The sequence below is a fragment of the Labeo rohita genome, chromosome 10 (assembly GCF_022985175.1).
Source record: "Labeo rohita strain BAU-BD-2019 chromosome 10, IGBB_LRoh.1.0, whole genome shotgun sequence".
Taxonomy (NCBI): domain Eukaryota; kingdom Metazoa; phylum Chordata; class Actinopteri; order Cypriniformes; family Cyprinidae; genus Labeo; species Labeo rohita.
Window position 1 is genome coordinate 20,169,114 of NC_066878.1, and position 56,584 is coordinate 20,225,697.

The window sequence follows — 56,584 nt, forward strand, 5'->3', positions numbered from 1 at the left end:
AAGAAAGTTCTTCAGATTATAAAAAGGTGAAAAAGAGATGGTTCTTTAAAGAACCTTTCTCTGAATGGTTCTTTGTGGAACCAAAAATAGTTCTTCTATGGCATCGCTGGGAAGAAACTTTTAAAGCACCTTTATTTTTAAGAGTGTAACATCAGAAAGTCATTTATTTTTAATAAAAATGAAGCAAATGATCAAGAAGATGACAATAAAATATTGGGTAGGGTTAGGATAGGTGTAGAGAGGGCTTTATTGTCCCAGTAAGGTGGCATTTATTTACTAATTTGAATTAAAATTATAAACTCAGTTAGTAAGTTATTATTGCATACTGTTTTATAATGTACTAAAAATACTGTGGTGCAGATAAATAGCACTATTTGCAATAAGTAGTATAAACATAGTGTTCACTATAAACAGAATCTATAGCTATTTGCACTTGTGTAAATAGCATATAGCTAAAAAATACTGCTATTTTTACTTAGTGTAAATAGAATCCACTGGTTTTTGCACTTAGTGTAAATAGCAACTGTTGCTAAGAAAATACTGCTATTTTCACTGCATCTAAAAGCAATACAGAATAGATTAATAGAAAAATATTTCAATTTTCATGTCAATTTTTTTTTTAAATGCGGTTGTTATTATTTATAAAAGTTACAAAGGACTTGTTTTCATTAGTAAGAATGAAAAGTCATTGTACATTGCTATTCTTGTGGTAAAAAGTTAATAGTTGTGCAGCACTGCAACAGTTATTTTACATGATTTTATGATAAAAACACAGTATGACGTCCAGATGTCATACAAAACTCTGCTGATGTGTTATATATATATATATATATATATATATATATATATATATATATTGTATTTTAAAACATTATATAGGGTCCTATATTCTAAATATATATTCTAAGTCCAAGTTGAACTCAAAAGTTGGCAGCCCTGCAACAACTATTATAATATTTGAACATTTCCTAATTAAAATAGCAGAGCAAACTTCTCATTTAAGTACCCTAACACACCCACAGCTACTTAAATGACGTCAAATAAACAATTACGTCACGAGTAGCCTAATGTAAAAGTTATCAGAAGCAGTGACATTATATTGACCACAGCTGTATTTGACTGCAATTTACTGACTAGAATTTAATTCACGTAATCAGGTAAACACATGAATATAGACGTCTCACTAAGTTGTCCTACCTGTTACATGACCTGTGGTCATGATAATAGCATTGTAACGACAGCATTGGCTTAGAAACCACACTTGGAGTAATTAAAGCTGTTCAATTTTCTGAATACTCCGTCAAGTGTCTCAGTCTGTCCTTCAGGCTACAGCAAAGCTTTACTGATCTAATGCAACACTCACACCTAGTGGCGCGTTAGTGTAACGCATGCACAAACCAAACATGCAGCTCCTTCCTGTCAGTTACGAAAAGCACCATGGTTTACTACAAATACCATGGTTAAACTATGGCTAGTGTAGCAAAACCATGGCCAATTTGCGGTTAACTGTAGGGGTTTAACTGTAGTAATCATGTTTTTTGTTTTATTTGTAGTAAAACAATAGTTAGTTTTCATAAGGGGTAAATTAAGAAAGAGCAAGAATGCAGACAACGAAATATGAAATACAAATCAATAATGAGCATTATGTGACCCTGGACCACAAAGCCAGTCATAAGAGATTTATACATCATCTGAAAGCTGAATAAAAAAGCACTGATGTATGGTTTGTTATGATAGAACAATATTTGTTCGAGAAACAACTATTTGAAATTCTGGAATGTGAGGGTACAAAAACATCAAAATATTGAGAAAATCACCTTTAAAAGTGTCCATATGAAGTTCTTAGCTATGCATATTACTAATTAAAAATTACATTTTGATATATTTATGGTAGAAAATTTACAAAAAAAATCTTCATGGAACATGATCTTTACTAAATATCCTAGTGATTTGGCATAAAAGAAAAATCGATAATTTTGACCCATACAATATATTTTTGCCTATTGCTATCCATGCTACTTAAGGGGTCAATATATCACCACAGAGCGCCTTTCAAGCCTCATAATATTCAAAAATGTTGGTCTTAATTTCCCATTCGCTTTATGTCATGTCATAAAAAGTAGACACTCAAGTACTATAAAAAACATATTAGCTGAGCTTTCACACCTTAATTATTCGAAGAATAAACCGTATGTTCACCCTGTCATGGATATATATATTACTGTTAATTTTAATTGCAATATTAAGATCCGAATAATATTTTCTGAAGGGGATAAGTCCCTTTCCTAAACAGGGTTATTTGATTGCTTTCCAATTCTAAACACATTATTACATTAATAAATACATTAATACATTATACATTATTATACATTATTATACAAACAAGATTTTATGTAAACTGTGTTCATAAAGAAACTCATACAATTCGCACATGTATTTTTTTCTTATTTGGATTTTTTTTTGCATGTTATTGCCCTCACACCTAGCTATTGAACACACTGGATTATATAGATGCGATTGAATTATTATTTAAAATATCACAGTGTGGGCCAGCACATGACGGGGTGGACACATAAAGCAAAACACAAAAATCATGACAAAAATATGACAATTAAACATTTATTCAACTTCGAAAAAAATTAATTAATTTATTCAATTATACATTTAATTATTCATTTATTTCACAATAATAACTACAAATGAGTGCTATGTCCACCCTGTCAGGTATATAACAAACTTATCGAGTCCAAGTGGCCGACAGGGTGGACATTTTGGAATGATGACAGGGTGCACATTTTTAGCTTCAGTTAGCACATTAACTTACAACAAACTGTGACTAGCTAAATAGTCAGTCTGGTTGTTGAAGAGAATTTGGTGTATTTAAACTTACACATTTTGAAAATACTGTATTCTAAAAATTTCTGGCATATTTTATGCAGATAGGGTGAACATGTTAATCTTAGGAAAAGCAAGTAAGCAAACTCATACAAAGAAAATTTGTCACATAAAAAAGTCACCAACTTACTCATCTCAGCCATTGAAATTCCTGTCACTAAAGACACAAAAAATCTGTTGTCCGGATGTCACTAAAGGGGATGGGCTTTACTTAAAGTGGCGGATTCCCCAATACAAAAGGATGGACAACCATTCAAGGTACATGGACAAACTCTTCTTTTGTATTAAATAAAAAATATCATTTTTATTATCAAATGAACACACTGTTTAATAGTCATTTTCATTTTATGTTATCATGGCAAATGAGTTATGTACAGGACACCAAAAGGCACCCTACAGTGATATTGACCCTAAGACTGTTTTTGTGGTCCAGGGTCACTATAGCCTATTACATTCAAGATTTATAGGACTATATGACTGGATACATTTGCCCAGTCCTAGGTGTCCTCAGCCCTACTGAGGGAAAAAAAAAAAAAAAAAAAAAAATTGAAACCATCACAGAAATTCTAATGGTTTCCACGACAAATAGCAATTATAAACATTACAAACCATTAACTTTTATCCATGAAAAAACAGTTTTGTAGTGTGTTTTGGGACATATTCCATTAGGATTTATTGGTTTTAACAAGCCACCAATAGAATGCGGCCAATTACCAGTAGAAACCCAAAGGGTCCATTACAGCTTCCATTAAAACCAATACAAGTCCCATTATGACCAACAAAACCATTACAAATTTTGTGATGGTGTCTACTGTTTTTTTTTTTTTTTGTTGTTGTTTATTTGTTTTTTCAGCAGGGATAATTAATGCTGAATAATTTGTTCTAAGACAAGGCTGATTTAAAGGAGAAGTCCACTTCCAAAACAAAGATTCACATTTAAGGTACTCACCCCCTTGTCATCTAAGATGTTCATGTCTTTCTTTCTTCGGTCGTAAGAAATTGTTTTTTTTGTTGTTGTTGTTTTTTTTGAGGAAAAAATTTCAGGTTTTTTCTCCATATAATGGACTGATATGGTGCCCTGATGTTGAACTTCCAAAATGCAGTTTAAATGGGGCTTCAAACAATCACAAATGCGGTTGTAAACGAGTCCAGCTGAGGAAGAAGACGATCGGTTATTTTCATTTTAAAAGATACAATTTATATGCTTTTTAATCTCAAATGCTCGTCTTGTCTTTCTCTCCCTGAACTCTATGTATTCTGGTTCAAGACAGTTAGGGTATGTTGAAAAACTCTAATCGTATTTTCTCCCTCAACTTCAAAAATCTTTTTTTTTTTTTTTTCATTTAGTACTGCCCTTGGGAGTTTTTTGACATACCCTAACTGTCATGAACCGGAAAAAACAGTTTGATGAGCGTTTGACATTAAAAAGTATAGAAATTGTATTATTTTTATGAAAATAACCTTCTTTCTTGGCTGGGATTGTTTACATCCGCCTTTGGGATCATTTGAAGCCGCATTTAAACTGCATTTTGAAAGTTCAAAATCGGGGCACCATATCAGTCCATTATATGGAGAAAAATGCTGAAATGTTTTCCTCAAAAAAACATACTTTCTTTATGACCTTAAGAAAGAAAGACATGAACATCTTGGATGACAAGGGGGTGAGTACATTATATGTGAATCTTTGTTTTGGAAGTGGACTTCTCCTTTAATGCCTCTTATGTAGGCTATATACTGTATAATATGTCAAGTTTAATATCAAGCATCAGACATGCCGTGTAAAACCTTGCCTCATACATTGTCTCCCCCTCATCTGCTGTACAATCAATGACCTGCCCATATGTAGAATCTCATTTAACTAATTCATAAATATCATAGAATATCATAAAAATAATCAAACATTTTTGTATCAGATCACCACGATTTAAAATTATTGGTTTTAATTTGCCATTTTTGTGCTTGTTAACAGAATTACATGTATTGGTACAGTGTATAAATAAGAGCTAGAAGTCAAATTAGACTGCAGATTCAACACTAGGGGGCAAAGTATTAACAAATATTGGACATACAGTAGGCCTCCATATGCATGTGTATTTTTGGTGAAGCTCAACACTGTGTGGGATCTTGTTTTTGACTTATTATGTAGCCACTGAGCTATAAAAAAAAACTTCTGGTTGGCAGTTGTCCTCAGTATGTCAAAAACAAACCGTTTTAATAATTAGTACAGTACAAACTCTGATAGATAATACTATTAGGGACAGATTTTGCTTCAGCAAAGTTTAACTGTTTGCCTACTTTACTTTTTTAATGGAGTTACAATTAATTTGCCTAATAAACCAGGTCCCCGAGTTGGGGAAAAAAGTAAAAGTCATACAGAGAAGACACAGATAAGTCAAATAACAAGTGAATAGTTTATTTTCAAGTAAGTTCTCAAGTTGTTCAAACGTGACTAAGTCAAGTCACCTAAACTTCTGATCCTTCTCTCTGGAAATTCTTTTTATTGTGTGACTTTGCTTAATCTGTGCCTGGGAAACCAGTCCTCCTGGTTCATTTAAGGTCAAGGCATTTCAGGACATTCATGTAGAGACAAGCACACATCAAGCTCAGACTTGTTTCTTTTGGTGATGTTTGTAGGTTCTGCAAGAAGGGTTTCCTTTGGCTTGTGAAAGCTCTAGAATGTGTCTCTTTGTGCAGGGGCCACACTCCTGTTCCTGCTGAACTGAGCCAGTAAATCAATACAACTGATATCAGCTCAGAAGGCACTGGAGCTCAGGTCCTGATCAGACACACACAACCCTACTCAGATTATCATTTCACATTTTAAAAAAAAAGAAAAAAGACCAAGTTAGAAAGCCAACTCTTACCTTTTCAGGACTGTGATTTCTTGATAGCATTTATTATATTGTTACACTTTAAATCTTGCATCTTTAAAGCTGATTTGTGATGATAAAGAACTCGTCCTATTATCTGAGTGAGGCGGGGTTTTCTGTTTGTTTGACCAATGGTAGACAGTGAGTGTTTGGGAAACCTGTTTGAAAGCCGTATTATCTTTGCAATTCTATTTAGCAACACCAGTCATGCTGAAATGACACGCTTTATCTTTAAGAATGATCATCTGCTTTCAATAAGATATTTTCTCACACAAAGATAGCTTCAGCCACAGTCACATGGGAGTCGTGTTCCATTTCAGCTTTGGCACATTTCTCTGTTTTTAAGCAAGATTTATTATTACCCATGTGTGTTTAATTATGACGTTGAACATTTATCATCTTCAATTTAGATATGTTTGTTAGTCGTGTTTGGCCGATGCTAATACCTGCCTTGTTAACATTTTGAAAAACGGCCTGAGAAATTTCCATCAGCAGTTTATCCAACCTTGTATTGTTTGACACCTGCATGACTTTCTTTGTACTGTGGGAAACAGAAGCTTTTAATAAAGTTTAATTCTGCTCTTTTTTAAACAGAGAAATATATAAACCACAAATTATTCAATATTTAGATTCGATTGAGGAACAAGCTTATAATCTCAATTGATTCCACATATTCAAACCACACGAATGCACGTCATTGCAAGTTTGCTTACTTCAGTGTACCAAACACTGATTTTGCATGTCTCATAATCAGTTGTGATATACTAAGATTTCAAAGCGAAAATAATATTTGAGTATTACAGCAGACTGGATGATTTTCAGTTAATGTTTCAGTTCATCACACAAAACTATTATGTGGCTCCAAATAATTTGGATTATAGTATACTATATTTTTAAGCACTTTTTGTCATTTTTGGTCACCATATACTTTAGCTGTATTGAAAAGAGCAGTATGAACATTCTTAAAAGTATCTCCTTTTGTGTTCCACACAAAGAAAGAAAGTTATAAAGATTTTAAACAACACAAGCTTAAGCAAGTGTTGATAGAAATGTCATTTTGGGGTAAAATATATTTACTTACAACTATAATTGGAACACTACATTGTAAAAAAACAATTTGTTGAGTCAACTTAAAGTAATTAATGTTACCTGGCTGCCTAAAAATGTTATATTAAGTCAACTAAAAAAAATCATTTTCAAAAGTTCATTCAACCCAAATAAGTTTGGTCAGCTTGAAATGTTAAGTTGTACTAAGTAACATATTTGAGTTGATTCCACTTAAAATTTTAAGGCAGCTGGGTAACTTACCCAGCTTTTAAGTTTAACAAACCAAATTTTTTTGTTAAGTCAACTCAAATATCTAAGTTGTCACTTAGTACAACTTAATATTTCAAGTTGACTAAACTTATTTGGGTTGACTGAACTTGAAATTTAAAAGCAGCAGGGTAACAAACTATTTTCAACAAATTGTGTTTTCTTTTTTTGTTTGTTTGCTTGTTTGTTTGTTTGTTTGTTTTTGCAGTGTACCCTTGTGAAAAAGAAGTACGCTTAATTGTGTTGAATGTGTACAGTGGTGTACTTCAAATTGTGAAGTATATTAAAAAAAACTGTACTTGCAGATATTATAATATTAATGAATGTACAAGCCACTAAAGAGTACACTTTAATGACTATGTTTAAGTACACTTTAAAAATATACTGTAATGTCAAAATAAAAGGTATAAAACTTAAGTACATTATACACTGTTTTAATAATCTTTTGCACTTTAAAAAGTTAAGATGTGTTGATTACCATACTAAAGCACATGGAAATACTTGATTAAAATTGTAACTGTAGTAAATTCGATGTTATACCTAAGGTTAATATAATTTAAGTGTACTAACTTTTTGTGACAAAGGTCAGAATGATGTAGATTTTTGAGGCGCACTCTTGTCATAAATTAATTTATTACTGTTCCTACATAATTTGTAACAAAAAACAGTGGTAAAATATCTATTTAGGAGTCTTAGACTTTTCAACGATATATAATTTGTCATAAATAGATTATATTACAAGATTTATTTATAATAGAGTGAAGTAAACTTCACTGAAGGGACAGTTGACAGTTAAAAGGTTAAATAAATGACATACAAGTTTCAACAGAAATGGCATTAAAGTATATTTTAGTTTACCATAAATCCTAGTCGGTACATTCAGCAGTGCATTTTTACTACATTTCAATGTAATTATGAGATTATGTAAAGATGTAAAGATGTAAAAATGTAAAGATGTACTTACGTCTACTTAAAGCACTCTAAAGTAAACTTTAGCTAATTGCATTTAATATTTTTTTTTTTACTATAATACATTATTAATTTAATTGCAGTTAACATATGATTAAGTGTTTTAAAAAAAGTTGCTTCAACTTTAAAAAGTAAGTGTTTGTGCTGCCTTAAAATTTTAAGTTTAGTCAACATGAAATGCTAAGTTGTACTATGTGAAAATGTGGGTATTTGAGTTGAGTGAACTTAAAAATTTAGGGCAGCATGAAACACTTTCTTTTTTAAGTTGAATCAACTTTTTTTTATTTTATTTTTAATAGTGTGGCACATATACAGGGCATAGCCTTTCCAACAGAAAAAAATGCATTTTATTAGTTTCTTTTCAGGTGAAGAACTTAGCCACTGTGAACAAAAAAGCAAACTGTGCACGTTCACCAATCAGCTAAGCTCTGCACCCGCTCAGAACGTCATCACAAATGCAGTTGTTTTGCTGTTCAAGTATAAACACCCTAATGGAGTTCCCCTTTCTCATTCTGCTATGTCAGGTGCCCTTTTTTAAAATTTCCTCCATTTTTGTCCATTTCCTCATGAACTGCTGGTAAGGCCATGGCAGTGTGGTAATCCCTGGCAATGTGATTTTTCACTACAGTCACAAATCAGCATGCCAGGAACCCACACAGCCACAACAAGCCGGTAACCCCCGCCGTCCCACCCCAACTCCTGCTTCTCCCATGCTTGGCTTAACTCTAGGTATTTCCCTAATTATCCACTACACCCAGATAAGAAACTTGATGCAATTTTCTCTCTAAAAAGGCAAGAAAGATAAGGGTTTTGAAATAAACAGTTAACATCACTTATTGCATCCAATAAGATTAATTTGCAGTCTTTGTGAGGCAGATGTAGAGAAGAGGTGAGAAAAAGATGTAAATCTAAAAAAGTCTCATTACATCGGGGAAAAGAATGTTATCTGAAGTTGTGTAGAGTTATCTGAAGCTGTGTCAGAGTATAGTGATGTTCTGACAGCATAAAAATGTGTATTTGCATGGTACTCTGAGATTACCAGAGTATTACCTATTTGAAAAATAAGTGGTGTAGCAGTATGTGTGATTTGAATCACAGCCATGTGGGCTCATCGGGTTTCACAGTTTATCATGCAACCCGTCATTTCTGCATTTACTTGCCACCCAAGTAGCGCGAACTTGATTAAGTCGTTTTAGGAATTCATTACAGTGTAATCATGGGAAAATTTTAAAATGCCTTTGAAGGATGTTTTATGAAAACCCATTTCCTATGACGTCCTCCGTTTGGCTTTTCTCTCTGATGTTTCTCATATCTATTTTGCTTTACAATATGTGGGGAAGGAAGTGTAAAGGGTTGATGCCACATAAAACAAGGATGGGTCGAACAGACTGCATCAAATTCTTGCAAAATAAAGTGCAGTCTTGTGTGATGTGGAATCCATAAGCCTCACAAACTCCAAAGAAGGACTGTAATTCTCCAGTCTTAATGTTCCTCGCTCTTCCGAAATGTCCAGCGATCCATGCCAGGAGGATAATCGTGAAGTCCAGTGAGGTTTTTAGGCTACAAAACAACATAATATATAAATTAGAATTAAATGTCAAATTCACATCCAAAAAAATACTAATAGTAATAAGCAGTGTTGGGGGCAACGCATTACAAGTAATGCAAATTACGTTTTAAGATTCCTTTTTTCCAAGTGACTTGTAAAGTAACAAATTACTTTTAAATTTTAAAAGATCTGAATGCCAAATTCAAATTGAAAAAAAATAATAATAATAGTAATAATCAGTGTTGGGGTAACATATTACAAGTAAAGCAAGTTACACAATCAGATTACTTTTTCAAGTAACTTGTAAAGTAACAAATTACTTTCACATTTTAATAGAACTGAATGTCAAATTCAAATCTAAAATAAATAATAGTAAAAATCTATGTTGGTGTAACGCATTGCAAGTGAGTTACAACGTGAGTTACATATTCAGATTACTTTTATCAAGCAACTTGCAACAAATTACTTTTACATTTTAAAAGCGCTGAATGTCAAATTGAATCAATGTTGGGATAACGCATTACAAGTAACGTGAGTTACGTAATCAGATTACTTTTTTCAAGTAACTTGTATAGTAACAAATTACTTTTCAGTTTAAAAAATATTACAAGTAACACAAGTTACGTAATTATTTTTTTCAAGTAACTTATAAAGTAACAAATTACTTGTAAATTTTGAAAGAACAGAATGGCAATAATAAATAAAAATAAATAAAAAAACAGAATAAATAAAAAAAAAATACTAGTAATAAACAGTGTTAGAGGTAATGCATTACAAGTAACACCAGTTACGTAGTAAGTTTACTTTTTCAAGTAACTTGTAAAGTAACAACTTATTTCAAATTTTAAAAGAACTGAATGTCTAAGAACTGAATTAAATCTAAAAAAATAATAATAGTAATAATCTGTTGGAGTAATGTATTACAAGTATCAAGAGTTATGTAATCCGATTACTTTTTTTAAGTAACTTGTAAAGTAACAAATTACTTTTAAATTTTAACAGAACTGAATGTATTATTCAAATAAAAAAAAAATAATTATAGTAATAATCAGTGTTAGGGTACCGCATTATAAGTAACACAAGTTACATAATCAGATGACTTTTTCATGTAACTTGTAATGTAAGAAATAACTTTTAAATTTACAAGAAAATGTCTGAGTTACTTTTTCAAATAAGTAAATAAAGTTATTTTGTTTTTCCATTTAATCACTGACAGCTCCAGACTTTTTAATTTCACTTTTAGTGTGAAAGGGCCTTTACAGTTGTCAAAAATATAACTTGTGTTAAAAAATGAAAATGCAAGCCCAGCTCAGGTCAGGTAACATAATGCAGATTGACATTCATGCTTATTTATTTTTTCTATAAATCATATGTTTTGCTACATTTTACAAATTAAACAAACATACAAATTTAAACAAATTGTAAAATTTGTAAAATAATGACATTTTCCTGTGAAATCAGCAAAATCCTTGAATCACTTAGAAAAGTAGCACCAACCAACACTAATAACTACAATTACAGTTGTAAATCTGACTATAATGTTCACGTTTTTATTATTATAGGCTACAATTTTCATTAGCCAACACAATCTGATGAGCCAGAGTTGCTATTAGTGCTAGTAAAATATTTATGTTTATGGCTATGTTTATGTTTATGGGGTCCTGTCCCAAATTTATTATATTAATTTTTATACTGTTTATCATATAATATTTCTGTTTGACCTCCTGAGGCAGACAGCCAACATTTTCTGAAAGTTAAACGCCTCTTTGACTGATACTGATCCTTATTCTCGTTCCAGCTGAGCTCTTTTATTTCTCAGCTCTTGACAGATATTGGGGCAGTGTGCTTCATCTGTGTTGCTTTGAGTGCAGTCCAGATTGTCTTTTTGAGGACATGACCTGTGGGCTTTGTTTGATAAGAATCTGCAATACTGTAATAATGTCATTATTGTGTCTGGAGCAGACCCTGATTACAGAGGCTAATCAAACGCTGCTTCCGTTCCACTTTGTGCAGCGTAATGTGGGTGTGGAGGGGTGTGAGTGAAGAAACGGCCTTCTGTCCTCAGCAGAATAGGAGGAATATTACATTACGTGATACATTGTGCATGCGGCTGTATCCTGCTCTTCGGGTATCATTAGTATTATATTATTATTAGTGATTATAGCTTTCTGTATAGTAACTTTATTTGATACACATTTAGACTATATTTAGAAGTGACTTTAGGGAGGCATAAGATTTTAAACTGGGTTTTCCCAGCACAATCTCATGGCAATAAGTAGCTATTTTATGTCTTGGCAAATTGGTGACTAATTTGTATGAATTTTTGAATGTTTTCATATTTTTTGTGTTTATACTTGCTTATGCATAAGTGATTGTTATGTTTAGGGGATGACCTTTACACTTATTTTTTTCTAAGAATTGTGCATTTTCATGTATATATTTCATGAACATATTTCAAAATATACAAAAAAAAGTTTCACAAAAACTTTTACAAAAAGTTTCATATGTTTACAGCATATATTTAGAATATATTTAAACTCTATTTTGGTCACAAAAATGGTGTTGGTTTCCTCAACTGTGCATTCATCCTTCAAGCAAAATTCATGCAATTGCTTAGAAAAGTAATATCAAGCAAGTCTAATAACTACGCTTACAGTTGCAAATCTGAGCACAGTCCCCAGTTCCAGCTGTGTTGTAACCATTTTTTAACACTGGTTACTCTTTACCTCATATTTTGTTTAGCTGTGCAAAGTGATGCAAGAGAATTGCTTTAATGTGAGATGATTTATGAGCAATTGCATTACAGATGATTTTCACGGTTGTCAGTCACCGAGAATTTATGAAACTATAAAGCCATGTGAAAGCTGCCTGCCAATTTTACTTTTATTTGCTCCAACCACAAATTTGAACAGAAAGGTTTAGGGTCCTGGAGTACAATCTTGTTGTTCAAATGTTGCTCAAGAGACAAACAGAAGTTCTTAGTTAAATATCAAACTTCGTTTGAAAATAAATAAATTAGGGCTGTCAGTTTAACGCGTTAATTTAATTAATTAGAAAAATAGCCCGATTAAAATATTTAAAATATTTTAAATATTTTAAAGCAACGCACTGGCCCCGCCCCCAGACCTGTACGTCATCTTATATTTCATATATTTGACTGTTGACAAATATGATGCAGGGCAATAACTACATAAATGCAGTTATGCCCTAAAATTAAGATATTGGTGCAAAAAATGTCCCTGTATGTGTTTTGTCTCATATTCATATATATCAGGTATCGCACCATATCACATGGGCAGCAAGAGCAATATGACTATGACAGGTGTGCTCCATCACATGCTTAAATGTGATTTTATACAACAGTTCAGTAAATAAGAAGGTGATATTGTGTTATATTTTAAACATTACATTATGTGTTTTGCTCAATTTTGCAGAGAACATTAACTTTACCTTTGAAGCCATAGCAGAATGGTTGCACATCTCTGAGCAGCACAGCGGTGTTTAGTTTCTGAACGAATCTGCGTTTTGAACAAATCGTGAATGACACATTAAGACATTTTACACAATAAATTTTATGTCAAATAAAATATTTATTTTTACAACTACAATTTGTAATGTCTACTTGGTACTTTCTCATTTGACACAAAAATAGCTTTAAATAATCTTTTGTGGGTATTTTCACAGTCAAATTTATTTTTCGATTAATATGCAATTAATTAGATTAATTAATCAACACATCATGTAATTAATTAAATTAAAAATCAACTGACAGCCCTAAAATAAATAAATAAATAAATGAAAATAAGTACATTATTATTATTATTATTATTATTATTATTAAATAAATTCACAAAAAATGAATGATTGTTGACTATATTATAGATACATAAAACATTTCAATATTTGAGTTCACACTGCAAACTTAATTTCAATTTCAATAATATTTTGTAAAATTTGAGCACAGTTTAAGGCGTGTAATTACTAGGGTCTTTTTACAAAATTCAAGAAATCTCATTTGTGATTTTTGTGATATTCCAGTAATTTAGTTAAAAATGTTTTAGTCTGTTCCTCATACAAAACTGCAATAAAAAGTGTAGGATTTCCTTTAAATCTGTTTTCCCTCAGAAAATGCTTGTAAATTTCACAAATAATTACAAAGAAAAGGCAATGAACACATTAAAGTATCGCATGAAATTCTGAATTAAAAAGACTAAAGTAGTATTTTCTTAAACTTTGTTATATTTACAACTTTGAAAAGTAATTTTTTATATACATATGTACATATTATATGTCTTCAGAAGAATTACAATATAGTAAACTATACTAAACTAAAATATTTTTCTGATTTGTTTTCTTCTTCCTCCTCTTCTTCTTCTTCTTCAGCATTGTGAAATGTTATAGGTCAAAGAGCGACAAAAATTCTCATTTGTGTTCTACACTCTTAGAAATAAAGGTTCTTTATTGGCATTAATGGTTCTATGAAGAACCTTGAACATCCATGGAACCTTTCAAATGCACAGAAGGTTCTTTATAGTCAAAAAAGGTTCTTTAGATTTTTAAAATGTTTTTAAAATGGTTCTTTTTTTTTAGAACTGTTCACTGAAAGGTTCTTTGGGGAACGAAAATTGGTTCTTCAATGGAATCACTGCAAAAATACCCTTTTGGAACCTTTGTTTCTAGGACTGTACATTAAAAAATAATAATAATAGCAAGTTATTTTTTGGGTAAATGATTTCCTTCTATTTCTGACCTACTTGTCTTTTCGATTTTAAACATAAGTCTCCTCCATCCAGCATTTGTTCATAAAAGAGACACAAACTGGGCCCCTAAACATCTCACTCATGACCTCCACACGTTATCCTTTGTTTCCCTGCTGTTTTTCTGCCTTTCAGCGGCCCTCACTACCGTCACCGAAGGTTTTTCTGATGGTCTGTCCTGGGAATTAATGACTGCTAATGAACAAGGGGGGGCCAAGGCCAAAGCAAAGTGGTAGGAAATGATCTGAGAAATTACAGTTCCTGTCTCTCGGTGCCTCCATTACCAGCATGAACGTGCACCCTCTGCACTCTCTGTACAGGGAAATAACACTGATCCTCCCCCATCAAGCCCACTCATCCTGAACACATAACAGCCCAGACCCCTCACTCACTCAACCCCAGTCTAACCTTATCATGTGAGAGAGCTGAGATTAGAGGACTTGGCCCCTTGTTCAAAGCAGAAAAACAACATTGCCTCTCTGGCCACGAGTCAAGGGTGCTAGTTTAAATTAGAGCACAGCCTTTCACACTTGACATTTAGTGTGGCACAGTATATCTTCACCTTATTTCCACCTCGCCCCCTCCTGAAAGTCCACACCCCCCCTGAGTCTTATTAACACACACAGACTGTGTTTAGTTTGGACTGGATTACTCATTAGACTGCTTAAATCAGCATGACTTCATAATGGTTTTATGTTCTCTAAGAGGTAGGTAAAGTCTTTGCAGTCGCTGCTGTGAGTTTTAACTGTTGGTGGGATGCCACCCATGCAAGGCTACGTCTTAAAGGGTGCGGCTGGTCCGGACATTGTCACCATCAGAACTGATTTCTTTTCTTAGAGCTGAGATTTATTCTAAATGTTTGTTTTTTAGATGCTGGTGTTCTATTTCTGCTGTCTCTTGTGAAAAAGAAGTGCACTTAATCGCATTGAATGTGCACTTGTAGGGTACTTAAAATCTTAAAAGTATATATTTATAAAAATGTACTTCAAAATAATATATCAGTGAAATATAAGGCCATTTTGGTGTATTTTTAGGAGGAGTACATTATTGTGACTAAAATGCACTTTGTAATAATGTCAAATTAATGTCAAAGTACACTTCCAGTCAATGGATTTTGGACAGTAAGATTTTTTATCTTTTAAGTTTTTTGTTTTTTTTTAAGAAGACTCTTCTTCTCACCAAGCCTGCATTTATTTGATCCAAAATACAGTAAAACAGTAATATATATATATATATATATATATATACACATGTTTTTTTTTTGTTTGTTTGTTTGTTTACTATTTAAAAGAAGTGTTTTCTATTTGAATAATGTGATGTAATTTCTTCCTGTGATCAAAGCTGAATTTTCAGAATCATTACTCCTGTCTTCAGTGTCAAATGATCCTTCAGAAATCATTCTAATATGCTGATTTGCTGTTCAGGATATATTTTTATTAATATTATTATCAATATTTAAAACAGCTGAGGAAATTTCAGGATTCCTTTATGAATAGAATGATCCAAATATCAGCATTTATCTGAAATAAAAGTCTTTTGTATAATTACGCACTATACCATGTAAAATATTGGAATCAGTATATATATAATTATTTTTTATATATATTCAAATTATACCGAAATATATATATAATATATAATTATAAGAAATTATACAAATTTATACTTTTATTTAGCAAGGATAATTTAAATTGTTCAAAAGTGATGATGAAGACACATATCATGTTACAAAAGATTTCTATTTCAGATAAATGTTGTTCTTCTGAATTTTATATTCATTAAAGAAACCTGAAAAAAAATCTACTCAGCTGTTTTCAACATAATAACTATATTAATAATTAATAACAATATTAATAAATTAACATAAATTAATAAATGAGCAGCAAATCAGAATATTAGAATGATTTCTGTCGGATCATGTGACTGGAGTAATGATGCTAAAAATTCAGCTTTGAAATCACAGGAATAAATTTCATTTTAAAATATATTCAAATAGAAATCATTTATTTTAAATAGTAAAAATATTTCAAAATGTTACTGCTTTTGCTGTACAATCACATAAATTTGGATCAAATAAATGAAGGCTTGGTTAAGCAGAAGAGACTTCTTTTTAAAACAAAACTGTAAAAACTTTTGACTGGTAGTGTACATTTTAAATATTTTAAATATTTTAGGTTTTATAATGTTTTAAAGAAGGGCACTTATTTAGTACTTGATTATAATTTTAACTGTAGTCTGTTATTTAAATATACCTTGTAATGTAATATTATGTAATGTAATTAAAGTAATAAAAAAGCAACGTCATCATTAAAATGTGTATTTACAGATATCTTTAATTACATACAAGTATTAATTAGTTTAGTTCACCAAGTCAGTAGATTTGACAGTAAGCTTAATAAAAGTAAACATGAAATTACATACTTAAGTCATACTTAAGTGATTCACTGGAAAGTTTGGCTAACTGCATTTAATCACACATCACACTGAAATAGTAGATGCTTATAATAAGATTTGGCAGTACATTAAAAAAAAACCTGACAACATTATCAGAAGACATAAAGAATATGTCATAAAATCCCAAAGAAAATGTTCTTAGAAGACATTTATTGTTCTTTTTAACTTAAATGTTTCTCTTAAAACCCTTTATGTGAAATCAAAATCAACACAAACTAGAAAATGATGAACATACAGAAAGAATATAGTGTTATAGAGAACATGCATTTCATAAGTGGGATTTGAGTTCACATTTGACTGCAAACTATTAGTATCTTGAGTACATTTTAAGATCTCACTGGAATCTTTGATGACATTAATACTGGCTTTTTCCCGTAGGAGAGAAATATAAGCAGCATGAAACTTAAGAAAACATCTCAGTTTGCTCTCAAAATCAGTTCTAACAAGCAACTAACTAACAGTTTGTCCTTTTACTTTCCTCCGAGGTCTAACTGAGTGCAAAAATAACCTCTGAGGACATCATAAAAAACAGGAGTCCTTACCTTTTTGTAGCCTCTTTCAGCTTCTCCGGGATCAAAGTAGAACAGACTGCCTAACAGAGACAAACGAGAAGAGCGGATCGTAGAATCCGAAGGAAACTCCCCACTGTTTACCCCTGACTGGCTCGGCCAGTCTTCAACATCATCCCTTCATACCGCTCATTATAGCTTCAGCCCACTCCGGTTTCACAGAGACGCTCCAGCATCCAGCAGTGAATGACTCTGTGTGTGTGAGTGTGTGTGTGTGTGCTGAAAGAAACTGGCAGTAATCCTGTAAAAAGTTCCTCAACTCTGAGCCTTACTGTAATCAAATGCGAGGCTCATAAAGGAGAACATGAGCTTTACTCATCGCTGCTTTTGCTGCCAGTCCCACCCTTTTGTCTGCTGAATGCCAAGCATTGCTGCTCTGTGCTAGTCTGCATTTCTCCCTCCGAAGGTTAAAGTTATTTAAACAAAGCCCTAATCTTAAGTAATAAACTTTATCTTGCACCATTTATGCAACAGATATATGATACATCATGCTACTTGTTGACAAAAAGTGTGCTATTAACTTTCTAAATGATGAAATGTACAATTTATGTCTCCAATAGATCCAATATCCAATAGATTTACCTTGAAGGAGAGACCAGCATGTCGTAGCAACACCCTGGGAATCATCCAAAGCGCCATAACATTTTAGAAAGCTTTAAAGTCTAGTTGGTGTTATTGTAGTACACTTGGAGTCCAGAGTGTGACGAAAAACTAGCAGGAGCCTGAAGCCTAATCATGTGTGTAATGTGTAACCTGAGCGTTTTGCCTTCACCATCTCGTTCTTTTATGTAGTCATTGTGTGGATCTTAATCCTGTGCACAGAGAGTAATGAGAGCTTTGGACACAGAGTAACATCATATCCTGTTGTGTTCGCAGAATACTCTGACAGAGGATTCATTACACGTTCTGCCTCAGAGCTCAGTTCATCACCTGAATACAGTGCAGTGGATCACAATAGAGCCAGTGTATGGGTGTTTTACAAATATCACACAGCTTGCTTGCCCATGTACAGTGCGTCCATGGTCATAGGGTGTTGCTATATAGTTACTAGGGTGGTTTCTAGATGCTTGCATACTGGCCAATTGGAAAGACCTCATTCCCAAGTCTCTGTGGTATTCTTGTTTATGCATGTGGCTAGATAATGGGAATTGTTTACCCATTTTATCATTGTGAAAATCAGACAGTTTAGAAAAGTAATAAAGCACCACTTCTCAATAAAGATGTCAAATTTGAAGTGTCATTCATATATGTAGCACAAACATGCAGGATTTGTTTAGCATTGAATATCACCACAATTTTAAATCTAAGTGGGTCAATAAATAAAGAAATGCAAAAAAATAAAAAATAAATAAATTTAAATTTAAATTTTATTTTAGTATTTTCAATTATTTTTATGTAGGTTTCGCATGGTTTGAAAATAATTATGTATAATTTTCAGCAAAAAAAAAAAATCATATGACACTTTAGCATCAATAAAATAATAATAATAATAATAATAATTAGTAGTAGTAGTAGTATTTTTATTATCATTATTGATGCTAAAGTGTCATAAAAAAATACTTTTACAAATGTAATCTAAAATGAATGTGCCATGTTTTAGTATTTCCACTTATTTCACTTAGTTTAGTATTGTATGGTTTTAAAAATAATTTTGTATAATATCAGCAATAATAATAACACAAATAAAATATTATGATACTTTAGCATCGATAATAATAATAAATAATAATTATTATTATTGATGGCTAGTGTCATATGGTAACCATCAAGTCATATACATTAAATATTAAATAATATATTATAATATAATAATAATAATAATAATAATAATAATAATAACATATTAAATATATAAATAAAAATCTAAATATATTAAATAAGCTTTAAATATTTTTTAAACGTATTTAGTTGTTAGTTTAAAAAAGTTCAAAAAGATAATACATACCTTTTATAAATGTCATGATTATGAATACATAAATAATGAATATAAATCACATTTTTGGAGTGTTGTACCATATGAAATTCCTTGCCTTAAAAAAAGGTCAAATTATGTGATAATATATCAGAGAGTTATTGACAATAGCACAATAATGATGATAAAACTCTGTCAAACTACTTCTTCATTTTAAACTAATTTAATTCTATTGCATTTTTGTTCATTATGTCTTCAAGACAGTTGCATCACCCTGAAATCACACCAAAAAATACCAAAGTTTATTCAGAAATTAAAATATTTTGATAATAGCAGTGTCGAACGAAGACAAAGGTCAAAGATAAAATCTTTATTATATTCCACAGGTAAATGCAAAACAGGTAAATCCACAGCAGGAGGGTAAAACCATGCATACATTGACGAGACCGGATGACAAACACTGAACTGAATGTAATTATTAATAATAGTATTAAAGTGTATTAAGTGTAAAGTTTAAAGTGTATTGTAACTGTGATGACAGTAACTGTATTAAAGACAGGTGAACACAATAAACATAATTAAGGCACAGGTGATACAAGGATAACTAATGATTAATTGAGGACAGGAAACAGGAACAACCAAATATGGGCACAAGAGGGAGAAACCAACATAAACAGTCCACAAGGGTGTGACAAGCAGAGCTGTATTTATGGCATTGTATGAATTGTATTTTGTATGTAGCCCATTTTTAGATAAATTGACAACACCAGTCAGAAAGAAAATGAACGTCATGTTATATAATGTGTCAGTTTTTCAAATTGTTACGTTATGAAATGATTCACAGTGCAATTTGTTATTCAATGCATTGTTAAAATGTGTATTTATCATGCATTAGAGTAAACGTCTATGGTGTGTTTTTTTATTTCAGGTCAACTACCTTTGAGTAAGTTAAAGGTGACATATCATAAAATTATTTTTCCATGTTTAAGTGCTATAATCAGGTCCCTGGTTAATTTTGGAAAGCTTTTCTCTGCTAAAATCAAGCCGCTCAGATTTCACTCCCCCCATGATGTAGAAAGAGGATCTTATCACAATATCACTGCCCCTTAATCTGCACATTTCCACCATCATTTTGTTTTCGCAAGTGACAATGGTGTAGCGATTCTAAAGCCATGGTGAAAGTTAGAGGAAAGCATGCTAACTGTTCAGTCGTTGGCTGCACAGACAAGCACAGAATACTATTTAGAGTCCCAGCCTCAGAGTCAAGAGAGCAGTGGATTTATTAATTTTTTTACTGTATATTATGCTGCTGCCACACAGATCTAATATAAACATGTGATTTCCTTCCAAGCTGTTTACTTTTACAGACATAACCGACTGTTGCAGTTCCTGTGTTTTTTACATAAACTTGTGCGTTTTTTGACCATTTAAGTGCAATAAGACGTGAAAGAGAACTTAGTTTAGTACTAACATGCCACGTTACAGCCGCTTTTTGTGTGCGTGCTTCGAATGTGTGCACTCAGAAAACCCTATCAGAAGTTTAAACAAATATGGCTTTAAAACGCATGATTTCAGCGCAATAAACATGATAATCAAAACCAAACAGATGTTTTTTTTAGCAGAGTATCTTGAGGGATAAGCTGTAAAGGCACATCTCTATTCTGGAAAAGGGGGCGGGGAGCAGCAGCTCATTTGCATTTAAAGAGACATGCATGAAAACAGCGTGTTTTTGCCTCCACTCAAAATAGGCATTTTCAAAATTATATAACAAAAGATCTGTGGGGTATTTTAAGCTGAAACTTCACAGACACATTCAGGGTACACCTGAGGCTTATATAACATCTTGTAAAAAGGGACATAGTAGACCAATTATCGGTTTGTAAACATTCGGGATGCGCGCATCATGGTTGCAGAAAACGGGAGACATAACCATTACACGGATACTGTACAAAATAGTTAGATTTGAAAAGATTATAGATTTAAACGTCTGCATTTAGCTTCAAATTGCGTCTTTGACAGTATTCTATAAAAATGATTTGCATTCCGATTTTGGCATCAAAAGGCACAAAAAGGCTGCAAGTGACGTAACTCTGACATCTACTCCAAATTGCTCTATAGGTCTCCATTAAGCTGTCGACATGTTTAGATAGCCTAGCTAAACAATAAAAACACATTTGGTTTATTGGCACACACATTTGAATGAAACTCTATCGCCCCCTTGAGTACTGGAGTTTGTTACCGCCACTGTGTTAAAAGGTTCATTTAACAGAGCTATATGACTCATAGTCATACATTTATATTAGAAGATAACACAACACTGGTGCTTACCACTCTTAATCACATTCAAATCCAAAAGCTGATTTAGTTAAAAAGACATCCACAATGAATAAGGAAAACCTTGACCTAGTGACTTAATCAGATCAGAGAATGGAGAATGGGGCGCCTGACGCCTCCGTGTCGTCCTCTAAATTGGGCTTTATGAGTTTGCATTGTGCTGTTTGTGCATTAATCTTACCCCACAACAATTCAATGAGCGATTTGTTGCCGTGTCCTATGTGACACAATGCGTCTCATTCACCGCCCGCTCGCTGTGTGGGAAGTTCGGGCCACTCTCTGTCTCTCTCTCTAACTGTCCTGAGCGAGTACCAGGCAAATAGTTCCTTTCATTCTTTATACCAGATGCATCAAACATTCATTGTTATTTCAGTTACATTTGTGTATAAGATGTTTATCACACACACGGATTTAATCACCATTGTTTAGAAAGGCAAGGTCTGATGAGTAAACTCCGGTGTCATTGATTATGAACAAAAGACTATGGTTGTTTGTTTGCCACTGGAATAAATCTCCTTCTAATAAACCAATAGTATCTCCAAAGCACAATGAAAACTTGGCAATGCATTCCTTTAAGTTGATGACTTCAAACGTCTGGTATTCCCATCCTGCCACTGCCACAGACGGAGGGCAGACCAGTGGGCGTCTTCCAGAAGGAGCTGCACCCAACGCCAGACCATGTAAGGCCAGCCAACGTGCCCAAAAATAAATATCAAAGATCACTGGGAGAGGGTGGGAGAAAGGGATGTAGAAGGAGAGAAAGAAACAGAGCTTCGCAGATGTTTTCAACTCGTCAGGCACGCCGCCGCTGCCGCCGCTCGGCCGTGTATGCGGTCCATATGTGCTTCTGGCTGTATGTGGAGGATCACAGAGCATTTCTGTCTGTCTGCGTGCAGCAAAACCCCAGTGCAATTAATGGGATCGCCCCACTCCACCGCCACTTTGCTCTTCTGCTTTGATAGGCCATGTGGGCCGCCTACTTTAATGTAGTTAGTCTGACCTTCCTGCAATTTCAACACTTAGCACATTAAAATAACAAAGTCCAGATGTCTGATTAACGGGAGCCACCAGCCGCTTTCAACCTTTGCACTCTGTTCCGCTGAAAACACGCAATACAGTTAATTGCTGGAAAATATGGTGCTTCCAAAGAATGATGGTGACATAGAAGTGACTATTATCCCATAAAGTGAAGTCAGTTCAATTGGCATGCAATACAGTATCTATAAACTGTTGGCTAATCTTTCATTCAAGTACAATTAATGTACAGTCATGGCCAAAAATATCAGCACCCTTGCAATTCTGACTGTTCTTTCAAAAAATTGTTGCAGTTGCAAATGTTTTGGTACTCTCCACAGGTGTTCTATGGGGTTAAGATCTGGACTCATTGCTGGCCATTTCAGAACTCTCCAGCACTTTGTTTGTAACCATTTTTGAGTGTTTTTTGAAGTGTGTTTCGGGTCATTGTCCTGCTGGAAGACCCATGACCTTTGGTTAAGACGCAGCTTCCTTTAGCATCCCTTTCAAGGGATAGTGCGACACTGTTGTACCCTGTGTCTGCAGATCAGCTTGAGTTTGTTTGGGAGTTAATCAGGGTTCATTATCCGCCATTCGAACAAACCAGGGAGGTTAGCTACAGTGCCATGGGCTGTAAACCTCTTGAACCTCTTGATGATATTGCATACAGTGGACACAGGAACAACACAGGATCTCTGGAGTTGGACTTGTAGCCTTGAGATTGTCCATGTTTTTTCTGAATTTTTTTTCTCTCAAATCCACAGACAATTCTTTACACTTCTTTCTTTTCTCCATGCTCAGTGTGACACACGACACAAAGGTTGAGTCAACTTTTCTCCATTTTAACTGGTTGCAAGTGTGATTACTATATTGCCCACACCTGTTACTTACCACAGGAGTGTCTAAATACAAATTACAAGAGCATCACATGCTTGAAAAGCAATTATTTCTTATTTTGACAAGGTGCCAATAATTTTGTCCAGTCCGTTTTTGAGTTCTGTGTGAAATTTTATCAAGTTCGACTTTTCTTCTCTGATTTTTTTGTGTTGTTGCAGTGCAAACAAAAACAATAAGCATGTGTATACCAAAACATTTGCAATTGAAACAATTTTCTGAGAGAAATGTTGCCTTTTCTGACAGAATTGCAAGGGTGCTGATATTTTTGGCCATGACTGTATGTAAGGAAAACATTGCTTTAGGGTGATTTATATGCAAACTACCATGTATGGTCAGTTATGAAAAATAAGTGTGCTTAATTGTATTGAATGTGCATTTATAGTTTACTTCAAATCTTGAAAGTATATTTTCAAAAATACTTGGAGTTACACTGTAAAAAACTATTTGTTTAGTCAACTTAAAATAATTTGTTACCTGGCTTTTTTGAGTCAACTCAAAAAAGTTTAGTCAACTTGAAATGTTAAGTTGTACTAAGTGACAACTTAGATATTTGAGTTGATTTAAAGATTTTAAGGGTTTCACCAGGGTTTGCAGGGTCAGAAAGCTTGGATTTCGTCAAAATATCTTAATTTGTGTTCTGAAGACTGAAGATGAAGAAAGGTTTTACAGGTTTAGAACGACATGAGGGTGAGTAATTAATGACAGAATTTTCATTTTTGGGTGAACTATCCCTTTAAGCACTGTCTCACCCCCTTATTATAGCCTATTACACAAGCTATTCCATATGTCTCCTCAGCCAGGCTGAGGACAAATGGGGCCTGGTCAGGGTGTTCTTGAATGCATTATCACAGTCTTCTGAGTTGTCACTGTATGTGAATGCATGACATCCTCTCCTTCCCCTCCTGTGCACGTGGGAATATGAGTGCCTGAAATAAACTCATAGGGCCATCTAGTGTTCAATATTGAAATTACTTCTGTAAGACAAATCTTGTTCTCATCGAAAAAAGTAAGTCTAGTGACTGTAAAAAAAAGTTTATGATGCACAGTAGGATCTTTCTTAGATAAAAGAGCATTTAAAGGAACTTTTGTCATAATTTACTTAACCTCGTGATTTCAGAAAATAAAAATTAGGCCATTCAGCATCTATTAATAATTAATAATGTGGATATTAGACGAAAAAACACAAGAAAAAAACACATAATCTAATTTTATACAGGGATATATATGTATATTCATTCATTTATCCCTCCCTACCTATACTCCAGAAAGCTAAATATATAATATGTTTTTGTGACACATTATCAAAGCAATTATTTGAATGTCTGTATAGTTTGTGCTTATAGTGCATTTCAAATTTTTAAAACTAAACCAGCGTCTGACCGCGCTTTTAGGAAGATTCTATATGATGATACAGTTGAAACACCAACGTTCTAATTCAAAGCAGTTCGCACGATCGCATGTACAGTATTCCTCGTACGACCGTTTTGGAGATATTTTTCAATAATTTTCATGTAGAGTATTTATTATTATTATTACTATTTTTTTTATTTATTTATTTATTTATTTATTTATTTTAGGTCTCGTTAAATATCAACTTAACAACTGTATTCGAAGATGAATCTGGACAGGAACCAACTCAAAGAAATATGAAGTTAAGTTATTCAGATCTTTCTGTATTTTGGATGTTTGATACTTGTTTTGGTACAGTTCACTTGAGTAAGTAATGGGTCAAATATTAATAAACATAAAGGGACTATTATAGAAAAAAAGATTCATTAAATTTTACATTGTCATGCAGTGTGTGCATATGATATCCTAACAGAAAACTCAAAAGCTCAAGAGGGAGATCCTGTATTTTCATTCCACTGCTTGATTGTAGCAAGAGGAAACAGTGAGGTAAAATAAAACTCTAGGGTTGGGTGAATGCCAGCACAGGTGAGTAAAGTTTATCAAGCATCTCTACTGTACTGTACAACCTGTACTGTTTATCTTTTATCATTCATTACTGTAGTAACTGCCTTCATGTTGCGAGAGGAAACACTACTAGTCAACTGAGGTATAATAAAACTGTGGTAATTGCTACATGTAGATAAAAAAAAAAAAAGAACAGGTCAGATCTTAAAACTCACCTGTAAAAGCACAGGTGAGTAACATTTATCAAGGATCTCCACTACAACCTGTAGTTTAAAATGAAAGCTACTGTATATTATATACACTATTACAGTAACATAAGAGTGTTCACTGAATGCATGTTGCGAGAGGAAACATAGCCAGTCAACTGAGGTAAAATAAACTCTAGTAAATGCCAGATTAAAATATAAACTCACACATAGTATCTTAAAGCATCTTTATTCTCGTTTGCATTTGATCATATTTGTCATTCTTTCAGTAGAAATAATAGTGAAGACCACTGCCTGATATTGTAATTTGAAGAGACATATACTGTAGAAGCCTGTCCATTGAGGTAAAAAATAAAGTCTGGTAAATCCCAGATTAAGAAAATCACAGGTGAGTAATATTTTTTAAACGTTTTTGGTGAATGCCAGAGTTCAGATATATTTGCTGTCTGATATAATACCTGTATTTGGATTGATACTCTATATCTTTTTGTCATTTATTACAATGGGGTGGTCAATAATACCTGGATGTTACATAAGGAAACCCTGCCAGTGAAGTGAGATAAAATAAACTCTGGTGAATGGAAGATTAAAAATAAAAAGCTCAGGTCAATTATACTGATAAAGAATTTCCGCTCTCTGTTGTCATTCCCCACAATAGGGATGTTCACTGCTGGAAAGTACAAGAGGAAATGTAGTCTGTGCTTTGAGGTACAATAAAACTCTGGTAAGAGTCAGATTAAAAATAAAAAGCGTTTTAAGCAATATTTCGAAACATCTTTGTTCTCTATTGTAAAACCTGTAGTTGATAATTGATACTTGTATATATTTTCTCACTCACAAGGATAGCAACTGTCTGGATGTTGCAAGAGGAAATGCAGCCTGTGTGAAACTGCCATTAAAAGGTGGTAGTGTTGAAGTGTGAGGAACCACCATATGACCCAACCATCCATTGTACTATCCACCGGTGAACCTCCTTTTTGAAATGCTGTAAAGCAGCCCTGATCCTTCCAAAACGTTGGACTATAACAGGAATGCTCTGGGTCATGCAGGATGTTCTGCTCCACTAGACCTCATCGGACTGTCTTTCTTTGTCAGATCTGTCAAAAGACAGGCTAAAAATTGCATCCAGGCAGCTAAAGGAATACACATAACTTGATACTAGAATTTGGTTTATTTGAATGATGTAAATGCTATTTTCTGTGCATATGCAAACTGTTCCTTAAATGTTTAAGATGTGTTAAGATTAACTTCAGTGGGATTGACTCCTGACTGTACATGAAAGTTTTTCAGACCGATTGAATCATCAGTCTGATTAATAATTAGATTATTAGATTATTATGTTAAATTTTAATGTCGACAGTGACAGGCCAAATGCATGAACCTGAAATTTAAATGCTTCATCTGTAACGTTTTACAATAATTTCATTTATTAATCCTGGTAATGTTAATTTCAGCATTAACTAGTTCATTATTAAAATCACAAGTTGTGTTTGTAAACATTCGTTAATGCGCTGTGAGCTAACATGAGCTATTAACAACTGTATTTTTATTAGCTGACATTAACAAAGATTAATACATAATAAATGTATTGTTCATTCTTCATTCATGTTAGTTAATGCATTAACTAATGTTAACAAATGACACCTTATTATAAAGTGTTACTGCCTATAAAACATGTTTCAGTGACAGTGTCTCTCTTTCAGATTCTGTTAACCTCTTTAAAAGAAATTACACGGTTTATTGTTGTTTACACAGTAAAAAAATGCCAGTGCATTAAGAAAAAAAAGTAGATATTAACAGAAATTTTGTAATCACATTTCTTTGTCACATTACTTCTAAATGTGGTGTCAACCATACAGTTTTTATATGATGCTTATACCAAACTGTATTAAACATGCCTGTAACTGTGCTGAAGCTTTTAGCTGGTATGTTTTTAACATTAAAATCATATGACACATATGAAACACAAAAACCTTTTAGTGATTCCAGTGTAAGGTTTCTATAGCTTTGTGGCAAGTGTGGGTGATCTAAGATTATTGCAGCATAATATTTTAATGATTGTAACAACTACAATGTAAAAAACTATTTGTTGAGTCAACTCAAAATAATTTGTTACCCGCTGCCTTAAAATTTTAAGTTCAGTCAACTCAAAAAAAAAGGTTTATTCAACTTGAAATGTTAAGTTATACTAAGTGACAACTTAGATATGAGTTGATTCAACTTTCAGGCAGCTGGGTTTACTTACCCAGCTTTTAAGTTTAACAAAGTGTTAAGTTGTCTCTTAAGTGTTAAGTTGTGTTTTTTGTTTTTTACAGTGTAGTAGGCTAATATTAAGACAGAATTTTCAAGTTAGTTTTTCAGATGTATTTATTTGTTTATTTATTTTTTTACAGGGTAATATCACCATAGAGTGCCTTTCAACCCTCACAATACTATTTTTTTTAAGTCTTAATTTCCCATTCACTTTTTGTCATGTCATAAATAGTAGACACTCAAGTATTATAGAAACATATTAGCTGAGCTCCCACACATTTTTTTTTTTTTAAATAATTAAAAGCCATTATTCGAAACATAAACCATAAAATATGTCCACCCTGTTATGGACATATATATATATATTACTGTTAAATACATTTTCATTGCAATTAAGACGCAAATTATATTTTCTGCAAGGTATAAAGTCCCTTTCCTATACAGGGTTATTTGTTTGCTTTCAAATTATGAATACATAACAGATTTTATGTAAACCATGTGTTTTTAAAGAAACTCATACAATTTGTACATGTATTTTTCCTTATTTGGAGAAAACTGTGATATTTGGATGCAGTTTTTGGTTTGCATGTTATTGCCCCTACATCTAGCTATTGAACACACTGGATTATATAGATATGATTGAATTATTATGTAGAATATTATTTTAAAATATCAAGATGACAGGGTGGACCAGCACACGACGGGGTGGACACATAAAGCAGAACACACAAAGCATGACAAAATATGAAACTGAAACATTTATTCAACTTTGAAAAAAATAATATAATAATAATTAAAAATAAGTTCATTTTAGTTATACTATGTCCACCCTGTCATGGGTATGTCCACCCTATCAAGTCTAAGTGGCCGACAGGGTGGACATTTTGAGCTTCAATTAGCATATTAGCTTACAACAAACTGTGACTAGCTTAATAGTTAGTCTGGTTATTGAAGAGAATTTGGTGTATTTAAACGTACATATTATGAAAATACGGTATTCTAATCCTTTGCAGCATATTTTATGCTGATAGGATGGACATGTTAAGCTTAGGAAAAGCAAGTAAGCAAACTCATACGAAGAAAATGTGTCAATTTAAAAGTCACCAACTTTCTTCAGCCGTCAAAAAATTCCCACCACTTAAGAGACAAAATATCTGTTGTCCTGATGTCACTAAAGGGGATGGCCTTTTCTTAAGGGGGCGGATTCCCCAATATGACAGGGTGGACATCCATTCAAGGGACAAGGACAAACTCTTCTTTTTTATTAAATAAACATATCATTTTTATCACCAAATGGCCAATACACTCAAATTGAGTACTCTCTTATTTAACAAAATATTAGTAGGAGAACAAAATTTTAAAATGGTATTATTTTGACTATATTCTACTCTTATTCAAATTTAATGAACAGTGCATTGGGACATAGCAAAATAACAGGTATCCTCTTACACAAAACTTTAAAAAAAAATCTAGAAATTGTATCTAAAAAGCCAAGTAATATGAATATAAAAACTTATCTTTTTATGTTTAATTAACATGTCGGTGCGATAGACTTGTGGACGGTGCGCTGTAATACAGCGCCATTGCGCTACAGGCGTCCCGAGTTCGAATCCCGACTCGAGGACTTTTCCCGATCCAGCCCCCTATCTCTCTCCAACTTTGCTTCCTGTCTATACTGATCTGTCCTGTCTTAATAAAGGCTTAAAATGCCAAAATAGTGTCATGGCAAATTAGTTACTTATGTACAGGACACCAAAAGGCACCCTACCACAACATGGTTTGCTTTGTAGATGTAGAATATGTTTCAACAACTGCTTAAATGCTATGTCAATAACTAATGACAATAATTTTAGATTGACTTACAGTTAACTAGGGTTTCACTTGTATTTTTACATCGTTTTCCGTTCAAATTACATCTAAGTATAAAGAAACAAGAACGCACACAAAATGTCCTTAATGAGAAAAAAACATTCAGAAGACATAAATATTCAGTGTTTAGTGCATGGCTCAAAAAGTAGGCAGTGCGTGACACATTGTTTTAGACATCACGTTTTTAGCTTACGCCTTGGACTAACTAGACTATTTTCAACTGTTAACAGTGCTTGTTTCTCCAAGTGAAGTGAAAACATTTTTACAGTGTATTTATGCTACAAGTAGGCTGCACTCTCTGCGCGCTTATCACGAACGTGAGTGCGTGCGCGTGGGCGGAGAGAGTTTTGACAGTCAAACTGAAGCTCGACACGCTCGCAAATGTCACTGAGAAACATGACTTAATGAGATACATTTTTACTAATAGCCTACAGTTTTTTTCCCAGAAAAACACTTAAGGTAAGTTCGATATCTCTATATTCTTTTCTTTTGTATTCCATATTGCTTAATGCTTTGGTTAATGTAGTTAGCTGACGCGGTTCATATGTGAGCTCTCATATATAACACACACACACACACACACACTCACACCGCGGTTTAATGATCATAGAGAAGGGAAACATATTCTGTTCACAGTGACCGAACACATTAACGCTGAATATGTTTATTTTGTTTACTGGAAACATTGAACGTGGTTTGTTTCAGCGCTGCTTAACACCGAAAGTGTGCTTTGCTTTCACATTCTGCATTTATATATTAACACTATCTGTTAAAAATGACTAATGACTAAACTGTAGAGCTGCACTTTGTTCTAAGGAAAGATGGTTTGGTAGCAGAGAAACATGTACTTCCTCAAACGCTGTTGAACGTTTGCGCACAGGCTTCAGGTAATTTGCATGTTAGCAGCTAAAACTTTAAAGAAATGAATGTTACATCACAGGATGACGTTAGGAATTGAATGGAGGGCTGGTAATTACAAGGGTGTATCTTTAAACCTAAAGTGTTCGCCCACTTCGTGTTTTTTAATTGTCAATGCAGATATTTAGAAAGTTGGGAGGCTGCTTCGTTGCAATAATATAATTTTTCACGCAAAATTTAGGGTGAAAATATGTATAGCCTATATATATATGGACATGGAAAAAAAAAAGAAAGAAAGAAAGAAAGAAAGAAAGAAAGAAAAATTGCACCATATTATCCATTGTCAACAGGCAAAATGATCATTAAGATGGCCAAAATGTGAAGGATATTGTTCAGCCAACCAGTTATTACACAAAATACACCTTATATCATCCTGAAGTGGTTTATTTTGTCATAACAACTTACTATATATTATCTCACTTATTACTAGGGTGGTTATGAAATAAATACTGTAGATGTATAGACATAAATTATTGATTTTCATTGTAATTTTTATTGTGTGAAAAGGAAGTACACAAAGCGACATGAAACTGCATTTGAGGGATCGTACAAAAGTATTAAACCGCAGAAAGTCAATGAGCAATCAGAATCGGCAGTTCCAGAGAACTTTACAATAACAGCATGTCTATGGTAAACTTCTCAAATTACCATTTCATTTACAGAAATTTCACTTAAATCCTTCCAAGAGATTTGAAAGCAGAACATGCACTACCCAAAAAAAAATGCAATTAAGTGGCTGTATTCAGGTCAAAAAAATAAAAAAGAAATACTAAAAATATGGTTGAATCAATCATACAACGTCTAGTGACCACCAACATCTTTTTAAAGGTCAGATCAAGTAGAAAGAGGTAACAATTGGTATGGTTAGAAGGTGTGGTTATCGACAGATGCAAATAATCTCTGTAGGTTTAAACGTTCAGTATAGACATAATATGGATCTATGCTAGCAGATCTATGAAAATGAAAGTTCTTTATTGCCATTGATGGTTCCATGAAGAACATTTAACATCATTCCATTCCACAAAATGTTATTTTTGGTTGGAATTATTTTTTTTAGATTAATAAAATATTCTATACAGTAAGAATTTTTTTTTTTTTTAAAGAGCTGTTCACTGGTCGGTGCCGATAGCCTTGTGGGCAGCGCACTGACATATAGCGCGGTTGCGTTTCGGGTGTCCTGAGTTCGAACCCCGCCTTGTGGACTTTCCCGATCCTGCCCCCATCTCTCTGTCCCACTTGCTTCCTGTCATATCTCCACTGTCCTATCCAGAAAAATGCAAAAAAAAAACCCCTGAAATTTTCCCAAAAATGTTTCTTCTATGGCATTGGTGCACAAACACCCTTTTGGAACCTTTATAAGAGTTTGTTTTTAATTTACTGTAGAGTTTGATTATTGTGCTTCAAGTTTTCCATAATTACACTATTTAACATCTAAACCGAGGCCACAGCAACGGAAGTCCATTAGCTGATCTCCAAAAGCTGTTTTTGTTTCCATGTCATTTCTATATCCTGTTTACACTATTGCCTACATTAGTATCATCTGTGTTGGCTACTGTCCTACATTTAATTATGAGCCTAGTGCTGTGTTTTATAAGTGCCCCGTGTTTACAGAGGCGATCTGAGCGGGTCACATGATGGTTGATGTCATGACTCATATGTCATTTGTGTTCCCCTCACTCCACGCCAAATGCAAACAGTCCTTACGCTTCTGTGTGCGAATCCACGCCTCTCTCCACTGATAAAGACCTATTGTTTTAGTTCAGGCCGGGTGTGAGGGTGTAATGATGATGTGATAGTTTAAAAAAATTAGGTTATTGTGCACGTTGTAGGATTTGAGGAAATTTCAGTCCTGCTGATCCTGGCGTCCTGTGATTTGGCTTGCAAATATCCTTATTTCTGGCAAACACTTTGTTCCCTGTCTGAAAAACACGATTAGACCCTTGAGAACATCCAGTTTTTAGATCGGCTGCCCTGGAAAATTTCCAGTTGTGTATCTGTCTAGACAGTTGTGGTGAGAGATTTATAGATAGGCTTTTTTAAGTCTACCCATACATATAGTGTACTGGCTTGTTACCAGATTTGTTATGCAATCAGTGGGTCATGGGAGTTAGAATTAGGGGTTGGGACATCTAAACTGGGAAAGCCTAGGACCATGCTTCAGTTATTAATATATAAACCTTTCGGGAACATTAATACTAAACTGTTATGTCTCTGATTTTGATTTGAGAGTCAAATTTAGATAACCAAACTTTTTTTTTAGTTTGTGTCGAAAGCAACGTTTCTTTAGTTAGTCTGATTCTTAAGAAGTTTGTGCTCGTTATGAAACTAGTTGTTTATGACCTTACAGCACTCCAAACAGCTTGTGACACATTCATTTTCATGTTTAACACTTTATACAAGCTGTGAGAACATTTATGTAATACCAATAAGGAATCAGATTCTTACACTTTCTTAAAACTAATGTTGCTAAGTGGTTTCTGGGGTGTTCTGAATGGTTGTTAGGTTATTACATAGTAATATGATAGTAATATAGTTACTCGTTCTTCTCATATTTCCCAACGCATATCAGATCAGAGGGGAACCCTGAGTATTAAGACGTGAATGCTTAGTATAACAAAAGATGTCTATTAATAAAAAATGTAGTAGAAAACCCACAAAAGATTTACATTATTTAAAAAACACATCGTTTTACACATATTTTTGGACTATGAGAGGTGCCATTATTTCAATTATGCAAAATGGTTGCACTCAGTGAGCTACTGGCACTGCCTGTTGCTATTTTTACCGCAACACAACTTGGAGAATAAAATACTGATACAATGGCCATAGCTACTTAGGCCTGTCACGATAACATCTTTTTCTGTTATTTTTCAGTGACCCTGGACCACAAAACCAGTTATAAGGGTCGATTTTTTAAATTGAGATTTATACATCACCTGACAGCTAAATAAGCTTTCCACTGATGTATGGTTTGTTAGCATAGGACAATGTTTGGCCGAGATACAACTATTTGAAAGTCTGGATTCTTTCAAAAGTCCAAAAAAAAATCAAAATATGGAGAAAATCGCCTATAAATTTGTCCAAATGAAGTTCTTAGCAATGCATATTAATAATCAAAAATTAAGTTTTGATATATTTACGATGGGAAATTTACAAAATGTCTTTATGGAACATGATCTTTACTTAATATCCTAATGATTTTTGGCATAAAAGAAAAATCGATCATTTTGACCCATACAATGTATTTTTGGCTATTGCTACAAATATACAAATACCTGTGCTACTTAAGACTGGTTTTGTGGTCCAGGGTCATATGTGACTCTGGACCACAAACCAGTCATAAGGGTCAATTTTTCAAAATTAGGATTAATACATCATCTGAAAGCTGAATAAATAAGCTTTACGTTGATGTATGGTTTGTTAGGATAGGACAATATTTGGCAGAGATACAACTATTTGAACATCTGGAATCTGAGGGTGCAAAAAAATCTAAATGTTGCGAAAATCGCCTTTAAAGTTGTCCAAATAAAGTTCTTAACAATGCATATTGCTAATCAAAAATTAAGTTTTGATATATTTGCGGTAGGAAATTTACAAAATATCTTCATGGAACATGATCTTTACTTAATTTCCTAATGATTTTTGGCATAAAATAAAAATCAATAATTCTGACCCACACAATGTATTTCTGGCTATTGCTACAAATATACCTCAGCGACTTAAGACTGGTTTTGTGGTCCAGGGTCACATATATTATTGTCATTTTAGAACCATTTTAAGCCACTGAATATAAAATCATAATATAACAGCATAATAATGCAAGAAGGCCAACACACTTTTAAATGACTACAAACTTTTAATTCTTAAGATTACTAAGATCATGGAAATTAAGTTTCAAAATATTATATAACTTAAAAACTAAGTAGTAAATGAACATTTTCTAACAAAAGTAACAAAGTAACAAGCAGTGTTGGGGAAAGTTACTTTTAAAAGCATTGCAATATTGAGTTACTCCCTAAAAAAAGTAACTAATTACGTTACTTAGTTACTTTTTATGGAAAGTGATGTGTTACATTACTTTTATGTTACTTTTTAAATCTGGGCTTGGCTTGCTTGTTTGTTTTTAATATTAAAAGTTCTATTTTTGGCAAAAGTAAAAGCCTTTTCACACCAATAGCCTCAGGCTCTGAGAAAAGTAAATTCATGTCTTTACAGTAGACCGCAGAAGAAAAAAATGTCAACTCTTCAGCAGTAAGAAAAAAGTCATTTTTGCTTATTAGTATGGTTGAATTGGATCATCGAAGGTCAGCAGCAAAGACATCAGTTAATAAAATAGGATTAAATGCATGAAGGATATTTGTATTATTTCACATATTTAATTATTGCAGGTTTGCGTCATATTCTGAGTTGAATTTCACTGTTTTTATTTATTTTGAGGAATACTGAATCTGTTTTTTGTGAGTGAGATGAATTAATGCATGTTCACATTTAGTCTAGAACATCTTACTCCCGATTTCTCTCAACATAGGGACAGGAGAACTTTTAATCAATAAATGGGGTGGAAAAGTAACTGGCTGCTACCTTTTTTTCTTTATCATGATATCAGGAGAGTTGGAATTTTAATCTTCATGCCCTCCAAAAATGTTAAAAATATTTCAAAATGAATGCTCATTATAGAAGAGACATATTCTAATCATTATATGTATGAATTTAAAGAATTAATATATGCGACCCTGGACCACAAAACCAGTCTTAAGTAACAAGGGTATATTTGTAGTAATAGCCAAAAATACACTGAATGGGTCATAATTATCGATTATTCTTAAATGGCAAAAATCATTAGGATATTAAGTAAAGCTCATGTTCCATGAAGATATTTTGTAAATTGCCTACCGTAAATATATCAAAACATAATTTTTGATAAGTAATAGGCTATGTTTTGCTAAGAACTTCATTTGGACAACTTTAATGGTGATTTTCTTGATAATTAGATTTTTTTGCACCATCAGATTCCAGATTTTCAAATAGTTGTATCTCAGACAAATATTGTCCTATCCTAACAAACCTTACATCAACTGAAAGCTTATTTATTTATTTTTTATGACTGGTTTTGTGGTCCATGGTCATCTGGAAAAAAGAGCACTGACCCATCAGTCTGTATAAAGCAGCACTAATAACTATGTTGATGTCACTAATCATTTTATGATTGTTGTGATTCTGTTTGCATATTTATATACTGTATGTAGCAATTTTTCACCATGTAGACTAATATTTTAAAGGAGAAGTCCACTTCCAAAACAAAGATTCACATATAATGTACTCACCCCCTTGTCATCCAAGATGTTCATGTCTTTCTTTCTTCAGTCGTAAAGAAATTGTTTTTTGAGGAAAACATTTCAGCATTTTTCTCCATATAATGGACTGATATGGTGCCCTGATTTTGAACTGCCAAAATGCAGTTTAAATACAGCTTCAAATGATCACAAATGCGGTTGTAAATGATCCCAGCCGAGGAAGAAGGGTCTTATCTAGCGAAACGATCGCTTATTTTCGTAAAAATAATACAATTTAAATACTTTTTAATCTCAAAGGCTTGTCTTGTCTTTCTCTCCCTGAACTCTGTGTATTCTGACTCAAGACAGTTAGGGTATGTCAAAAAAAATCATATTTTCTCCCTCAACTTCAAAAATCATTTCAAAATCACCCTACATCGCTGCAGAAGTACCGACACAGTCTTTGCAAAGTGAACATGCAAAGAAGATCAAACACCCTTAACAAAAAATGTAAAACTGCGATATAGGACGATTTTGAAGTCGAGGGAGAACACGAGATGGGAGTTTTTCAACATACCATAACTGTCATGAACCGGAACAAAAACAGTGCAGACAGAGTAAGACAAGACGAGTGTTCGTCATTAAAAAGTATATAAATTCTTTCTCGGCTGGGATTGTTTACAACCGCATTTGGGATTGTTTGAAGCCGCATTTAAACTGCATATTGGAAGTTCAAAATCGGGGCACCATATCAGTCCATTATATGGAGAAAAATGCTGAAATGTTTTCCTCAAAATAAAAAAAGAAAGACATGAACATCTTGGATGACAAGGGGGTGACTACATTATATGTGAATCTTTGTTTTGGAAGTGGATTTCTCCTTTAAGACCCTAATGGCGAGTTATACCAACGTTAGTTGTTCTTTTTAAAATCCTGGATTCAGTGCTGAGGAATGCTAAATGTCTGAAATTGCTCATAAAATCTGGTTGCTGTTTATAATGCACAAAGCATAATAAACTTCAGTGTTTATAGCTTTGTGCCCTGTATATCAGCTCATCCGCAGCGCTGACACAGATATGAGCAAATCAGCAAAGCTGTGAAAACAATAGCGCCTTAAGCAATATCCTCCTTACCTTATAAACCATGCCTCAAGAATCAGGACTCTTGCGTGCGTACTTACGGCTGCACTTGTTTGCTTTGTTTTGTGGGCTGGGACAATGAGGACAGGGCCGTCTTAGGAAAGATTTCATGATTAATTGCAAATCCGTCTTCTTTGATATTAGTGTTTACCACAAGGAGCCGGCCAGTACGGAAAGAACTTTAAGCCACTTTCCAAAACTAGTTACCGTGTTGGTTTGTAGCAGTTAGTGTCGCAGAGGTATGTACAACTCATTTCTCATCTTGATTTGCAATCCAAATATGGGATCTTGAGTTCTGTTGACGTCAAAGAAGGTGCTTTCGATATCAGATAATGTCTGGGTAGACTAATCAAAACCTGCAATGATTCTGCTGTAGCTGTGTGATGCTTTTAAGTAGTTTTCTAACTACTAACTCTTTCTTCTTCCTCATCGATGTGTGATATAGCAGAGAAACTTGTTTGTTTAGTGGCTCTGCCATCAGATAATTGACGGGAAATAGGCTGTGCACTTCATCTGTTGGATTTGAATATCTCACAGAGTCTGTTTTATAACATTCAGTGGCGTGTGGGCATGTGATCTGTCATTTCTGGAACGATTGAGCCTCACACAGCGCTTGCCATGTGTTTAATGCGTGTATAAATAGCTTGAGACGCTCACTTATTCCGTTTCCCTCATAATCATTTTTTTTCCATCTTTGTTTACTTTCTCTACAGCACTCTGTTTCCTTTGCTTGTGCACTTTAATGTCTTTCACTTTCAGTATCAGTCACTGACAGACCCCTGACACCTACTCATGTTCTATTTATTCTTCCTGTACTAGACGTCTGGAGGCATTTTCGGCTGGATATGCAGCAGCTCTAACGTCAAATGAACAGCAAATCGGTTTACAAGGTAAGGAAAACGCCACACTGTCAGAAAAAGAAGTGCAAAATGTTTATCCTTGCAACAGCTTGTCTCTGGCGAAGTGCACTTAAAAGAACAGCTGTGTGCTTTATTTACCCCTAAATGGTGCATACCAGTACTTTAGAATACTAATATGCGTCCCTAAGGCACTACTATGAAACTTCTAGGGCTCCATAAGTTACGAAGTTGTCTATTTAAGATTCTTGCACAAGTAGAAAGCATTTATACCCCAAAAGGTAAAACTTTTCTGAGAGTGTAAAAGGTTTGAACACAAAATTGTGTTGTTGTTATTATTATTATTATTGATATTATTATTATTATTATTATTATTATTATTATTATTATTATTATTATTATGCGTGAATGCATTATGGATTAACCAGTTATTAAGGATTATAAATTATATTATTATTACTACTACTACTATTATTATTATTATTAATATTATTATGCATGAATGCATTATGCATTATGCATTAACTAGTCCTTAAGGATTATAAATAATAATAATTATTATTATTGTTGTTGTTGTTGTTGTTGTTGTTTTGCATTCATGCATTATGCATCCACTAATTAAGGATTTAATTTTATTTTAATTATTTTTTTTGTTTTAATGATATCAACACTGGAACACTCTGGAACACCCTGGAATCTAGATTAGATACCCTCAAACATATCAAAATGAATTTTATTTCAGAAATTTGAAATATATTCATGGTGTTTTAAATGTCATTAAATTGAATAAATGAATATATCCAGACAAAAATGCATAATGAATTAATTAGTTTTTAAGGATTATTATTATTATTATCATCATTATGCATGAATGTGCTAAAGGATTATAAATAATAGTTATTATTATTATTATTATGCATGAATGCATTATGCATTAACTAGGTCTTAAGGATGATAAATTATTATTATTATGCATGAATGCATGATGCATTAACTAGTTCTTAAGGATGATTTTATTATGATGATTATTATTATTATTATGCATGAATGCATTATGCATTAACTAGTTAATGATAATTAATATTAATAATAATAATAATAATTATTATTGTTGTTGTTGTTTTTGTTGTTAATATAATGCATTATGCATTAACTAGTTCTAAGGGTATATGAATAATAATTATGACTATTATTATGCATGAATACATTATGCATTAACTAGTTCTTAAGGATAATAAATAATGATAATAATAATAATTATTATTATTATTGTTATGCATGAATGCATCATGTATTAACTAGTTAATGATAATAAATAATTATCCATCTATCTATCTATCTATCTATCTATCTATCTATCTATCTATCTATCTATCATCTATCTGTCTGTCTATCTATCTATCTATCCATCTATCTTTTTTTCATGACAATTGAGTACTTGTAGCCGGACATGTTTAGTAACACTCACTCATATATACAAAAAGCCTTTCTGGTCCCTGAGGCTATTTGAATAGAGCACGGCTGTATGAAAAGGAATAGTCTTCAATTTTGCATGTGTTTTCCCTCCTTTGTTTACTACCGACATCCTGTCGTTAAGCAGAACTGCAACTTGTCTACAATCATATACCGCATATGCTGCATCATTCAGACTGAAACATCTAAATTGAGTCGGGAGGAAACTTAAGTCTCTTTCTAATGAACTGCTTTAGAGTTGCATCTCTTGCATCAGCAGCTATGAGTGCTACCAAGAACAGGAACAAACACATGACTTCATTTCCTGTTTGATAAAGCGCACAGCACTCACAGTTGAAACTACTTTTACATACTCTTATTGTAATAGGACCCTAAATAATGATGCTTTAATCAGGCCTTGAGACATTCATATTATTTTTTTTCATTCTAATTGCTAATTGATATTAATGCATATTTACTTTAAATAACAGATGAGTTCAACGGCAGACGAGACCGGAGGTGGAAGACCTCAAAAAACTGGGGGCAAAGACCACAAAAAGGTGTGTAACTTATAGAGCAGTGTTTTATCTGTGCATATCAGTGATAAACCAATGAAGTGATCTAGGTTATTTACACTGATAATTTTATTTATTACCGTCTGAAGCAGAAAAAATAATTTAGGCTACACATAGATGAGTTAACACACTAAAGAAGTTGGAGAATATACACTTTTTAAGCTTTATTTTCAGACACAAATGCATATTACTGTACACAAATAATTTAATGCAAGTGTAAATAAAGTTCTGGGTTGCATTTTCAGTGGTAATGTAAACAAAATGCCTCAGAAACATAAAATCGGAGTAAATTAGACAATTGTTGGCTTACAATAAGAGTATAAAGTTTTCAAACGAGTGACAGTGTTGTGTAGCTCTTCTGAAACTAATTCGAGACACGTGAGGTTTTACTCTAAGGAGGAAACTGTGAGAAGCGGGAGTCATTGGAAAGTGTCTGTGTATTTAATTTCTATGTTTAGGAGAAATGATTTGTCATTTTCTGTCCTGTATGGTTTCTAGGCTCTCTGTGTGCAGTGGATTATTTTTGCTCAAGCCAGCATATTTTTCTGTGGCACAATGTAGCGTTTGTGCTGTGAGCTGCTTTGGGATTTAGTGGGATTTGATTTTTGCATATCCCACTCTGATTTGTCATACTTGTGGTCTGAAATGCTGTTTTCCTGCTGACTGTTACATAACGGTGACCACACTATAGCCGTGTGCCATGCCATGTGTACCATGGATCAGGAGGCCCGTGATATTAGGGATATTACGCTATTCAGATAATGGGTGTTTGCCCATAAAATGGCTTGCAGGGTTTAGAAATGCTTTTGCCATTTCCTGCATAGAGCAAAAGAGGACAGAGATAATTGGGTAACAGGTTTAACGTGATACAAGTCTTACAAACAGTGTGTAAGAATACATCCAGAATAAGGATATATTCATATTTTATGTATGCATATGCATATCCATATGTTCACCTCCAAATCAAAAAATAAATACATAAAAATGTATAATCCATAAAGATCTTTTCATATTAAGCAGCCACTCCATCACATTATACTTTTAATTCATTAAAAAAAATCTGAATATCTTTACATTACAATGCGAAGTTCATATATTTTGTAAATAAAATAAAATTAATGCTTTATTTATGTAAAATTACTTTATTAATATGTATAATATAATTAAAGAATAAATATTTGATGCATTATTTATAAATAATAAATCATGTCAAATTAAGTTTAGCATCCTGTAAATAAGTTATTAATATGTAAAATGAGGTTTAAAAAATCTTTAAAGGAATATCTAATGGCACAGTATACAGCAAATTGTTAATAATATATTAATATATAGTTTTATAATATTAATTTTAGTTTTATTTTCATTGTATATATAATATTACAGATTTATTTAAATTATTAGTCATTTAATTATTAACAATTTAATTATTTTTTTATTTATACAATTTGTATTATTATTTATAATAATATTAATAAATATTTTTAATGTATTAAATGTCATGTTATAATGTATAATGTAATTAAGCATCTACACATTGCTTTTAATTTTTTATAATGCAACAAAATATCTTTACAATGTGATATTTATAAGTTAATGCTTTATTTAAAATTACTATGAATATTTATAATAAAATTATAGAATAAATATTTGATGCGTTATTTATCAATAATAAGTAATGTCAAATTATATATATATATATATATATATATATACTCAAAACGAAGCAACTGTCATGAATCTTGTATGATTATTTTTTAAATATCGATATTCCGTTTTTGAGAATCGATACAGTATCGCCAAACTAAATATCGCGATACACACGTGTATCGATATTTTCTTACACCCTTAATATAATAAGGTGTCATTTGTTAATATTAGTTCATGCATTAACTAACATACATAAACAATGTGCAATACATTACAGTAATTATTCATTTTTGGTAGCGTTAGTAAATAAAGATACAGTTGTTTCGTCATTGTTTGTTCATATGAGTTCATAGTGCATTAACTAATGTTAGCAAACACAACTTTTGATTTTAATGATGCATTAGTAAATGCTATAATTAAGAATTTAATTTTAGTCTAAACCTAAATGAAATTAAATTTAAATCTAGAATCTAAATTAAGATTAATAAATTCTGTAGTTCATTCTTAGTTCATGTTGACTAATGAAGCTTATTGTAAGTGTTACCAATATACTAATACATAACATATTTGAGACTTAAATATTAACATACAAATGTAAAATATAAAAAAAAATATTTTTTTTTTTTCTATTATTTATGAAGTATTAATACTAGTAAGTGATTATGGTCATTTATTATTTATACTAATTTTAATTTAAAAAAATACAATTAATTAAAATTAAACAATAATAATAATAATTATAATAATAATAATAATAATAATAATAATAATGCTTCTGGATGCAATACATTACTGAGAATGTGGTGGTAAAATGTGTTTCATTTTATTGTTAAATATGACCTGAGCATTGGTGTGCGTTATTGTTGTATTTAAGGCCTTAGTACAGTTTGGTCATTATGAGTCCAGAATTTTTTTCCAAAATTATAGTTTATAAAAATTGGTTACACTTTACAATTAGGTTCATTAGTTAACATTAACTACATTATTTAACATGAACTAAGAATGAACAATACTTAGTTAATATTAATTTCAGCATTTACTAATGCATTATTAAAATCACAGTTGTGTTTGTTAACATGAGCTAATGAACTGTGAACTAACATGAACTAACACTGAACGACTGTATTTTTATTAACTAACATTAACAAAGATTAATAAATAGTGTAATGGATGTATTGTTCACTCATATAGCTAATACATTAACTCATGTAAAAAAAAATGACACATGATTGTAAAGTGTAAACTGTGAGAAATGTGATAACACACTATTTTTACACTTTCTACAGTACATGTCACAATCATAACTCATTGTGGGCAGTTGTCAAGGTGTAACTAAGTAGTTACGATTTATTTGCTCACATTGTGACACTCCAGCAGTAAATGACTTCTGGTAAAACAGACCTCAAACGTGGCCATATGCCTCAACTTCCTTGTCTTCAACTTCCTCCCATGCTTCTAGTGCTGATAAGAATGGCGTTATCTGTGCAGAGTGATGATTGCTTTTGCTGTGCATGTCAGTATTTGCTCATGATCTGAGGCCTTTTTGCATTCATTTTCTCTGTGTTTGTCTTCAGCCCACAGCCGAAGCCTTGAGAGGAGCCATTCAGCTCGGCATCGGGTACACGGTCGGCAATATGACCTCCAAACCAGACCGAGATGTTCTCATGCAAGACTTCTATGTCGTCGAGAGCGTCTTTCTACCGAGGTATTGTCGCACGCATATCGTGCTCGACACTTGACAGATGTAATATGTGGTTGCTATAGACTCACTATTCAAACACTGAGATACAATGACTCTGTTCCAAATGTCAACAGTTCTCTTGTAGTTATCAGTTTGTTTAATATCGTCTGCATAATTAATTAGTGCAGCTGAATAGCTTTTGTGATTGGTTGGAAATTGGTCGTTACCTAACAGTGCTGTATAGGATCACTAGGTTTTGAAACAAAGCTATACATTTTTTAAATATTGCGTCTTTTGTCTTTCAGTGAAGGCAGTAATTTGACTCCAGCTCATCATTATCCTGACTTTCGCTTTAAAAATTACGCTCCCTTGGCTTTCCGTTACTTTAGGGAGCTCTTTGGGATTAAACCAGATGATTATTTGGTAAGACCAAGAAACCACAGAAGACTTACTATTACAATCATGAAAGATGATGAAATGATTTGTTGGCAAGAATTGTGAAATTCTAAACAGTAAGCAGATCATTGTCAGAAAACAGTGAAAAAATATTATTTCATCTAGACATGTTACTGCTGAACTTTCAAAAAATCGTATTTGAAATAAGATTCAAAATGTTCAGTTAAAATGTAACAGTGATAAATCGGACACGCTAATGGGCTGAAAGTATAATTCATGTTTTATTTATTTAAAATAACTTACTAAATATGTATAATAATATTATACAATACATTTTTGAGGCATAATAAATATTTAAAATAAAGAATACATAATGCAAAATTAAGTTTAGCATCTTGTAAATTATATCAGTGCAAAGTCATAGAGACAAAAGATTCAATATGTCAGTATTATTCTTCTATTATTTATTATATATTAATATTTCATATGTATATATATATATATGTATATATATATATATAAATTATATAAAATAGTTTGTTGTATAACATTTCTATCATATATATATATATATATATATATATATATATAATAAAACTTTTTATATAATTATTCTTTATTTTATATTTAAAATTATATATATATATATATATATATATATATATATAATATTAATATTATTTAATACTTTTAATAAATTATGTTTCATGTTTTCATGCAAGTTTTAACTTGTCATATATATATACACATACATTTTATATATATATATATATATATATATATATATATATAAAACTAGTTTGTTGTATAACATTTCTATCATATATATATATAATAAAACTTTTTATATAATTTTTCTTTATTTTATATTTAAAATTTTATATTTAAAATATTAATATTATTTAATACTTATATTTAATTATTTAATATTTATATATATTTAAATATATATATATATATATATATATATATATGACAAAAAATTCACAAAAATTATATATATATATATATATATATAAAATAAAATATACTAAAATGAAATTATACACACACACACACATATATATACATATATATATATATATATATATATATAATATTATATTAATATTATTTAATACTTTTAATAAATTATATTTCATGTTTTCATGCAAGTTTTAACTTGTCATATATATATATGACTAAAATTACATAAAAATTATATATATAAAATAAAATATATTAAAATGAAATTATATACATACATTTATATATATATATATATCATGTTTTCATGCAAGTTTTAACTTGTCATATGATATTTATATATAAAATAAAATATATTAAAATGAAATTATATACATACATATATATATATATATATATACATACTACATGTAATGTATATATAATTGAAAAATGTATTATTTTATTTTATAAAACATTTATTTTATTTTATAGAATTTTTATTAATAATTATATTATTATTACATAGCATTTCATTTTTTTATTTAATTTTGTTTTTAATGAGTAGTCATTATAATGAATATTATTATTAAATATTTTCAAATATTTTTTAAATATTTCATTTTTTAATGCAAATTAAAAGCTTTTAATAGATATTTAATATTACAGATTTATTTATATTTTCAAAAACTATTTAATTTTATTAAATATTTATTTTTATTCTATTTTATACAATTTTTATTATTAATGAATATTTATTTTTAATATTATTAAGTATTTTTAATACATTACATTTCATATTTCCATGTAAGGTTCATATTAGCTGTATAGAATACAGCTTTCTTTCAATAATAATTTTAATAATGCACTTGTTTTTGTAGTTTTTGTTGAATCTGCATTAAAAATAATACATCTTTTTTATCCACAGTACTCAATTTGTAAAGAACCTCTGATCGAGCTGTCAAACCCCGGAGCAAGTAGTTCATGGTTTTACTTAACCAGTGATGACGAGTTTATCATAAAGACCGTGCAGCACAAAGAAGCTGAATTTCTACAGAAGCTGCTTCCAGGTTACTACATGGTGAGACACACAATCACCACAGTAATAAGGAAAAAACTGCACTATACACTGCTATCTTAATTCACTTACTCATATTTACAGTTATAATATTAATGTGAAAAACGAATATGGTTAATCATTCAACAGCACAATTACTTTACAGCTGTTTTATGGCCCTGTTTACTCTAAAAATACAGATCTGCACTACATATTAAAACACATTAACACAAAATATTAGTGCTGTCAGTTTAAAATGTTAATAAATAAATACTTTTTTTTTTAAGTGTGCAAAAATAATGCATTTAACATTAACACTGACAATTTTACAGTATTTTTTACACCAACAAATGCACTTTTCTAGAAAAAAACTGATCTGTCCTTCCTGATTACAGAATCTGAATCAGAACCCGAGGACCCTCTTACCGAAGTTTTACGGGCTGTACTGTATCCAGTGTGGCGGCGTTAATATCCGACTGGTGGTGATGAACAACGTTCTGCCTCGCTCTTTAAAAATGCACTACAAATATGATCTAAAAGGCTCCACTTACAAACGCAGAGCGTCACGGAAGGAGCGCGCCAAACCCTCCCCGACCTTCAAAGATCTGGACTTCCAGGAGATGCACGAAGGTCTTTACTTTGATGCAGACACGTACAACGCCTTGATGAAGACGCTTCAGAGAGATTGTCGCGTGAGTCGAGCTGTTGATCACAGCAGAACTCTTCAGTATTAAATGTGGTTTGTGGTTGTGATTTTCTTTTCTTTCTGTTTCAAAGGTGCTGGAAAGCTTTAAAATAATGGACTACAGTTTGCTGCTGGGCATCCATGTTCTGGACAGGAAGAAGATGAGGGGGAGAGGCGGCATAGGGGACAGTAAGCGTCAGGGTGGACAGAAGGTCCTGTACTCAACAGCACGCGAGTCAATTCAAGGAGACGGAAAAGTAGCCGAGTTTCTTCCCGACACCGATGACGACACGTGAGTGGAGCTGCACAGTTTGAAAACTACCAAAATCTATCCTTCAAAGTCATGTCATTCAATCCAAATATGCATATGTGACCCTGGACCACAGAACCAGTCTTATAATAATATTTGTAGCAATAGCCAACAATACATTGTATGGGTCAAAATGATTGATTTTTCTTTTATGCCAAAACTCATTAGGATATTAAGAAAGATCGTGTTCCATGAAGATATTTTGTACATTTCCTACCATAAATATATCAAAACTTAGTTTTTGGTTAGTAATATGCATTGCTAAGAACTTCATTTGGACAACTTTAAAGGTGATTTCTAAGTATTTAGATTTTTTTGCACCCTCACATTCCAGATTTTCAAATAGTGGAATATTGTTCTATCTTAACAAACCATAAATCAATTTTGGATGATGTATAAATCTACATTTCAAAAATGTGACCCTTATGACTGGTTTTGTGGTCCAGGGTCACAAATGTACACTACTATACAAATGTTTGGAGAAAGAAAAAAACATAATCCAATAATGTAGGAGCAGGAGAAACCACAACAGCTTTACATGAAACATGCGAAGACGATACCGAACAAAGGCGTGAGGAAACTGAGGGCATATAAATACACAGGCTGATGAGGAACTAAACAAGAAACAGGTGAATGTAATCAATGAACCAATGAGTAACTGTGGAAACAAAATAGCAAAGCCACTAGATGGCAAGCCTGCAGCCATTAGCCAAAAAAGCGTATGTGGGAAAGGAGACCAGAGGCCGTTTTCTTTAAATGGATGTCAATGGAAGAGAGGCTTCACTACGCTGAATAAACAGCTTTTTAGAGGAAATTGCTTATCATTTAATGAATCAACAGCCTATCTGCTAATCTTCAACATGTTTTACACTAAACAATACTTTTGGATAGAACTAGTTTTAGAGTTTACCACGAAAAAGAGAAGCCACTGACTTTTTGCGACAGGAGGGATTCGGCTTACGGCACTTCTCATTCATTCCTATGGTGTCCGTAAATGGCGACTGAGTGTCGCACAACTCTGACTGAAATTCAGTGACGTCAAAGCTGTAATGTGATTGGTTATTAAGAGATGTGATCCAAGTTAGTCATTACGCTTTCTTCAGTAGTAGGTAACAGACCCTCTCATCTCCCTATAGTAAGACGATCTCTAAAAGTAGCGTTAGAACAAAGGAAACAGGAACAAAACAGGAAAACAAGGCAATACAAAATAAAAGTCCATGAAAATGAAACTGAAACCAAAAAGGAACAAGACTAGAGTAAAGACAATAAATGGTTTCCATCCAAAGATGAAGCGAAAATTTTCAAAGTTTGCAAAAAATAAATAAATAAATAAATTAGGTTCAAGAGAAAAACAATGCTACGGCCACTTATTCTACTTTGAAAATGTGCATTCTGTGTCGGAATGTCTGTTGTGTTTTGGTCTGTGTGACTCCGCCCACTGCCAGTTTAACCAATAGTAATTCGACACCCCGGGTTGCCACTTAGTGGAAAACACAGCGTACTGAAGCCAGCAAACAAACTGTCTCAGAGATTGCAGATTCTAGTCAACCTCAAAAGCCTCAGCATCAATTTTAAAATATTAAACCTACGATAAATCAACTCATAAACTTGCCATGTAAGGCTCGTCGCCTTCCATTGTGCTTATTCCCATTGCGTGTCCTCAAACTGACGACCTACGTGAGCGCCACGTGTAAGGTGGAGAGGGCGGGAGAAACAATATTTAGAATTTGGACTGCAGTACCCATTTCAACCAGTAGTTGTCAATATTACAGTACCTACTTCACCTTTAATGTTCGATAGATCAGAATTTATTTGGCAAATGCATTGCCATCTCCCATTATTCACATTAATTATTTTTCAAAAACCACCTCAAGCAATTATAAAAATTTATTTGCAAATTAAAGGGATAGTTCACTCAAAAATTAAAATTTGATGTTTATCTGTTTATCCAAGATGTAGGTGACTTTGTTTTTTCAGTAGAGCAGAATCGAAGATTTTTAACTCAAACCGTTGCAGTCTGTCATATAATGGCAGTCAATGGGATCTACAGCTTTGAGAGTCAACAAAAACACACAGAGAAAACCAAATTAAACCCTGCGTCTCGTGAAGATACATTGAGATCTTAAGACATGAAACGGTCTGTGCAATAAACTGAACAGTATTTATATCATGTTTTACCTCTGATCCACCGTAATGTCCAACTGTCCTGAGCGCATTCACAACAGCCAGCGTGTGACACGTCAATGTTTTTTTGACTCTCAAAGCCGTGGATCCCGTTGACTGCCATTATATGGCATTATATATAAGACTGCGACGGTTTGAGTTAAAAATCTTTGTTTGTGTTCTACTGAAGAAACAAAGTCCCCTACATCTTGGATGCCCTGAGGGTAAGCAGATAAACATCACATTTTCATTTTTGGATGAACTATCTCTTTAAGGGATGTTTTCATTTTTCAAAATGAGGCATTACCATCACTCGTTCCGGATGTGATACTTCAAAATGCGCATAAAAACAGGGTGATGGAAACATATCCACTGTTACAAAAGATTTCAGTTCCAAAGAAATTCATCAAAGTATCTTGAAAATACAAATGTATCACAGTTTTCGCAAAAATATGAAGCCACAAATCTGTTTTCAACATTGATAATAGGGGAGAGCAGGGCACAAAGTAACACTTTTTGACTTTCTCAGATTATGCAAATCCACATGGGGTTTAGAGTATAATTTTTAATTTTGTCTAGTACAAGTATGTTGCTTTGTTTCATAATTACAGTGTGTACATTTTTCGTTTTTTAGCACAAAATAATGGAAGTGAAATGTGACAACGTGCCCCGTTGGTGGGATACTTTGTAACATCTGAGGGGCATGTTGTAACATGACCATATGCCAGCTTAAAATGTTATTTATTCTAATGAAAAAAATATATACAAGACAAACTAAAATAGTTTGTCAGTAAAATAACAATGTCATAACATTTTTCAAATAAAATAATGGCGTTACGAAAATACTTTTTTTCTGCCTTTTGATGTCAAAATCGGAATGCAAATAATTTTTTATAGAATACTGTCATCAAAGACACCAGTTGAAGCTAAACACAGATGTTTAAACGGACATACTATGGATAAAAACTGCTATGATTACTCTACTTTTAAAGCTTAAATTGGATTTAAACAATAGGTCTACATAATATTCACATATGCTGTTCATAGGGTTACAGCAGTTCTACAGTTACAGCATGAAACATTTTTACATAACATTTATTTATTTTATCTCACAATTCTGACTTTTTTCTCACAAATGCAAGTTTATATCTCCTAATTCAGACTGTATAACTCGATCTAACTCAAAAATAGTGAGTTTGTCAATTCTGAGGGGAAAAAGCCAGAAATGTGGGATATAAATTCCTATTCTGAGCCGAGGGGAAAACAGAGAATGACGAGTTGTTTTTCCTTATTTGAATTGTGAGATATAATATCGGAATTGCAAGGATAAAGTCAGATTTTGAAATATAAAATCAAATTTTTTTTATTCCATAGACTGCAAGATGAAAACCGTCATTTTCTGTCACCAAATAGGCTCCGCCCACAAAAAAAAACAATTTTTAATCTATAATTTTTTTAAATTTAACTATTTTGTACCATATCCGTGTAATTCTTTAGCCGTAAAGGCTATCTCTCCGGGGTTTTCTGCAACCATGATCCGCGCGCATCCCGCGCATGCTTTACATTTTGTGCAATAATAATTTCTGAACATTAAACATTGACTCAGTCTTTATTCATCAGTTTCTTGTGGTTTCTCATTAAATCTCATAAAGGTAAATAGTGTAAATTACATTGCTAATGTTATAGAATATACTAATAATAGTGAGGCAGATTGTAACGCAGTTACAGCGTTCCCCATCTGCGCAACTGGAATTTAAAACTGGTTAGTGTCTTCAAAACCCTCTAAGATGATAAATAACAAATTGGAGATTAAAATAATAGCAGATTTGTCTCATTTTAGCTTTGACCACAAGAATAAATGACATTTAAAAAAAATATTCACATAGAAAACTGTCCTTTATATTGTAATAATATTTCACAATATTACTGTTTTATTGTATTCTTTATCAAATTAATGCAGCTTTGGTGAGACGTCTTTCAAAAACATTACCATGCGTATGTTTCAGCACATTTTATAACTGACCTTGGATCAGTTTTAAAATAATCATGTGTTTTTGTTCTAGATTGGGCGGCATCCCTGCTAAACACAAAGACGAGAAGTTGCTGATCTTTTTGGGGATCATTGATATCCTGCAGTCCTACAGGTATGAATCACTTGACAAAAGACATTGACATTTGACTTTGTTATTTATTAATTCGACATTGTTATTATTGTTATTCATTGCTCCTGATGCAGATTGACCTTTAGTAATCTGAAAGGCATCTTAAATAAAGTGCATTATTATTTTTTTGTGTGTTTATCATTTACAAAATTACATAACCAGAAGTAGATCCAGCTACGATGTTCTTTCGCAAGACGCATGCAGTTCTGTTTATTAAGCACTATAGCGCCAAAAATTATGTACTGCAGCTTTATTATAAAAGATGAGCATAATTAATGAAGTATTCCATTAAAGCTGACTTAAATATTAAACACTGAACATTTCTGTCTTATATGTACAGATTTATAAAGAAGGTTGAGCACTCATGGAAGGCTCTTGTGCATGATGGTGTATGTATTTTCCTTTTTTACTGAAATATTCTTTTCTTATATACATCTATTTAAACTTTATAGTGATTTATGGCTCTTTGCTGTTTTGCATGCTAGGACACAGTATCTGTCCACAGACCTAATTTCTACGCTGACAGATTCCTGAAGTTCATGGGCACCACAGTATTTAAAAAGATTCACCGTAAGTTCAATGCTTGTTTATTATTTGCAGTGGAATTTGGGTTGAATGATTGTGATAATTTGACATGTTTTACACATCTCACCGTTACACATCTCACCTTTTCTCGCTTACTTTTAGCTCTCCGTGGTGCGTCCTCGAGAAAGAAGAAAAACTCTATCCAGTGTAGGTCGGCCTCACAGGAAGTTCTGTCGACTGTAAAAGAAGAGAGTCAAGACGAGAGGAGGGCACAAAGCCTCGAAAACCTCGATGATACAGGTACTTACTGAGAACTTTACTATTACACACTTTAAAATCATATAATAATAGATTTTTCCTTTAATAGTTCATCCCAAAAAATTGAGTTCTGTCATTATTTATTCACCCTCTTAACATTTCAGATTTGCACAATTTTCATTACTAAGTAAACTAAAATTGAAAATTAATCCATCTTTGTTGAAGACTATTTCATCCCTTAATTGTATTAAAAGTGCACTTATAGTTTACCTCAAATCTTTTATTATTTACAAAAAATTTATTTATGTCTTCAGTCGTGAAGAAATTATGTTTTTTGAGGAAAGCATTTCAGGATTTTTCTTCATATAATGGACTTCATTGGTGCCCCGATTTTAAACTTCCAAAATGTAGTTTAAATGCAGCTTCAAAGGCTCTAAACGATCCCAGCTGAGAAAGAAGGGTCTTATCTAGCGAAACGACATGTTATTTTTTTCTGAAAATAAAAATTTGTATACTTTTTAAGCACAAAAGCTTGTGTAGCACAGGCTCTGGGATGCGTGTCAGTAATGCTATGAATTAGTAATGGGTCGTTCTTGAACGATTCTTTAATTTTGAACGGATCTTCAATGTGATTCGGGAAGAACGAGTTGTCAGATAAGAGGTGAGGTGAGCTAATCATAGACTAAAGATCCAGGAAAACAATGAATGAATCTTTTCTGTTTCTTATAGCATTATAGTTTTGTCTTGTGTGTAGTGTGATCAACATTTGTGTAAGCAGTAGATGTGTTAGGAAAGTAACACGTAACATTTTAATTATATTTTGCTAAAATGAACGAAATGACTCGAAAAAAGTTTGTCTTACTCGCACTTTCTTAGTCTTTGCGCGTTCGCTTTGTAAACACTGGGTCTGTAGTTCCGCGTGAACTTTCTACGTGATTCAATAGTACGTAGCATCGTGAACGCACATCCCAGGCCTGTGCTACATTTTTTTACTTTTGTGCTTAAAAAGTATACAAAATTATTTTCTAAAAAAATGACCGATCATTTCACTAGATAAGCCCCTTCTTCCTCGTCTGGGATCATTTAGAGCCTTTGAAGCTGCATTTAATCTACATTTTGGAAGTTCAAAATCGGGGCACCAATGAAGTCCATTATATGGAGAAAAATCCTGAAATGTTTTCCTCAAAAAACATAATTTCTTCACAACTAAAGACAGAAAGACATGAACATCTCGGATGACAAGGGGGTGAGTAAATTATTTGTGAATTGTTGTTCTGGATGTGGACTTCTCTTTGATATAAAAAAAAAAAAACTTTTTATTGAAACATACAGGTTTCAATAAAATTGACATTAAAGTATATTTTAGTTTACCATAAATGCTTGTCAGTGCATTCAGCAGTACACTTTAACCATATTTCAAAGATAATAGAATATTATTAAGTGAGTCAAAAAATTGCAAACTAAGTTCAACTAATTGCATTTATTATACACTACCAGTCAAACCTTTTTGAACAGTAAGTTTTTGATGTTTTTTCTTTTGATTTCAAAGCTGAATTTTTAGCATCATTACTCCAGTCACATGATCTTTCAGTAATCATATTAATATTCTTACTCGCTGCTCAGAAACCATTTATTGTTATTATTATGTTGAAAACAGCTGAGTAGAATTTTTTCAGGTTTCTTTGATGAATAGAAAGCTCATAAGAACAGCATTTATCTGTAATAGAAATCTTTTGTAACATTATACATGTCTTTATCATCACTTTTAATCAATTTTTAAAAACATTATACTGACTGTTGCTTTTGAATGGTATAGTGTATAATGTTACAAACACTTTTTAATTGCTGATCTTTGGATCTTTCTAATCATCCAGACAAAATGTACTCAACTATTTTAAATATTGATGATATATAATAATAAAAATAATAATAAATGTTTCTTTCTGAACAGCAAATAAGCATATGAAAAGGATCATGTGACACTGAAGACTGAAGTAATGATGCTGAAAATTCAGCTTTGATCACAGGAATAAATTACATTTTCAAATATATTCAAATATAAAGCAGTTATTTGGTCTTTCCTGTTCCGTTCAACTACTACGTCATTGTTTAATCAATCACACCTGTCCTTGTCTGATTAACCTGTGTATTTAAGTTCGGTTGAGTTCCCCATTTGGTTGTTGGTTATTGTAAGTCACTTCATGTCATTCTATGTCTTTGTAAGTTGTGTTGTGTGTGGATTTCCTGCTGTTCCTGTTCCTATTGTGGATTATTTAATAAATGTGCATGTTCCTGATCTCCTCGTCCCTATTCCTTATTCCCCGCACATGACGCCCCGTGACAATTACTGCTTTTGCCATATTTTATATCAAATAAATGCAGGCTTGGTGAGCAGAAGAACAAAATTAAACTGGTAGTGTAAACTGATAATTTTGAAATATAACACACTATTTATGAAAATAAGTACAGTTTTTAAATTGCTAAAATTGTACTTTTGTTTCACAAGGGAGACCATTCAATACCATATTTTTACACATCCAAGATTGATCATTTCTTCCAACTCTGCTTCGTTTTAGCAGAAACGTGCTCCTCTCAGAAACCTGATGTCATTCCCAGCTCCACCAGACTCAACCCAGCGATTTCAGCCGCCACTATATCTTCAGCTTCCTCTCTAGATGATGTGAGACTTGAACCGCAAACAGATTCGGAAAACAGGTGTTTACCTACAAACACACACTTTCCCATCAGACGTATTAGTTCAGCTAAAAAGGTCTTTGTGAACTTCCATATTTCTTCACAGAGCTTCCTCTTCTTTTTTTTTTAGCTGAACACGATGTCATTGGCACATACCTTCTTGTTTGACTAACGTGTTTATTTTTTTCTCCTCAGAGATGATCGTAGGACGTCCAGTTCGACTCTTGCAATGGAGGATAGCACTTTTCCAGCTTCAAACTCACAGGCCAGCACGCCCGAGTCAGGTCTGGACGTCTACTTGGTCAGTAATCGTTGATGTTGGTTCTCACCAAATGACACACGATCAGAAGTTCCTCTGGAACTCAAACTCTTTTGTGTCAGTCGCTCCAGATCCGTGTTTGTGGCTCATATTGTTTTCTCTTTCAGTGATGCGTGAGGCCTTCTGAAGGGGACCAGATCGTCCAAACATACATAAGAGTGAGAAACAGCGGACGTGCTGTCTCACCCGCCACAATTTTGCACAACGGATATCTCTAGCTGCTAATACTGAGACTGAGAAAGGCCTTACGTTTGAGAGAATGGCAGAGCGATTGCCACACTATAGTACTGCAGTGCCTTACGCTGTCTGTGCACTTTGTACCTACTTGCAACCACAAGTTTGTTGTATAATTATAGTTACACTCCCTTTAGACCAGTGTGCTACAAGTTTCTCATAAACACACTGGTTGGTGTGCATCTTAAAGGCGTGATACCTGATTAACAGCATGTGTCATACAAAGAAATAGATTTATTATATCATAATCATGGTATAATTGTGAGCACTCCTGACTTGTATTGTGTGAGTAATGATTTCATTCATCAGATCATTACGGTACAGTGACCAGTACCAGAAGTTAGTAACCTTCGCAGTAGTAAACAGGGATTGAATGTTATGTTTGGTCATGTGATTTTGACACACAATCAGCATAATGTAATGACAGGGAGGCGGCGTGGATGTTATAATGGTAAATGTTACTTTGTGTAAAGATTTACATGGGTTTAGATGTTAAAAAAACGTAAATCTTTAGAGACTTTTTATAAAACGTATTTAAATGTATTTTGATTGGAGTAATATATGAATTAAATGTGCTTTTATGTAGAATGTTATGATGCTATTAAATGCTGTATCCTCATAAGAACTTCTCTACTTTTTCGGTTATGAATGAGCATCGCATGAATACATAGCAATCAATATAATATGCCTCAAGAAAATGTTTATTTTAAGTTATTTTAATGTTTATTCATGATTATTAAACGCACATTATGATTGCAGATATAATGTGTCTCACTGTGTTTTCACTACTTGCAATATTCATATACAATCCACTAGGGGGTGTTTTGGTGTAGTTTGTCTAGGACAAATGATACTTGAGTATGAGTTGTAGTATTTAATTTTTAAATACATTACCAGTCAAAAGTTTTTGATTTTTAATGTTGTTTAAAGATGTCTTTTCTGCTCAGCAAGCGCTTTATTATATATCCAAAATGCAGCAAAATATGTGTTTTATTGCAATACATGTTAAAATGCAATTTATTCCTCAGATCAAAGCTGAATTTTCAGCATCATTACTCCAGTCTTCAGTGTCACATGATTCTTCAGAAATCATTTTAATGCTGATTCGCTGCTCAAGAAACATTTATTATTATTGTCAATATTTAAAACAGTTATTATTTCAGGATTCTTCGCCTGATAGAAAGATCCATCGATCATCTTTTGTCAGTGTATTTTTTATTTATTTTTTTTTAGTTTCATTTTTTTGTAGGGGTGGAGAAATTATAGAAATTAATACTTTTTATTTAGCAAGGATGCTTTAAATTAATCAAAACTGATAATAAAGACATTTAAAATGTTACAAAAGATTTCTATTTTAGATAAATCCTGTTCTTCTGAACTTTCTATTCTTCAAAGAAACCTGAAAAAATTCTACTCAGCTGGTTTCAACATAATTATAATAATAAAATAATAAATGTTGTTTTTTGAGCAGCAAACCAGAATTTTATAATTATTTTTGAAGGATCATGTGACTGGATT

General features: G+C 32.6%; 1 protein-coding gene and 1 long non-coding RNA gene across 6 annotated transcripts; one reads left to right on the forward strand and one right to left on the reverse strand.

Moving 5' to 3' along the window:
* Positions 1-7,502: 7,502 nt before the first annotated feature.
* On the reverse strand, positions 7,503-18,037 carry LOC127171525 (uncharacterized). 2 transcript variants are annotated; one of them, XR_007828527.1, is made up of 4 exons: positions 17,960-18,037; positions 17,351-17,400; positions 13,048-13,115; positions 7,503-9,608 (listed from the first exon to the last, which is right to left on the reverse strand). It is a non-coding gene; the product is annotated as an uncharacterized LOC127171525 (long non-coding RNA). The 2 variants fall into 2 exon arrangements; XR_007828526.1 differs by lacking the exon at positions 17,960-18,037 and having other exon boundaries at positions 7,504-9,608; positions 17,351-17,908.
* Positions 18,038-30,097: 12,060 nt separating this feature from the next.
* pip5k1ba (phosphatidylinositol-4-phosphate 5-kinase, type I, beta a) lies at positions 30,098-55,843 on the forward strand. 4 transcript variants are annotated; one of them, XM_051121516.1, is made up of 15 exons: positions 30,098-30,235; positions 37,926-37,996; positions 39,907-39,975; positions 43,212-43,342; positions 43,624-43,741; positions 45,588-45,740; positions 46,112-46,408; positions 46,494-46,693; positions 50,938-51,018; positions 51,377-51,425; positions 51,522-51,606; positions 51,724-51,861; positions 54,396-54,534; positions 54,709-54,797; positions 54,940-55,843. In XM_051121516.1, exons 2-15 carry the CDS (start codon positions 37,973-37,975, stop codon positions 54,957-54,959), a joined length of 1,593 nt encoding a protein of 530 aa, XP_050977473.1. In that variant the 5' UTR covers positions 30,098-30,235; positions 37,926-37,972; the 3' UTR covers positions 54,960-55,843. The 4 variants fall into 4 exon arrangements, with proteins under 4 accessions (XP_050977473.1, XP_050977471.1, XP_050977474.1 ...); XM_051121514.1 differs by having other exon boundaries at positions 54,709-54,814; positions 54,940-55,842; XM_051121517.1 differs by having other exon boundaries at positions 54,399-54,534; positions 54,709-54,814; positions 54,940-55,842.
* The last annotated feature ends 741 nt before the right edge of the window (positions 55,844-56,584 follow it).

Excerpts from the sequence above, each read along its gene's own strand:
- pip5k1ba (XM_051121516.1), top strand. The coding sequence starts at position 37,973 with ATGAACAGCAAATCGGTTTACAAG. Across the intron at positions 39,976-43,211 it reads GGGGCAAAGACCACAAAAAG|CCCACAGCCGAAGCCTTGAG; the intron begins GTGTGTAACTTA and ends GTTTGTCTTCAG. Across the intron at positions 46,409-46,493 it reads CGCTTCAGAGAGATTGTCGC|GTGCTGGAAAGCTTTAAAAT; the intron begins GTGAGTCGAGCT and ends TCTGTTTCAAAG.